Source organism: Amblyomma maculatum, chromosome 8 (genome assembly GCF_055883805.1).
Source record: "Amblyomma maculatum isolate TAMU_Amacu chromosome 8, ASM5588380v1, whole genome shotgun sequence".
NCBI classification, from domain to species: Eukaryota; Metazoa; Arthropoda; class Arachnida; order Ixodida; family Ixodidae; genus Amblyomma; species Amblyomma maculatum.
The window spans coordinates 9,715,623-9,787,711 of record NC_139351.1 but is presented as its reverse complement, the minus strand read 5'-3'; the positions used below and the strand labels follow the sequence as shown (position 1 = coordinate 9,787,711).

At 47.3% G+C, this 72,089-nt stretch overlaps 1 long non-coding RNA gene across 2 annotated transcripts; it reads left to right on the top strand.

Moving 5' to 3' along the window:
- Positions 1–15,829: 15,829 nt before the first annotated feature.
- On the top strand, positions 15,830–59,299 carry LOC146180515 (uncharacterized). Of its 2 annotated transcripts, XR_014700378.1 has the most exons (6): positions 15,830–15,889; positions 29,854–29,969; positions 37,518–37,562; positions 42,869–42,986; positions 50,722–50,834; positions 59,073–59,299. It is a non-coding gene; the product is annotated as an uncharacterized LOC146180515 (long non-coding RNA). The 2 variants fall into 2 exon arrangements; XR_014700377.1 differs by lacking the exon at positions 42,869–42,986.
- Positions 59,300–72,089: the final 12,790 nt, after the last annotated feature.

Here is a 72,089-nt window from a genome sequence, read left to right as displayed (position 1 = left end):
CCGCTGCGCGCTCCCCACGCAGAGGGGGAGACAGCTGCCCTTCCGTCTCCTCCTCGTCTTCGCCTGCCGGTTGGGTGTCAGTGACCGGCGCCCGTGACAGCGCGTCCGCGACTGCATTGGCAGTCCCCTTTCGGTAGCGCACTTCGAACTTGAAGCGTTGTAGTGTCAGGGGCCACCGCGCAAGCCGACCGCTGGGCTCGCGCAGGCGTTTCAGCCATGTTAAGGCCATGTGGTCGGTCTCGACCGTGAACCTTGTTCCTTCTACGTACATTTCGAAACGTCGCAGTGCGTAGATAATGGCCAAGCATTCCTTTTCTGTCGCTGAGTAATTGCGTTCTGCCGGCGAGAGCGGGCGGCTCGCAAACGGCACTGGTCGCAGCTGATCCCCATCCATCTGGAGAAGTACAGCGCCCACTCCGATATCACAGGCATCGGTCTGGATAACGAGTGGCTTGTTTAGGTCAGGCAGCTTCAGAGCTGCTCTCTCAGCGATGGCGTGCGAGAGCTGGCGAAAGCTCCTTTCCTGCTCATCTCCCCATTGCCAACGGGAAGACTTTCTTAGCAATCGTGCCAAGGGCGCTTGCAGGCGCACACAGTTTGGAATGAACTGTCGGTAGTATCCCACCATACCGAGATATCGGCGAACAGCGCTGACATCTGTAGGCGCAGGAAACTCCAGGATCGCCCGAAGTTTCTCTGGATCAGGAGACACCTGCCCCCGCTCAACTCGATATCCAAGCAAGCGCACCTGAGCCTGGCATATCTGCGCCTTTGCGGGATTGAGCGTAAGGCCAGCGGACCTGAGCTTTCCCAGAACGTCTCTGAGGTGATCGAGGTGTTCCTCGAATGTGTGGGAATAGACGATCACATCGTCCAGGTAGGCGAGGGCGTGCTGCCATCGGGCATCGCCGAGTACGCGGTCCATTAGTCTCTGGAATGTGCTCCGAGCGCCGGACAATCCAAAGGGCATTCTTTTGAAGTGGAAAAGTCCTCTGTGACATGATAACGCCGTTTTGTACTCATCGCCTGGTCGCATTTCGACCTGCAGATACCCCTTCCTGGCGTCAAGTATCGAAAAGAACTGAGCGCCTCCAAGATTGGAAACAATCTCGTCTATTCTCGGAAAGGGGTATGCATCTTTCTCCGTGACCTCGTTCAGGTGCCGATAGTCCACGCACAAACGCCAAGTGCGGTCTTTCTTTGGAACGAGCACCACTGGGCACCCCGATGGACTTTGAGAACGGCATATAAGACCAGCATCGAGCAACTCCTGGAGCGCCTCATCGATCGCTTGCCTTTTAGCAGCGCTGACGGGCCTTGGGTTACATTTCCAGGGCAGCGCGTCACCCGTATTTGTGCGGTGCTGCACCAGATTGGTACATCCCGGCTGGTCTGTGAACATCTCGTCAAAGTTGTGTAGCAACGACAAGAGTCGGTCACGTTGGTGCTCTGTCAGCGCACCGGCATCGGCCAGTAATCTCTGCATTTTCTTTTCCGAATGCGGATGAAAAGCGTGCTGACAGGCCGCCGCTGCCGATCGCGGCAACTGACACGGAAACCCACTGTCTCTTTTTTCGCCGGCAGTATCCGGGGTTGTACGCGTTTTCTTCTGCGACTGCGGAGAGGGAGCATTGAGACGGGCCGCCCTCGGTCGGGGGGGCGAACAGCGCTCATAGGAGGTATGCCTCCCGTCTGCGAGCGGATCGGCCGTGCGCGTTAACAACGACTGCGTTGTAACCGGCGGTTCGGCGAATGGCCTGAGCGGGGCACACGGGCTCTCCCGATAACCACCACTGGCGATATCGATCACCAGTCCAGTTTTAGCCAAGAACTCTCGGCCTAGGATAATTGGTACTGTCAGGCCAGGCAGGTGAACAAAACGCATTCTGCGCACACGCTTATCGAAGCGCCCTACGAGGCGAATGTCACCGCAAGAGCGCACCTCTCCGCTAGCGAGCAGGAGGGGCGTTGTTCGCTGTCGCATCCGAACGGACCGCCGTCGGAGCTGGGAAACGACCGCGTCTCCAATGAGCGAAATGATTGCACCCGTGTCCAGCAGTGCCTTAAATGTTGCTCCCGCTACGGCGAGGTCAACAAAAGGCGCTGGCGTGTTAGTTGGCTCTCCAACTTTGAATGCGGACGTGACGGGTACAGGCTTCCGAGCATTTTCAGCCTCCGCCGGTGCTGCTACCGGCGGCCTGCCTCGTTTCCCGATCTTGAGGGGCAGTTTCTGGCTATGTGACCAGTTTGGCCACAGCTAAAGCAGCGCACAGATCGCCATGCTTGTTGCTGCCACGCTCGGCGGGTTTCAGAGGCACCCCGACCGTCTGGCCGCATGCGGCCCTCCGGGGGTGCGTTCTGAGTAGGTGCGGACTTTCGCGGCTGAACCCCGGTGAACTCACGGGGGCTGAAATCAGCACTGCGCAACCGGTACCCAAAGGGATCCAGGGCACGATCCGATATTTCGAGCGGCAACGGCTCGCTCGTGAACCCACTTGCCTCAGGAGTGTACTCACTCCTTACCGTTGGGGCGGCGCTCCAGGCACACCTCGGCTCTAGTGATTCTCTAGCCGGTGGCGGGGGCCGGTATTTACGGGCCGCAGAAATCTGAGCCTGGACTCTGCGAGCTTCAATGGCAAGCTCGTTCAGGTCGCTGCATCGGCAGCTGCTCAAGTAAAGGGCAAATGTGGGGTGGCACTGGCGCAGGACGCGTTCCACTCGCTCCGAATGCAAAGCTTCCGTGTCGGAGTACTCGTACAATTCCTGCATCGCTCGTACGAACTCTACAAGCGATTCATCAGGTGCCTGTGTCCGCAGCTCCAGTTCTCGCCGCATTCGCTGCTTGTAATCGTACGGAAGGAACTCCTCCCTGAACAAGCGTCGGAAGTCAGACATAGTGCTCGCTTTGTGGCCTACCAATAGGTACCACCGGGCGGCTTGATCGACGAGTGCAACTGGCAAAACTCGTCTCAAAATATCGCTCTCGCTCAGGTCACTCGCAAGCTCATACCGGCGCAAGGCCAGTAGGAAGTCATTTGCGCTCTGCGTGTCGCTGTAGCCACTGTAAGTCGGTATCGGTACGCCGATCCGAGGGCCAGGCGAGTGCGCCTGCTTCAACAGCTGTTGCAAAGCGGATGCGAGGACGTTTGCGGCGTCTCCCTCCGGGTGACATACTGCGCGCTCACTAGCCATCGGGTGTGATGCGCGTCCCGCTGTGGCGGACGTTCTCCAATCGGCGCCAATGGGCAATTCCGACTGAATACCGGGGGGAATAAAGCCTTCGCCAACGGGCGGTAGCTTGTGATGCAACTCGGGATCTCCCGATGCTGGGTAGGCTGCATGCCTTTCCGTCAAAGGACGGGGAGCGCTCGCCGCATTGGTGGGTGTAGACGCAATTTGGCCACCGGGCCAGCCTGTGTGCGCAGCGGGTGAAAGGAGCGAAGAGTAGCCGCCGCCGACGGGCGATGGCTGTACGAGTAATTCAGGATTGCCTGTATTAAGACTCGTTTGGCGAACTGCATTGGCAGTCGCACCTGTTACATGGCGTAGCGATTGGGCCTGGAAGCCACTGCCACTGGGCACGGGCTTCGGTAGCTGGCCAGGAGTTCGCGGCGCGAGCATACTAGCGCGAGCCGCATCGGCGGGTGCGCCAGGGGACATGTTCAAAAGAACGGAACTTCTATAGCCACAGCCATCGGACTGCTCCGGCTCGATGTGCTTACCGGGAATGCTCGGCGCAACGTTTCGGACGGTAGCCGCGCCTGCGGCATCATGCAACACGTCCAATTGACCTCCCAGCATCGCGTCGGCGGTTGGATTTGATGTAGCCAAATGGCTAATGCTCGAGATCTCCCGAGCTTGGCCGCAGACGTCGGCCAACATCATTAGGTCAGACAGCCCATAGCGCGGGCTGGTCATGTTGTTCATACAGAGCTAGCTTTCCCCGCTGGAACGACAACAGGGCCCCACGTTGGTGCGCCAAAAATGTGGGATTCTCTACGGGGCTGTGGCTCCGCTCTCAGAGCAAACAGCGCTCCGCTAGCTCAGACCGCAGTGGTGGCCCCAAAGAACAACACGAACACCGAGAACCAAAGGGTAACCGGTTTAATTGCTTTCCTCAGTCGCGCACGCGCGATCAAGCAATTCACTTCACCTGGTTCCAGTCTTTTCAGGACGCGTCCGCACTGCTGGCCCGTCCGGTCCGCTCTGTGTTCAGGCCGCACACCACCACACTCACACACAGCGCACGCCTCCCTCGCCACCGCAGTCGAGGGAGAGAGGGGGGGAGGAGGCTGCCACGTGAAGTGGAGAGGAGATGCAGCGCCTCACTCTCGCCGCCTCGCTGTAGCCAGGAGGGGATAATACGTGCCTTCCCACAAGCAATGACGCGAGTGTGACCCATCTGCTGTTGAGCAAGAATGGCACCAATACCGTGACCACTGGCGTCGGTGCGTACCTCCGTTGATGCTGAGGGATTGAAGTGTGCCAGGATGGGTGGGTTGGTGAGGGCCGCAATGAGCGCAGAAAATGCTTGAGTTGTTCTTGGTCCCAGCAAAATGGAGCGTCGTTCTTTAGAAGACTGGTGAGTGGACGAGCCGTCTCCGCAAAGTTGGGACGAACCGCCGAAAATAGGAGCAAAGGCCTACAAAACTACACACGTAACTGGTACAGCGGGGTGTAGGAAATGCACTTACAGCAGGTATTTTGTCTGGGTCGGGTTGAACGCCACGTGCGTCGACCACGTGACCGAGCACCTTGAGTTCACGTCGGCCGAAGCTACCTTTCTTCGAGTTAAGCTGATGGCCAGCTCTTCGGAAGACTCCAAGAATGGCCTCAAGGCGATGGAGATGGCTCTCGAAGGTCGAGGAAAAGACAATAACGTCATCGAGATAACATAAACACGTCGTCCATTTGAAACCGCGCAAAAGAGAATCCATCATGCGCTCGAATGTTGCGGGCGCATTACAGAGACCAAAAGGCATCACCTTGAATTGGTACAAGCCATCGGGCGTGACGAAAGCTATCTTCTCTCGGTCCCGTTCGTCAACAGCGATCTGCCAATAACTGGAACGAAGATCAATCGAAGAAAAATAGCTGGCACTGTGCAAGCAGTCAAGGGCGTCATCTATTATGGCGAGCGGGTTAACGTCCTTCTTTGTAATTTTGTTGAGATATCGGTAATCAATGCAGAATCTCCAGGTATTGTCCTTCTTTTTAACAAGCACGACAGGTGATGCCCAAGGACTGCTGGAAGACTCTATAATGTTCCTTGCCAACATCTTGTCGACTTCATCTTGTATGAGGCGACGTTCAGAAATGGCGACTCGGTAAGGTCGTCTGTGAATTCGGCTGGTGTCTCCGGTATCGATGCGATGTGTAACGAGGGACGTTTAGCCCAAGGGTTGGTCACCAAAATCAAAAATATCACTGTACGATGTCCGTAGGGCCGTAAGTGCTTTAGCACGATCAGGGCGCAATTCAGGACCTCCTGAGGTGGGAACGGTGCAGGTCGTGTCGGCACTGCGGCAATAGGGTCACGTAAAAGAGCAGCCACAATAAACACCGACAATGGGGTCAGTTCGCCGAGAAAAATTCCCTCAGGAAGAACTTGAACAAAAGAGCTGAAGTTCAGGACTGGAATACAAGTACTGTTATTCGCTACATGCACTATATTCTGAGGTTGAGCGATGCTACGCTCAAGTGTCACGTCAGTTATGGGGCAAACAACGTAGTCGCCATCCGGAACGGAGGGAAAAGGCGACGTCAGCACATACACTGCGGCTTGTGGTGGTAGGCGACTAAATGTAGCGGAGCGGAGACAGAGCGTTGAAGTTTCAGGAGCTTTGTTGTCAGGGCAGAGCGGCAGGTCTAGATGAATAAGTCCAGAAGAACAGTCAATGAGAGCGGAGTGTTCGGTTAAAAAGTCGAGTCCTAATATAACTTCATGAGGGCAACTGGTGAGGACTGTAAATAGCACAGAGATGTGGCGGTCGGCAATGGTGACTCTGGCAGTACACATACCAATGACAGTAGTTGTGTTGCCATCAGCAACATGAACAGTAGACGAGGAAGCAGGTCTGAGGACTTTGTTGAGGCGTCAACGGAGCGAGGAACTGAGAACAGAAATGTGGGCGCCAGTGTCAATAAGGGCAGAAACGGAGACTCCTTCCACAAGAATATCAACGAGGTTACGTCTGGGTGCGGGGGTCGGTTCCGAGTTGACACTCCGGGTCGGTAATGCAGCGTCATTCCAGGGTGCTGCACTCGCTTGTTTCCCAAGTAGGTGCCGGCGTATGATGGGGAGGAGTTGCGACGAGGTACCGGTGAACGTGATCGACGAGCCAATGGGGATGGAGATCGGCTGGAGCGACGGGCAGTGGGAACGGTTTAGTTACGAGGCTAATCTTGTTGAGGAAGATAATGTCCAAGTCCATTATAGGCGGGGCGGGGCTCCTTTGGTTGGGCAGGGAAGCGTCGAGGTCCTTGGTAGTATCGACGGTTGGCATATGTAATAGGAGCGAGGAGCGAAGAAGGTATGGCTACGGCAATAACGCGATGTGTGACCGGCGCGACAGCAAATGAAGCAAATTGGCCTGTCGTCTCAGGTGCGCCACTCTGCAGGATTGTGACTAAGGTAGCTACATTGAGAAGGTGGGCTGGCAGTAGCAGCAGCCACTACAGGAACAGAGTGCTCGAGGACACGGGGCTGGAGGAGGCCGACGTTTGCAAGTTTTTGGCGAACTACGGCGCCTATTTATGGCCACGGTGTCGGGTAGCGGAGACATGAGTGGTGTAGGAGCTAAGGACTCGAGTTCTCTCCGGACGATACGAGTCATGTTCGTGGGATGAGAAGGCTGCTTCAAAGGGGCCAGATCATCGCAGGATGATGTAGCTACGGTGTTTGGAAGGCGCTCAAAGCGATGTACGAGGCGTCGTTGTTTAGCCTGCTCGAAGTTTCGACAGGCTTGAAACACTGAGTCGACGGTGGAGCAATCCATGCAGAACAGGATGTTGAACGTATCATCCGCAATGCCCTTGCAAGGATATGGCCTACCTTGTCATTCTCCGTCATTGAGCAGTTGACCTTGCGACGCAATGCAAACACGTCTTGAATATACGCAAGGTAGGACTCCGTGGAGGATTGGATGCGAGATTAAAGTTCTGTTTTTGCTGACCAGCTCGACCAATGGGCTTCCCGAACAGATCCTGAAGCTTTTGCTTACAGATTGCCCACGTCACCAGCTCTTGTTCGTGATTTTGGAACCACATGCGAGCTGTTCCCGCCAAATAGAAAGTGATGTTGGCCATCATAATGGTTACGCCCAGTGGTTGTTCTTGCTGCAGAGCTCGTACTCATCCAGCCAATCTTCCACGTCTGTCTTGTCTTCGCCATTAAATATGGAAGGATGGCGGAATTTTGTGAGCACGACTGGCTGAGCTGAAGTTGCCGTGATGGTAGGGGCTGTCTCGGAGGTGATAGTGGTAGTTGTTGACGTTGTTGAAAGTCCAGGTAGATGACGGCCACTGCGCAAATCCAGCTTTTGGCAGCGCAAGGGGCAATCTGTGCGCACGGAGATCTTTAGTCATCTCCACCAAGATGATACGGGGCAGAAGGCTAGCACAGGAAACCACAGCAGGTGATGGGCAAGTGTTCACACTACAGTAGAGCAGAACACAGCAAGTGTTCAGGCAAGTCTCAACGGTTTCTTCAGCTTCGTCTTCCTTTCGCGTCCTACTATTGATCGTCCCCTTCTTCAACATCCAGCGACGCAGGATGTTCATGCTGTCCACGCCTAAAATCACGTCGTGGGAACACTGTTGCAGGACCCCAACGCTGGTGGGGTAAGTACGCCCATTTACGGTTACCCTTGCAGTGCATCTCAAGCGGCCGTAACGTTGTTGAGCTGGGAGGCTAACAGTCCATCGATGACTGAATAGTCAGATCCGGTGTCTTGTAGGGCAAAGACTCTGCGGCCGTCGACAGGAACTTCAAGGTCGCTTGTGCACGTCCTAGCATTGCACGTGGGCCTTCGTATTCGATCTCGGCTCCGTCGTTTCTTGAGGTCACGGCCGGGGCATACATAACCTTGCTAATTCGCTGGGCGACGATATCGGTTTGCACTCCAGCAGTCGTCGTTGGCGGCGGAGATCGTCGCCTTTTTGCCGTTGAGCAACCCTACCTCTAAAGGTTGCACTATTCAGTTTCCCTTGTGCGGGATAAGGGACCTTCCTAGCACGTACCTCTGGCCTGGCGACGCAAAACGGGCCCTGGACGGTGAGGGTGAGTGTGACAGACGACTTGGCGACGCGTCCTCTCCCCTACGGAGGAAGTCGTCGATTTCTTGTGCTCGCTCGCCAGGATGGAGTCGTGGTGCGTCAATGGCGAAGCCGCGCAGGCCGATGCGTCTTTAAGGGCAGGGGCGTAGGATGTGCGCGGCCTCACCGAAGTGGAAGTATAGTGGTCGGTTATTAGACGTCCTTCAGGCGTCACATTTCCTAGGGCTTGCAGGTCATTGGTAGGCTTGACGAGCGGGGGCCAAGGGGCGGCTTTTGGGAACAGGACGGTAGCGACGAGGTCCAGGAAGGTCACGTCGGGGAGCAGGACGACGCAATGCTGCAGCATATTTAATGGCTGCTGCTTCTTGCAGTGGAGCAGTCGGAGCAGTTGAAGGAACACACCAGTGCCTGCTTGACTTCTTCATGGACAACATCTTCGAGCGTCGCCACGTGGGGTTGTTGGGATGGTGGCGCCAACCGGCGGAATTCTTGCACGATATGCCAGTTGAGGTCCCGAAGGCTCACTCCGCTCGCAGGTGCGCTGCTGTAGGAGCTTGTGTAGACCGGCTTGAGCTGTCGATAATTTTGGCGCATTCTGGTGTCCATCATTGTTTTGATGGTCGAAATTCAATTTCAAATTGCATTGGTCGCAAAGTGGTCGCTCGTAGTGAATAAAGCTTTACCAAACCAAACCAAGTGGCGCATCCGGGTGTCCAACGTCTTTTCGATGGTAGATGTTTCCGTTTCAAATTCCGCCACGGTTTTTTGGCTGATTTCTGACCACCCCTAGAAAAAGAGATTATTTAACGCCTCCCAATAAAATTTTCACGTTCTCAACCTTGGTCATGTTAGGGTCGGCGCGGCGAAAGAGGCGCTTCATCTCCTCAACGTAAACCAACACAGGCTCGTTAGGGAGTTGAAGTCTTGTTCGAACGAGGGCCTGGGCTCTTGTCTTGCGGACGAAACTTGCAAAGGCAGTCAAAGACTATTTCTTGAAAATATCCCAATTCTTGAAAGTTGCACAATACTTCTAGGAAGGGAAACCCTTCCTCTAACTTGGCCTTGCACTACAGAGAATGATACCGTAACCCTCTTTATTCTAATGCAGAACCATGTAGTTCGTTCTTTAAAGATACTAAGATTCTGTACAAGCACCGCGGTAAACAAACCAGCGAAATCAGCGAGGCATTTCACGTTCACAAAAACCGCGACACATGCGTTAGCGCCCCATCAGTTCTCGTTCATGACCGTCAACTGCGGTATCTTGATCGGTATTGCCACCTGGTGTCCCAGATGTTTTTAGGTGGCACCTGGAAGAAAAGGACGCCGAAGTTGTCTCGCGTGCTGTGCGCGGAACTTTGCCTGCTGGTTGAGCTTCGTCCCGTCGTCTTAGTCACATCTAGCCCTGTTGTCCGTGACATATTTTGGTGGAGGTGCTGGGTATCGATCCCAGTATTGTCCCGAACTCCTCCGCATACCCAGGATTCAGGTCCTGTGCCAATCGACACTCCTGTTCACCGCGCTAGCCGGAGGAACCTAGGCCTACCACCTGAGCACGGGCCGTTGGAGTTCAACACCGCAGGCGCCCCTCGACCGGCTATGCAAAGAGCTCCAACTTACTACACCCTGCAAAATCCACGACTGCCTCAGCCCTTCCACGGCAGTCAGAGTGAAGACGTCGAAGACTGGCTTATCCAATTTGAACGGGTCGCCTCGTTTAATCAATGGGACGACGCCGCCAAGCTTCGAAATGTCTTCTTCAGCCTGGAAGATGGCGCTCGTACTTGGTACGAGAACCGAGAAGACGCCCTAACATCATGGCGTGAGTTCTGCCGACGAATTTGTGAGACCTATACCAGCGCGGATCGGCGAGAACGCGCAGAAAGGGCTCTACAGTCTCGTATACAGATGCCAAATGAGAATGTGACCATGTATGTGGAGGACATGACCCGGCTCTTCCGACGTTCTGACCCGGCAATGACCGAAGACAAAAAAGTGCGCCACCTTATGCACGGTATTAAAGAGCAACTGTTCGCTGGCCTGGTGCGTAATCCACCAAGGACTGTTGCTGAGTTTCTTTCGGAAGCTGTCACAATAGAGAGGATGCTCCAGCAGCGGTCTACCACTTACGACAGGCCGGTGGTCGCCGCTTCGGTTGTGGAGCCGTTTTCGGCCTTCGGGGCTACCCCGAACCTACGCGACATCATCCGCTCAGTTGTACGCGAAGAGCTCCAGAAGCTTTTGGGTGCTCCACAGCCGATGGTCGGCTCTGTAGCTAGCATTGTCCGCGAAGAGCTTCGAGCGTTGAAGCCCTCGGTAGCGTCCGCTGATCCACAACCTTTCCCCACGGAGTACCTGCGTCCAACTTATGCAGATATGGCGCGACGCCCTGCTACTGCTTCGGCGCCATTACCGCCACCCGATCAAGGCTCACTGTATTCCGCACACACTGAGCCGTTCGTCGACAACCGACGACCACCCCAGCGGAAGGCGGACCTGTGGCGCGCCTCAAATCGCCAGCGCCTGTGCTTCCATTGCGGGGAGCCAGGTCATCTATATCGCCAGTGCCCCAATCGACACCTTGGACTTCACGGATTTCCCATCGACATGCGTCGCCCTCCAATAGGCCAAAGACCCCGGGAGATTGAAGACTACTTAGCGCAGCAGCGCATGACACCAACTTCTCAGCGGCAGTCACGATCCACGTCCCCACGCCGACCATCGCCGCAGCGCGGGCCATCCTGGACGGCGCAGCGACGCTCGCCAAGTCCCCACCGGGAAAACTATAGACAGCGACCTCCGGGGGCGAGGCCGCTTGCAATCGACGTGACGAAGACCCCCTGACAAGGAGACCTGTGAGCGATCTGGATTTTATGGCACCGACAACAGTTCCTACGCATGAACATCGACTGTCGCTGGACATACCCGTGCTTCTCGACGGCCATAAGGTTAGCGCATTGGTGGACACTGGCGCGGATTTTTCGATTATAAGCGGGAAGCTAGCAGCGCTTCTAAAAAAAGTCATGACACCATGGTTGGGCACGCAGATTCGCACCGCTGGCGGACATGTCGTAACTCCTAGTGGCCTGTGCACGGCACGAGTTCAAATTCGCAGCTCCACTTTTATTGTAAGCTGCCTCGTTATACCTGACTGCTCCCGTGACGTTATCCTTGGGGTGGATTTTCTCCGGGAGTATGGAGCTATTATCGATCTCCGAAAGCGCGCAGTGACATTTTCAACCGAGAAAGCTGCTTATACTGACGTCAAGAATCGCCAACGCCGCGCCGCCCTTCGAATTTCCGCCGAGAGCGTTTCGATTCCGCCACGCACCAGTGTTTTTGTGACTGTTACTTGCGACGAACTGCGTGACGGGCATGCGGTCGCGGAAGGCAACCAGTCACTTTTGCTCACCCACGGCATCTGTACAGCGCGTAGCCTCATCCACCTCCGCGACGGCCGGTCTGATCTCCTTGTGACTAACTTCACCAACGAACCCCGGAATCTTTTTCGTGCTACTGCCATCGCGTTTGCTGACTCCTTAGCGGATGTTTCTGAATGTTTTACGTTTGGGGCTGTTAGCACTGTGCAGCCCCCACTTGACCGTCTTGATATTAGTCCGGATCTCTCGGACACACAGAATCGTGAGCTACGTGCCCTCCTACTAGAGTTCAGCTCTTGCTTTGCGTCCTCATCGAAAGTACGGCAAACGCCTCTCGTGAAGCACCGCATCATTACTCCTGACGACGCCCGCCCTATCCGCCAGCAGCCGTACCGTATCTCAACGACGGAACGTGAAGCGATTCAGACACAAGTTCAGGAGATGCTTTGTGATGGTGTCATACAACCATCCAACAGCCCGTGGTCATCCCCTGTCGTGCTGGTAAAGAAAAAAGATGGGACCCTTCGCTTCTGTGTTGATTATCGAAAGCTGAATGCCATCCCTAAAAAAGACGTCTACCCGCTGCCCCGTATCGACGATTCGCTCGACAAGCTTCGTCGCGCCCAGTACTTCTCCTCCATTGACTTGAAGAGTGGGTACTGGCAGATTGAGGTTGATGAGCGGGACCGCGAAAAAACAGCTTTTGTCACCCCAGATGGACTGTACGAGTTCAAAGTGCTGCCTTTTGGCCTATGTTCAGCGCCGGCAACTTTTCTGCGCATGATGGACACCGTCCTCGCCGGCCTCAAATGGCAAATCTGCTTAGTCTATCTCGACGACGTTGTCGTATTCTCTGAAACCTTTGAAGAACACCTCGAACGCCTGCGCGCAGTATTAGATGCCCTCCGGTCAGCTGACTTGACGCTCAAGCCCGAGAAGTGCCACTTTGGCTACAAAGAGTTGAAGTTTCTTGGTCACCCTGTGAGTGCCGCAGGCGTTAGGCCAGACCCCGACAAGACTGCTGCTGTCGCCAAATTTCCCGTTCCTGCAAACAAGAGAAGTTTGAAACGCTTCCTGGGTCTCTGCACGTACTACCGCCGCTGCAAACAAGAGAAGTTTGAAATGCTTCCTGGGTCTCTGCACGTACTACCGCCGCTTCATCGCCGATTTTTCCAAAGTTGCCGCCCCCTTGACTCGCCTCACGCGCGATGATACACAGTTCGTGTGGGGCGCCGAGCAACAAGAGGCTTTTGCGGAGCTGCGCAGCCGACTGCAATCAAGCCCTGTTCTTGCGCACTTTCATGAAGATGCTGACACCGAAGTGCACACCGACGCCAGCAATATCGGCCTTGGCGCTGTACTCGTTCAACACCAAGCTGGCGTCGAAGAGGTAATAGCGTATGCCAGCCGCACGCTCTCTCGCGCCGAGACAAACTACTCCACTACGGAAAAGGAATGCCTTGCGGTTGTGTGGGCAACCATGAAATTTAGGCCTTACCTCTACGGCCGTCAGTTTAAAGTTGTCACCGATCATCATTCCTTGTGCTGGCTGGCTAACCTCCGCGACCCATCGGGGCGCCTAGCCCGATGGAGTCTTCGCCTCCAAGAATTTGAGTACACCATTGTGTATAAATCTGGCCAGAAGCACGAAGATGCTGACGCGCTGTCGCGCGCACCCGTCGGTTTAGTCGATGAGAGCACGGACGATGAGAGCGGTTTTCTTGGACTGGTGAGTGCTTCAGACATAATGACCCGACAGCGAGCTGACCTGGACCTTCGACCTGTCATTGACCACCTGCAGGGTCGCGCTGCTGATATCCCTCGGCAATTTGCTCGAAACCTGTCTGCTTTCTATGTCCGGAATGGCGTTCTATACAAACAGAACTCCAGCACTGTTGACCGAGCGTTCCTCCTCGTAGTGCCAGCCGACCTCCGTGCCGATATCCTTTTTGCCTGCCATGATTAACCCACCTCCGGCCACTTGGGCTTTACACGCACACTCGCCCGAGTTCGTCAAGCCTATTATTGGCCTAAACTCGCTGACGCCGTTCATCGCTACGTCAGAGGCTGTCGTGAGTGCCAACGTCGAAAGGTGCCACCTCTCAAGCCAGCGGGTTTGCTCCTACCTATTGCGCCTCCCCGAACACCGTTTGACCAAATCGGCGTCGACCTTCTGGGCCCATTTCCGCTGACATCGGTCGGTAACAAATGGATTATAGTCGCGACCGACTATCTCACACGGTATGCGGAAACCAAGGCGGTGAAGCGTGGCACGTCATCTGAGATCGCCCAGTTTTTTGTGCAGCAGATCGTGTTGCGCCATGGCGCACAGTCCCAAGTAATCACCGATCGAGGCACGGCGTTTACGGCACAACTTATGCACGACGTATTTGAGCTGAGTCACACGAGCCATCGCAAAACCACTGCTTATCACCCACAGACGAATGGCCTCACGGAGAGACTCAATAAAACGATCGCCGACATGATTGCCATGTACATAGACTCCCAGCACAAGACCTGGGACGAGATTCTCCCGTACGTCACATATGCCTACAACACTGCCATCCAAGAGACTACGCGTTTTACGCAATTTCGCCTGCTCTATGGACGCGACGTTCAGACGATGTTAGATGCCATGCTTCCGTGCTGCACGGATAATCCTCTCATCCCAGAAGCTGAGCAGTTTGCTCAGCGCGCCGAGGAAGCACGTCAACTTGCCCGCATCCACATTCAGCAACAGCAGGGAAAGGATACGCGTCGCTACAACCTCCGTCATCGACACGTCACATACCAACCAGGAGAGGAAGTTTGGGTGTGGACACCGGTACGCCGGCCCGGCTTGTCTGAAAAACTGATGTCGCGATACTTTGGACCTTACAAGGTTCTGCGCCGTGTCACAGAAGTGACATACGAAGTCCTTCCAGCGGGTACTGTGCAGACCTCGCGTCGGCAACCACGCTCCGAGGTGGTGCACGTTGTCCGCATGAAACCGTATTTCACGCAGTAATGTGCGGTGTACTATGCACTCGTTTAGTTGTGTAGGGCACCGCTTCTGTTTTATATTCGTTTTCTGTACTGACTTGCATCGCCCATCGCTCGCGCCCAGTCTGTGCTTTCGTTTTTTTAGGAGGGGGAGTAATGCCACCTGGTGTCCCAGATGTTTTTAGGTGGCACCTGGAAGAAAAGGACGCCGAAGTTGTCTCGCGTGCTGTGCGCGGAACTTTGCCTGCTGGTTGAGCTTCGTCCCGTCGTCTTAGTCACATCTAGCCCTGTTGTCCGTGACAGTATGATTCAAGTTATCAGGTATCGGTGCTGTTAGTACTGCTTATGCATGCTCTTGGTTGTAAATAGAGTATATATTTGTGTTCTTTTCAATAAAATCTTCAGTTGCTAGTCAGCGCTTGTCCCGTGTTTTTGGTTGTCTTATTTGTTTTGCTGCTTTTTTTGTTTAAATGGAACGCAAAGGGTGCGTCTAGACGGCTTCTTGAGTGCTTTCTGCTTGCTACGAAATGAATAATAAGGGAACGTTGAAATTTAATTAGGCCTCAAGGTATCGTTTTAGCGACGATACCAAGCCGATTCTTTAGCATGACCAGTCTTGAAGGCGGAGATAATCAGATTTTTACTGCTCATTCATTGTTTCGCTTTCTTCCATGTCCTTCAATTATGCGAAAGTGCCAAGTTGTGGTATTCCAAACAGAAGCCTAGCACGAACCCTTTTCTAGGCCTCGATGCAGGTGATAAAGTGCTTTGCTGCCTCAGTGAATATACGTACAAATGTGGTTTTCGCATATTAAATAATACAATGCGTCAGACCCCTGCGCGGTCATTTTGGGATTTTAAGTGTTTACAAAGCCGCTAAATACGCTGCCATGCATTTCCTTCCTTGTGCATGTTTCCCTAGACTAGATATTTCAATGCTTCGTGCAATTTCATCTTTCGCCATACGGCTTATACTCTAAAATCATTTATAAAAGTATAGCTTCGCGCGTATACTTTCACTGAGAAAATGTGGGGACAATACGAATCGTCTATTAGCGGGTTTTCTGAGTGAATCTCTACGGAGGCATGCCAAAACGTCGCTTACTAAAATTTATTGTTCATTTCAGACCTTTCACGGCGTCTTCGTAGAATATACTTGAGTGCGGTGATGAAGAAAGTGCTTATCTGGTGTTTTGCTCTCCAAGTCTGTTGGGCGGCAACAAACGACTTTCCAGTCAAAATCTTACGAGGTAATACTTTAAGCGCATTTTAAAACAATCCTAAGAATGTGGCGCTCTGGAATAAAAACGCCAGTAAGATATCAAGCTCCTATATTAACAAAGCAATCAAGTATACCTTCTTTTGGCACGATTCGATAGGAAGAACGAGTAGAAAATCAAGCTGGAATATGTCGTTTTTGTGAACGTGTCCTAAAAACTGGGCAATTTCACTGAAACACGGCCTTTACGAGTTGCAGAGCTGACGAAAAAAACATCTTTAGTATGGCGTCAACCGATTTAGAAATCCTTGTTTACAAAAAAAAAAAAATCAGGTTTTATTAGCATCTACAAAGTGTACTCACCATGCCACCTTAAACGCGACGCAAACTGATCCCCAAAGGCAGAAAGCAAGGATATTCACGTGTAGCACCCTTTAAGTAGAATTTTATCTAACTGTATAGAAGAAACGAGCTGTTATTTTTGAGGTGTAGTTCTTGAAGTGCATGTGGAGGGCTGCTTTATTCTTTGGCTCAAGAGGGATGCAAAGAAAACAGTTTTATTAACCGTTGTAATCAGGAAATCCATATGGCAGCGCGAGTCAATGCCAATGATTTTAAAAAGTTTTCTTGCTACTGAACTGCTCTTTTCAGGCCCACGAGTTCTGCACCTTCCTAATTGCATGCGGTTTCCGCTTGGCGCTATTTCAAATATCATGAAGCATGAGGCCTGGGTGGCGATATTTCAAAATTAAAATATAACAAGTTAATTTGTGACCCCGCTGTTTCAAGCGGGAACAAATAAAGAATAAAGTGCGAATGGTGCAGGAAAGATGCAAAAGGAATCGCTTCTATGGACGTTTACGGTGCGGTGAGATACCAAGAATTCCCGATTATGTTTATATCCGCACAGTGACTTTCAAATAGGTAGGAAATGAATAAATAACTATTTTTCCACGACAATTTAATTCTGGCAACAATATCAAAAATTAGAAGACGTTTCCTGCAGCAATAAAACGCTCATATACTTTGCCACGCTTGCGTTGCGGAAATACGCCAACAAAGAAAAAACAAGAGAAACGAGTCCTGAAAATATCTAGGACACAATTTACAGCGCTAAGCTGAATCTACATACGAAAATTGGGCGCTGCTCGAAAGTGAAAAGTGTAAACTGCTTTCATTTTCCAAAGAACTCCAAGAGCTCCTGCACTGCACCGAAACATACTGGCGTTTGTAACCTCCGGGGAAACGTAAGTGCCATATGGTTCCAGCATAGGCTGGCTGCTCGCTCTGTTTGAGATTGGTCACTCACAACTTTCCCCCAATTATTTAGACGAGAACCACAAACCCTGCCAAAAGCCTTCACCTATACTATTCCTGACTGTGCACAGTCCGCTTGAGATGTGCAAGACAGCCTTTAAAATTTTTAGAATCAGGCTAACGTGTCATGCTATTTCGTTTATGCAAAAACATTCTACCAAGAGAAGTGCAATTGCTTTGAATGCCAAGGACACGAAGGTAAATATATTCATCCCCACGGAGCCTAGTAACCTTGATCCCGAATATCCGTTCACCTTGTGCTCAAATAAAAAGTCTCCTGATTTTATATCTAGAACCTAAAAACATTAGTAGCAGTGACGCAGTGTATCTGGCTAGATTTTTAAGATGATAGAAGTTTATCGGCATTGATAAAAAAAAAAAACGCTGTTGGTCTTTTCAGCTTTGCCTTTTGAACGCATGGCCAGACAGCCTTAAGGAATCCCGTCCACTGGACTGTTGCTTTCTCTGTTTAGCGTACGCGCTTTTGAGGCCCGTATAATCACCAAGCCTGTAATTTCCTCCTCTGTCAACTCAACTAGCATGCATACATATTCTACCACGTTATTTATGCCAGAGACCACATACATACGCACCAAAGCTCCCTATACCCAAATCGTACGATCCTGCTTGTGTTGCTTATTGGTGTGTACGGTCCAACTTCCAACAGACATGGGATGTTCTATCCGGATTTTAAATAAGGTATCCTAGATGGCAGCGCCTGCCCACTCGATCATATCATGCGATCTCATGAAGTTACTGAACAAACACACCAACAAATTCTTGGCCTGCCAGAGGCACGACCGTAATTTCTAGCTCGCAATGCGGGCGCCCTTCTGGACCACGACAGAGTTCTCGACCAACAGGTGGATTTTGCGATAAGTGGAGTGTTCAACGCTCTCACCGTTATGAATCTATAATAACATTACATTATTCATACACACTATTGTAGCCGTCCCGTGAAGGCCGACGAAAAAGATAGAGCTTAAATTGATTACAACGCAGATAGCGCAAGAAATAAAAATGTTACATGTAACCTCGAGACATAGCAAGAGAAAAAAAAACACATGAGACAAGAAATGCCAGTTAAACATATCCTGTTCAAAATCAAGCGAAATAGGCATCTTATACAAAGAGCCCAAGATATGGGCTATATCTTTCTTTTTCGCCCTCACGCTAGTGTGCAATTACTCGGATCGTCTTCCCATGACAAATTCTTCCCATGACCAGGACAAATTTTTCCTTAACTACGAAGTTCTTGAGAGAGCTGTATACCTTTTCTTTGTGGCCGTATGGTCGCGTTTGGATGGATGTCAAAGAGTAATTACTCCCTAATTATATATCTCTATCCGACAGTACTATGCTCATGCAAATACAACGTTTTTGTGCTGGCACTGATTTTGCACCGACGTTGCTCCCAAAAGGCCTTGAGATGACAGAATGAAAATTGAGTGGTAACAGTAACCGCTTATCACGTTCTTTTACTCTTGCTCTTTGACAGAAGTTGCAATCTGTCCACATCGCATATGACTAAAATACTATCCAACAGCGATTCCTCCCGGATGCGTATGTAACACCTAGGTCTTGCGTTCTAGTTAGATGTGCAGTTTTGGCCGAACTGACGGGGTAAGCTTAATAGCAATCACCGATTAGAATTGTTTTATTTTTCCAGAAAAGTCATGACAGTCAGTCACTATTGTTTTCAAGGTTTGAAAATTAAGAACACAACATTTATTGCTGAACCAGTTATTGAAAGTACTTTCTGCTTAGCTAAGATGAAAATATATTTCCAAATGGAACCTGCCAATACACCGCATATTTCTTCAAACGAGAGACGCGGATGAGTGGTTCATGTAATAGGCTTAAATGCGATCCCAGAAGAAAGAAAGTGACCTACGAAGAGTGAGTAGATGTCGAGTTCTGTTTTCTAGGTGGCATGACGCTCTTCAAGGTGGACAGAGCCAGTAACACGCACAACGCGCCTAGAACAAGCGATAGCTGGGCCGGCACCACTCTTCAAGAAAAAGGTCCATTTCTCTGAAGCACAAACGCAGAAATCATAAATAGCTATTGGCAAGGTTGTCCTCATATGCATATACAACACATTGAAAGAACACAGGGTCTGGCGCTTTACAAAAAGTTTAACGTACGCTGCCATGAATAGTCAGAAACATGTTTGACGCGCCTGATTATGTTCGCTCCCTTTCATAAGGGTGCGGTATGAAGCCGCTGACCAGATGAAAAGCTTTTAAAGAGAAAACAGGTAAGACCATGGTGATCTGCTAACAACTGGCGTAAATTATTGATGACAACTACGACACAGAACTCAACAACAATTTTCGTCTCTGAACTGCATCTCTGTAACTCGTGCTGTATGCAAGCTCCGTTTTTTGATATTTTTCTCCTGATACCATTTGTGCGGTGCTCTCATCGCAGTTTCGTCTTGTGTGGTTGTCCTCCTATGGCGGCGGAAGGTAATGCCAAAGAAAATTATTGTCTAGTCCAAGTGACAGCAAATGGTTGTTGTCCTGGCAATGCGGAAAACGAAAGCGTGTCTCCCTTCTGAATATGATGCTCGGAATAAAAGGATGACAAAATTAAAATAGCCCTGACCTTGGTGCATAGAAGCAACTTATCTCCGAACGTGTCTATCAAAGGAGAATTTTAATGGCTAAAGAAAAGACCAGCATATGATCAGGTAGGACTCAATACTGCCACAGTCAGCGCAATCGCAAATGTGCATCGCTATGCTTCGTCTAGGTCGCCAAATGCACATTCAACATGCTCTACAAAGCACTTCAAAGAAATAAGCTATATTTTTTCATATTATTTTCATTTTACATATTATTCCCATGGCAAAAGCCATCCGGTTACCCGGCATTGCAATATTCTTACAACAAAGAATAAATACTATTAGTAATAAACATTTATTGACACCATATAAATAGAAGTTGTTATATCAGCTGGGCCCTATAATGTTATTATGATATTATTATGTCCCTGCTATGTTTAGCAAATTTTCCAACAAGGTAAGGGAATTGAAAAGTATGAAGACTGTAATGAACGCCTTCTTGAGTTATAGTTTACTGGATTTCGATTCATTGAAAAGTGAGAGAAATTGGTTCACATTAGTTGCTTGCCCTTATCGTTTCCTAATAGCCTATATTTTTCGCCATATTTCTTTTCTTTATTTTCTGCTCTTGCCGTGCACTGTACTCAATAGATGCGAACGCTCTAGTAAAATGAGGATAAAGAACAACCTATATGAAGAAACAACATTGCGCTATTGGTATTCAAACCAACAACCTCCAAATATAGCGTCTGGTGCTTTTAACTGAGCTAAAGCGAGGCTGTTCAATTTTTTGTATTCTAACATGGCTGACGGATCCTCAAACTAACAAGATTCTATGTCCGGGCTCTCATAAAGAAGGTTGTGCGAGGTCTCGTCAAATCCTGACAAGCCTGAGTAGTCTGAAGGAGAGCAGGGCTTTGGTACTCTAATGTATCATTCGTTAGCATTAGCTCACACTATGTCACCGCATTTTCGCCGACTCTTTGCACACTGTCAACCTGGAAAAGCGTCACTCCGGATGACGCTAGTGCACCACTGCCATGCACTAAAACCAGAAGTGCGTCGATGGCAGTGGGTTTAAACAGTCACATTGAAACACCAATCTCCTTGCAAATTAAAGCACGATGCGGTGTTTGACGAGCCAAAGCTACAGCACAAGTTTATCAAGATGCCTCACTTTAATGGTTGCTCCTCCTAGAAAGTAATACGTGAAAGATATAGGGCGCTCACTTTAATGGTTGCTTCTCCTAGAAAGTAATAAGTGAAATATATAGGGCGCTGACTGCCGCATTCGACTTTACGAAAAAACGCTCCCTTTACAAAATGTTAACGTTCTAAACCATTTAGCGAAACCATGCCACTACCTTTAACATTAACTGCTGTCAAACAGATTCCAGTCAACTTTATAAACCGGAAGTATGCGGCAAAACCTATGAGTGAAAAATCAAATTCGCCTTGACCTGACGCTCTACGTTCTCTGGATCAAATGGAGAATACAGCTTCACGTCCACTCCAGTATCATGAACGCTCTTGGACTTGCCTCCATCAGTCTGCTCGAGGAATCAGCCTTCACTATAGAGAAAACGCACATAGCGAAAGGGGACAAGAGTAACGCAAGACATTTTCCTGTAAAGTGTTTTTTTTTTTTTTTTTATAGCTGCACCCCAGTGCAATACTTTTAATGGTCATGAAACTCCCCGAAAATGTGAGATAGGTACAAGAATGACGGACAGGGGCGCCCTCGCCTTTCTGGTGGCACAGTCGACATTAGAAATAAATCAGAGAGCCGTTGGACGACTTGCCCTAGGTGTGACAGATACTGCGCCTTTCCCTTCCTATGAACCAACCAACCAACCACGGCAAAACCACAAATGTGGCGGTACAGGGAGATATGGGCTGGGCATCTCTCGAAGTACGGGAAGCTCAGAGTAAAATATTATATGAGGAACGCCTGAGGAAATTGGACAGTAACAGATGGGCAGCTAAAGTATTTAAATACCTGTACTTGAAAATCGTTGACTCACAATGGAGGTAAAGAACTAGCAAACCAACTAGTAAGTATGCTTGTCACAAGGACGGAGAAATAAAGAGCGTTAAGCAACAGGTGAAAAACACAGAAGGTAAAAATTGGATAAATTCGATGGAGAGGAACCAGAGTGTGGAATTATACCGAAAGTGGAAAATGCAGATCAGGAAGAAGCTTTCTTTGATAACTCAAGAGGCAGTGCTCTACTTTTTGAAGCTAGATCAGGGTGCCTTAGAACACGCAGCTACAAAAAGAAATTTAACAATGAAAATGACGCATGTGCTGTATGTGGTAACTAAAGTGAAACAATTGACTATATTATACTCGAATGTAATGGTATCCACCCGGAAGTTGATGCAGCGCAGTAACTGTTCTTGAAGCTCCGGGGTTTAGAGATACCAGTGGCCGGGTGAATAAACCGGCGGTAGAAATTAGCAAAAAACGACTGGAAGATTGGTGGCTTAAAAGCAGAGAAGTGACATAATGTTTGCATTGTAGAAACAAAAATTTAATAAATAGAATGATGGTTTAGTTAACCAATCTAAATCAATAATTAAGATATAGGGAGAAAAATGAGCCTGATAGCTACTGCTACCACCCGGTTGCAAAGGAGACGCTCCTATATTCCATCCATCCATCCATCCATCCATCCATCCGTCCGTCCGTCCGTCCGTCCGTCCGTCCGTCCGTCCGTCCGTCCGTCCATCCATCCATCCATCCATCCATCCATCCATCCATCCATCCATCCATCCATCCATCCATCCATCCATCCATCCATCCATCCATCCATCCATCCATGGCATCAAAGCGATCCCGGCGCTGGCACCTGACGACAAACAACGGAATTGAACAAGCAAAGAAATAAATATCTAAGAGTGATACTACAGCGAGAAGGATATGGGTACCGGCAAAAGAAGGCACAGCCAAAAATATAAGAATGTCTATCTGCGCACTGGCATCCAGGGAGTCCGCTAAAACTCAGCGGACTCGTACGCAACCGACTGACTGCAGCAAGCCAGCGGGCCTCGCTAGCGAAATACGAACCCAGATTACACAAAAGAAACAAGCAGGCATCTGCAAGGTATGTGCTGGCCAGTACTGAGGCAGAGATGATGAGGTGTTGGTTCGACGGATCGGGTCCGGTGCGGCCGTTCGTGATTTAAGTTACGAGGCGCGTTGTGAATACGGGCATGCAGGCCATTGCCAGTGCGCGTGGAGTACGGTATAGGTCTGCTGGCACTCATCACACTGCTTGGAGGGAATTCGGAGATTCAGTAACTATGCGGACTTAGGGCGAAATCTGGCTTAGAAAGCAACCATAGCAGGCTATTTCTGCTATGCAATATACACAGCTCATAGAACATCTTTTTTCACTAAAGCATTGGGACGAATTTCTGCAGACTAAAGAATGGGGCCGTCATTAATGCCTCCTGTGAGTGCAATGGTTACACCTCGCGATCACGCATGCCCCTGCTTCTCATATATGCACTATTTATTTATTCACCCTTTTATTAACTTTTTCCTCCTAAAAACTATCAGCATGATTAAATTAGTGACTCAAATGCAGGACCAGGGAATGAAAACCGGGTACCATTTCACATAAATTTTCTCTGCGATTTTCTTTTTTTTATTGCCTGCAGCGTTGCGCCACAGGTTGTTCAAGCAATATTTTGTACTTTTCATTCTATCGTTGTTCTTTATTCCGGTTTTTACTGCAGCTTGTATTTAAATTTATATTTTCGTCTTGGTTTGGTTACGTTACGGTACTCTATTACGGTTACGTTACGGTACAGTAAAGCAGTTCTGCATGCTCAAAACCATCTTAAATAACGTAAACTTTTATGACAGACCTTTTCCGACGTCAAGGACAAAAAGGCGTGGTCAAGTTCAGTTCATGAGGCCAAACACCAATTCTTAGAACAAAAAAAAAATGATGTAAATAATTTTTTATATTGCACAGGTGTGAAAATGATACTTAACATGCAGCCGTTTACACACGTTTAACTAAACACTTTTCCTCCACTAGCCGGAGAAGATCGCCGCGAAGATTCCCTGGATTTCTTTTTTTCCTCTGGTAAATAAATGTAGCCGTCTTTTCAAAAGAAATCAACGGCTTCCACAGTGATTTCTACAAAATGTGACCAAGGGCCCAGGCTGGCAGAGGGAAATGCATTGTTATGAAACATGCTTTCAATAATACTCATGCAGAGATAATTGCATGTATTTTTCGGTACTGTGAACTCCCCATATGGCCTTCTACAATATTTAAGAGGCTACGCAAGCGGTATGAATGCACTTGTGGATAGCCTTTAACCTTATAGATGTCAAGTCACCAGGCTACCGAGTTGAACATATAAAGTTTGGATGCAATTTCAGCAAGCCATCGTTGGAAATTGTCAACGATGGCTCGCAAAAATAGCGACAATTTCACTCACAGACTTCTCGTGCGCCGGGCATGCAATCAGCACGCAAGCAACAAGGCACACAACATGTCCATTTTTATTTCCACCTTTATAGCGCTATTTTTTTCCGCTGCATCTGCGGCCGTCGGGCTAGTGCTCACAGTCGGGACAGCGTCTGAGCACTCCAGATCAGATGATATTCCCGGTGAAGTTTGGTATCCTTAATATGCTTGGTACCCTCTAAGATGCTGAAAATCACTGACCCATATTCTTCCATTTTGCTTTCGATGCTCTTTTCCCAGTCTGTAGGTACCTCGGTACTTCCAAGCGATTGGAGGGTTGGCAAGGTTGTTCCAGTACCTAAACCAGGTAGCGCTCATTCCCCCGATAACTATCGTCCTATATCACTCACAAGTATACCATGTAAAATTTTGACGCATATTATATATTCTCATCTGATTGATTTCCTTGAGTCGAATTCCTTCTTTTCAGCACAACAACATGGTTTCAGGAAGACATTTTCATGTGAAACACAACTCATATGTTTTACTAATGACCTATTTGCCCACACTGACTTGAACATTGGCGTAGACTGTGTTTTTTGGATTTTGCGAAAGCTTTTGATACTGTTTCCCATGATCTCCTAATTCTTAAACTTAGCATGCTTAACATTGACCCTAACGTACTCAACTGGATTAAAAGCTTTTTATCAAATCGTACCCAGTATGTCTCTGCTAACGGCTGCTCTTCCTCTCGCACTTCCGTAACATCGGGTTTACCACAAGGATCGGTACTGGGTCCTCTTCTCTTTCTAATATACATTAACGACCTTCCTGAATGCATTTCTCATTCCTCTATTAGGCTTTTCGCAGACGACTGCGTCATCTATCGCAAAATATCTAACCAGACTGATTCTATTTATCTTCAGGATGATCTCACAAGCATATCTAACTGGTGGGATAAATGGCTCATGCGACTAAATAATAATAAATGTAAAACAATGCATGTATCGCGTCGCACTAGCATCACTGACAACAAGCGTACTTATGTTCTTCACGACATTCGCCTTGAATCTGTTAACTCTTACAAATACCTAGGTGTTCATATCTCACGTAACTTATCATGGCATAGACACGTCGAACATGTCACCAATAACGCCAACAGGACTCTTGGATACTTGCGTCGAAATTTCTCTACCGCGCCTCTGCCGATAAAACTAACCCTTTATAAACATTAGTACGACCAAAGTTAGAATACGCATCTGCAGTTTGGGATCCTAATATAATCACACTGATAAACACACTAGAATCCATTCAAAATCTTGCGGCACGTTTCATCTTATCTAACGTTTCCCGTCATGCTAGCATTACTTCCATGAAAAACACGCCTGCCTTACCCGACCTTTCTTCGCGCCGAAAGTGTTTTCGACAGTGTATTTTCCAGAGAATGTATCATCATAACCCTCTGTTAAAGAATCATCTTTTTGCGAGCCCTTCATACATTTCATCCCGTTCCGATCATGTATTTAAAGTTGGTGTTTCATTTTCGAGAACAAAAATGTGTCATTATTATTTTATTCTTAAAACTAGCGTTGACTGGAACGACCTTCCTCCCTCTATCGCTGCCATTACTGATGTTGCAAATTTCAAGAAAACTGTATTTTCCGCCATCATATAACTTCATTATTGTATAGCTATGCACTGTATATTTTGTTGTTGTCTGTACCACTGCTTTCTGTAATGCCTTCGTGCCTGGAAAGTATTTGAAATAAATAAATAAATAAATAAATAAATATGTCTATGCTAGTGAGCTCGAAGTAGATTTGTTAAATACGCAGGATGTCGGGAGGATATTTGTGCAGATCCTAGACGCGCAATCACATCACTCAAAAGCGTCGTCGGGCTTACGTCACACTCTCCGTGTCCTGTTGGTGCTTTTTGTTTGTTTTCATTCTACTTGAGGGCGTGAGAGGGTGGCTGCAAGACGTCTTTCAAGTGTAATGCGAGGGAAAGATGAAAGGAGGTGCTTGGCCGTCGGACACGGAGCCGTCGGAGCGCGGCTTCGTGTTGAAAGAAGGGCGGCGTAAAGTCATCATGCGAGCAAAGCACACAGCTGCACACACGCGTTCTTCTTTTTTTTCCCTAGCAGTGCGGAAAGGAAGAAATAAGGGGCGGGCAGGCTGGCCAACGTAGACAGAGCAGTGTCAAACCAGCGACGATTTGGAGCGGCCCTCGGTAAAGGACACGGCAGTATACACGGTTGCTTGCTTACTTTCTTTTTTTCTTGCAGTGAGATTTGCGCTACTTTGGCCTGAACGGCAACGGAGGCAACACTATAGATTGTTCTACGTCTGTGTGTGCAGGACTCATTAGGACGCTTTGTACCTTAGTTATGGCCATTATGTGTAACTATAGTGACAGAAAACTGCCTGTTTATAAGGTAAGAAACTTGTGTAATTCCACAATCCTTCGTCGCTTCGTATCACAGCCACTTCGCCAAACCACTTAAAGAAAAATAACGAAAGGAAAAGATTAATTGCGAACGCACACAATCGGTGCTCATTCTGCAGTCCCCGCATTGCGCCTTTTGACTGAGCAGCGCGCCACTCTCAAGGAAGAAAACCTCACGCGGTACGTGTACGTGACGTAAAGGCTACGTCACTATTGCCTCACGTGATTGCGCACTGAGGACATGCAAAAATATTCTTCCGATGAACTCGTTCGAAAATGGCGTCCGGCGAGTGTTTTTGGACGTCGCGCTGTGAGGTAAAAACCACGCCATCAACCAACCACTCATATGCACGCACAATGTCACTCCCATCGAAGTGATTTTCACACTCACGCACATGCGGGCGCTTAAAACTGAACCCAGAAATTTCTTGGCGTGGTATGGCGCGCTTCTACCTTCCACTCTGGTCGCTATCACTGGGTAGGCGGAAGATCGACACCTTCATTTCCTTTTTACCCGGAGCAACACCCATCTATGCAGCAAGTACGCGGCATCCTTACCGGCTTTCAGGCACACCCAAAGATCATTTTGCCAGACACCGCACAAGCAGAAACCGAAATCTCCGAACGCCCTCACCACGCTACTTCGCACAGACAGCTGCGGCTGCAGTCGTTCTCGCCTCCTAGATACCGCCGGATCAGTAACTCTACCCCCAGACTACACGCAGCGCCGCAATGCGGTCGCAGCTGGCTGCACAGTAAGCTCTCCCACAGAGTGGCGGCGAAGCTTCATTGCCACGAAATATATTGAAGGACTCTGGCTGGACGTTACGTCATCAGCGTCTAATGTCGAGTTTTCTGAACAAAGTTCGGGAGCAATCTCGAAGTTCACAATCCAGTAAAATATGTAGAGTGGGCTGCATGAACAATGCAGATATGAAAACCTGCCTGAAGCGCCTTCGTGTCAGGCAACAACCGCAAAGCAATAATCGATCAATTGATCAACGCTGTTTTAAAATTATAGACTGATGACAGTACTTGAAGGTTTTCCTTTGGGCTATGGCTATGTTATGCAGAAAATTGACCCCGCCTGGAAGAATGGTTGTAGCTTGAACGCGATTTCCAGGAAACTATGCATAGTTAAATATCATAAATATGCGCTGACAGAGAGATCAGTGCGATAATGTGAGTGGCAGTAGATCAGAGCGGTCTGACGTTCAACCGGTAAATAAGAACAGAATAAAGGACGCTATGGAGGCATTGTAAATTAGGAACGCATCTAGCAGGGATCGGCTGACTCGTCGGTGAAGTCATCGGGTCATATGAACTCGCCAACCAGTGTATACATTGCCTAATGATGTCGACACTACTGGAAGCAAGTAAGAACGTTAAGTGTCCTATAATTCGTATGAAATGACAGGTAAAGGGCTTGTAAAATTCCAGATTGGTGAAGTTTCTGTCTGCAATGCACAATATATTTACTAAAGTATTCGCACGCACTATTACGGACTTTGTAATTAAGTCACCTATAAGGATGATGCAGCTCCTCCTAAAGGGAATGACAGAGCATATATACACACTATCATCTTGTTGATGCAAAAATGCTCGGAATGACATCAACACCAATACATGCCACTGATAAATTAAGAAATAATTCTTGCTTCAGTCTTACCTTTAGCATCACGCAGATATTTAGAAACGAGGATGTAGATGAGCCCTGCCAGAAATACTGGAAGATACCTATAACGGCTGTGCAGCACCGACAGTTCTCAATAAATGAAGTAACAGAATTTTTATGAGGCAGGAACCTGGCAAGGAAACACATTATCTCCAGTACTAATCGCCTTTTGTTTAGAGGAAGTACAGAAAAATCTAGACTGGGAGCTGTCAGGTTTAAAGGTCGGATGCCCTGAATATGATGATCACCATTTTCCCCGTGGCAGCTGTTTTCAATGCAACTTGTAGCTCTTAAACTGATATTGTTTTCCAAGCAAACGTATAATAATTAAGCATGTTTTGGGCAGCAACATAGCAAAAGTTATGCATTAGCATGTTAGCAGCACTCCGTTCTTGCAAGGCGCCGGCATAATTGCTTCGAATCTCCTCAGCGCGGCTCATGCTCACACCATTCATTCTCAAGCGCGGCGGCTGCGTTTCGACATAAGTGAAACGCAAAAAGCGTTCTAGTGCGAAGTGGCTTGTTGGCCGAGTTGGCTGGATATAATGTTAAAACAGTGCTAGAAACACGAACAATATGTGCAACGTGTGTTTGTATTTCTATCTGTCCATGTTCCTCGCGCTGTTTTAACAAAATAGCTTTCTTGTGGTATGCGATATCAGTGCGCGTTTAAGCTTGTTAGGCGGCCAAATGCTACGCCGAGCACAAAACTACTGCTAGCATCACTGCCCTAGTACACGCCTAGTAGCACACGCGTTTTAGGTTTCACTGTTTGTACAGGAGAGATATTTTCATCTTTTCGAGCATTTACTCAGCTCGTCTGCATTTACGCCTTCGTCGGTGACGGGATCGCTTGGCTAAGCCCCGTAGTTGTCAGTACCTACAATATTCGGGGGAAAAGAACTGCAGTTGGATGTCTTAAACGTGCGCTCATTTACTTGCATATGGGCGCTTTGCTTTCCGTCTTCGTCGAAAGGCAGCCGCCGCGGACGGGATGCTGCACCGCATCATTGAGCTTATTAGTTGGTTTGTGTGGTATAATGTCCCAAAGCGACTCAGGCTATGGAGAGACGCCGTAGTGGAGTACTCCGGAAAGTTCGACCACCTGGGGTTCTTTAATGTGCACTGACATCGCACAGCACACGGGCGCCTTGCTTTTCGCCTCCATCGGAAAGCGAGCGCCGAGGCCGGGATTTGATCCCGCGTCCTTGGGAACAGTAGTCGAACCGTAACCACTGCGCCACCCCGACGTGGAGCGTAGTAGTTGAGCGTCTTGAGCACAGAGTTACCAGGGTGTGCCCTCTCATTTGTAGGGGACTCATGGCTTCTTTATTTATTTGTATATTTCATTCGTTTTCTAGGTTGCTTTTATTACGTCCGTTATTACATAAAAAAAACAGCTCTTACCCTCCTTCAAACCACCCATTAAGCTACATGGGCCCAAAATGCAGGCAGTGTATTTCTGCAGATGCAAACCACTCAGATATTAGCCAATGTCTGAGACAATTATGAGAAACATGCGAAGTGAAAATTGATTAACTTTTCAATACATGTAGGTGCTTAGAAGCCGCTGGGAACCCAGTTCAACCAGAACGCGAAAAAAATTTGGCATCGACTGACCACGAAACGTTTCCGTACTGCTGTAAAGCCGCACAAGAAGGGCACCTCACGTGTAAGTGTTGCGCAGATTGTCTTTCTTATGAACATCGCACTTTGAAATATTAGCTTTAGCGAACACGCCAAGTTTTAGGATACTCTTCGCAAGCAGACGGGAAGAAGAGGCGATAGTAGACGACGTTTTGGAGGGCTTCAATTTGGGTTCTTATCCGTCATTACTCTAATTTATTCTCACAAGACAACCCTCAGATGACACCATGCCCTACCTAGTCGACTTTCGAACGTTTGCCGCCACTTCGAAATTTAGCTTCCGAACCATGATACATTGCGTGTATTGGAAACGTGCACAAAGAAAACATCTGTGCATTTAGTGCATATACCCGCTAATTGTGTATGCGATAAAGCGCTCACTTAAGTGAGCTCTTTATCGTGTACACAATTAGGTGCAGATACTAAATTGCGATGACCTCATGCCGACGCTCAAATACTCTTTTTCCTGAATGCGGAAAATTCGTGGGTTCTGTTTTTACGATGGCATACTACGTTTTCGCCTCAGAATATTGTCTACGAACCTTGACAAGTTTCCATTATCGCTGACAATTAAGAGGTTCTTTCGTCGTGTGCTTCTTTCCAGTTTTTTCGTACCTGTCTCGCACTTACCATTTTGGTAAAGCACGAGGTAAGTGAATTTTTCTTATTCTTCAACTAGAAAAGAAGTAAAGTGATATGCTTTAGGTGCGACAGGTGCTTAAAATACTTTAGGCTTGATTAATTCTCCTTATATAAAAATATAAAACTTTGAGAAAATTTTAACAGGTGGAGCTGTAGCCATATATGCCTAAGACGGTTCTCGAAGGCTAGCTAAACTTTGGCTCCGAGATGTGTCTCTCAAGAACCGAGTTCATTGCTTTGCTCCAAAACTAAACGAAGCGCGAAACAGTCAAAATGAAACCTATACGGCATTTCGTTGATAGCAGTTCGATTAAACTTGCAGGGTTACTGAGACGACTTTGTTTGTAGTGAAGGCGTTTCTTCTAATTAGAACCAAAAAGCCCATTACAAGACCTTTTAGGGAGGGGGAAGGAAGGGACCCCTTCAGGTGGCTTTATGGGTTTCGAAGATAAGTAGTGAGTTGCAAGACAAATGGTAGAATGGGGGAACCCAGCTTGCTACTTAGGAGTTTACCTTAGAAAGATGGCTGCTGGGGGGATCTCCTGGAGGGTAGAAGCTTGCCTAACAGCGGCTCGATACGAATAACGCTGGTTTTTCACCATGTGCAACTCGTACGGGCCACGTAATGCAACATTTGATGCCTCAGCGAACAAAGATACGATCTGTGGAAGACAATGAGCATGAACGAATGCCTTTGTACAGCAGCTAAGAAGAGTGCCGAGTTACCAGGCAGCACCGTGTGAGTGAGGATGCATGCCATGTCTTTTTTTTTCTATGCGTCTGAAGAAAACGTGCCCGCTGTGAAGACACTGACCTGTATCTAACGTTTTCCAGTCACTGTTTTTAAGAACTGGTGCCTTGTGGCTATCGAGTACCTCTGTCCACCTCAATCCACCCCGCCGAGGTGGCGCAGTGCTTACCGCGCTCGACTACTGCTCCCAAGAATGCGGGATCGAATCCCGGCTTCGGCGGCTGCTTTTCGATGCAGGCGAAAAGCAAGCCCCCGTGTGCTGTGCGACGTCAGTGCACGTTAAAGAGCCCCAGGTGGTCGAACATTCCGGAATCCTCCACTACGCGTCTCTCATACCCTGAGTCGCTTTGGGACTTTAAACCCCACAAACCAAACCAAACCAAACCAATCTTTCCATCATAGTACATATTATCAGTGTCTCTAAAGACTGTTAAAGATCGCGTTTTCTGTTTTCAAGCAACGACTAAGGCCTGTGGAAGTGATAGAAGTATAAAATGTTATGCAACAATTTTTTTTTAAATATGTCGGGCTGGATTATTAAAGTACAAATAAGAACGAAAACAAAAACTTAAAAATAGGAAACTGCTGGTTGCGTTTAGAGAAAACGAAACCACCATAAAATGGAGAAGCTAAACAAGAGTGGTAGGCAGCTGCTCTCAATAAGGAGTCCTGAGGACTCCTAAAGGTTCTCTTAAAGGACTCTTAAAGGTTAAAGAAAAGTGAGAGAGAGAAGATAGAAGGCAGGCAGCTTAGCCCCAATTAATTTTGGGGTGGCTACCATGCGCTTAACAGTATAGATTAGAGGTTTCATAACTGGTCGGCCGTTACAGGGTATTGATAATTCGAAATTTGAGAAAGGTAGGCCAATTTTTTTGTTTTCTGTGATACGTCAGGCTAAGAAATCCGATGGTCACGTTTCAGTATATGTGCAGTTAGAACCTATACTATATTTCCCTCCGTACCCACCTTTAACTGCCTCTAAATATTTTCCCAGCTCTTGATTGTTTTAAAGGAGACGGCGCCACCATATTTCGTCGGCTTCTCCCCCAAAGGGCCATGGACACTGTGCGCCGATCTCTTCTGCACAAATATATTTCATCATGGAGAACTTTCGCATTTCATAACTTCCGCCATTATAGGTATGACGCGACACGCTAATACCTTTGTGATTCCCCCTTTGAGTTTACATTGGCATTCAAGCAGAACTCTACTCGCGAATGGTTGAGGCGGAGATCGCTGGAACGTTAAGTGGCATTAGTCTTGCGGTCGCATTGTGCCGGCGATTTCTCGACGGCATCGACACTGCATCCTAAGTTACTGTTCCCTTAGTATTCGCCTCTTTCAAACATATGGAAGTATCTCACACATAACTTCAAACATGCATACCATAAAGGCGCCGCTACCACTTGTTAAAAAAAAACAATGGATATAGATAAGCTTCGCTATAATCAATGCATTTGAGTGTGTATGCGTACCGGACAGTTTCCGTGCCTGACTCTAATGTAAAAGACCTCCTGTCGGACTCCCTTACAATTTGGCGGCTGCCAACTCGAGCAGCCTCCTGCATCGAACCTCTATGCCAGGAACGCATATGACCCGCAAGCTGCCACATCTCAGAAGCATATACTTGGATTTTCGCTCGCAATGCCTACCGCCACAGCAGGAGCCTCCTTCAGCGCTTCTTAATTTTCAGTTGCTCAATTTCCTCATTCGCCGCTTTCTTCCTCATTTCTCAAGCGCATACCCCTCACGTCGTTTTCTACATTTAACGCATTAAGGCTCAAATATGAAGAAATTCAGACGTAGAGTCGGTGTCGTGAGCGAGATATTAAGGTAATTTTTCTGGCATGAGGTCTTTCAATCTATCGACGCTCTTGGAAGCCAAGTCGGCCACGTTAATCTCAGTCTATGCTGACACATTTGTACAACTTTGTAATGCTTGGTCTGCTTTGTTAATGCTCTTAGAACAGGTACAGCTTGGCTAATGCCTGTTTGTTTGTTGTTGTTTGTGGGATTTAACTTCCCAAAGCGACTCAGACTATGAAAGACACCGTAGTGGACGACTCCGGAAATTTCGAAAACCTGGGGTTTTTTAACGTGCACTGACATCGCACAGACCCCTTCATGGATCACTGCCTTGTCGTGGCGGAGGGGCTTGCGAAACTCGATGAAGTCGTGAGCTCTGCTGTGTAGGGCCACCAAAGATTGACAGGTCACGGCAGAGAGTTCTGACAAAATGTGATTCACTGGAGAAGGTAATGGAAACCCACTCCAGTATTTCCTGCCAACAAAACCCTATGGCCAGTCACAATATCATTAATGGTATGGCGCCGGAAGATGAGCCCCCAGGTTGGAAGGCGTCCCACATGTTACTAGGGATGAACAAAGGGCGATTTCTAGTAGCTCCAGGACGAATGAAGCGGCTGGGCTAAAGCCAAAAGGACGCTCAGTTGTGGATGTGTCGGGAAGCGACCGGAAAGTCCGATGTTGCAAGGAGATATATCACATAGCAACATGGAATGCAAGATCTATGACGCAAGGTAAACTGGATGTCGTCAAGCGAGAAATGGACAGATTGAACATTGATATCTTGGGTTTCAGCGAGCTCAAGTGGACCGGAATGGGAGAATTTAACTCCGGCGACCATTATGTCTTTTATTGTGGGCACGAATCCAAGAGAAGGAATGGGGTCGCTCTCACAGTAAACAGAAGAAAGGGCAGAGCAGTGCTAGAGTACAACCCCAAAAACGACCGAATGATTTCATTTCGGATCCAAGTTCCCCCTTTCAGCATACCAGTTATCCAAGTCTATGAACCGGACACTACTGCTGAAGAAGCTGACGTTGATAGATTTTATGCGGACCTACAATGCCTTTTAGACCGCACCCCATCATCAGACGTCGTTTTTCTCATAGGAGACTGGAATGCTAAGGTCAGGAGTGAAGAAATATCAGAAATTACAGGCAAGTTTGGTCTTGGTGAGCCAAATGAAGCTGGGCAAAGGCTAGTAGAGTTTTGTCAAGAAAACAACCTGACCATAGCGAATACTCATTTTCAACAGCACAAGAGGCGCCTGTACACATGGACCTCACTGGACGGTCTGTACAGGAATCAGATCGATTACGTTCTTTGCCGGCAGAGATGGAGAAGCCCTATACAAGCAGTAAAAACAAGGCCTGGGGCCGATTGTGGCACCGGTCATCAGCTTCTTGTTGCCAAAATTAAGCTTCGATTGAGGAAAACGCAGAGACCTAGAAGGCCTTTCAGGTATGTTCTGGATCAAATTCCATAAAAATATGCTTTGGAAGTGAGGAATCGATTTCAAGAATTAGATCTAGAAGACAGAGAGCCCGAAGAGAAGTGGACTGATGTTCGTGATATAATACAAGAAGTTGCTACAAAGGTAGTTCCAAAGCAAAAGAAATGCAAGAAAGCAAACTGGTTATCTGAAGAGGCTTTGCAAATAGCTTAGGAAAGGAGGATGGCAAAAGTTATGGGGGAAAGAAAAAGATACAAGGTTCTCAATGCGGATTTTCAGAAAATAGCAAGGAGAGATAAGAATGCCTTCCTGAACATACAGTGCCAAGCAGTTGAGGACAACAGCCAATTAAGGAACACAAGAGCTCTGTATAAGACAATCAAAGATATCAAAGGAAGCTTCTGTGCTAAGCTGGGCGTGATAAAAGACAAACGACGCAAGGACCTCACTGAAACATCAGAGATAAAGAAGAGGTGGCAGGAATACACAGACGAACTGTACATGAAGGATCCGAAAGTGCAAACTCAACGTAAGACTGTTGTGATTACTGATCTCGAGCCGGGCATCCTGAAAAGTGAAGTTGAATGAGCCTTAGCCAGCCTTACTAAGAACAAAGCTAGCGAAATCATGGCATTCTAGCTGAGTTGCTTCAAAACCTCTACGATGACGCCGTTAACATTCTGCATACATTATTTCAGAAGATTTGGACAACCCTGCAGTGGCCACAGGATTGGAGGAGGTCAGTTTACATCCCCATTTCAAAGAAAGGCAGTGCCAAACATTCTTCCAACTACCGCACGATCGCGCTTATTTCGCATGCTAGCAAGGTGATGTTGAAATTCCTACAAGGTAGGCTGCACCAGTATGTGGATCTAGAGCTTAGGGACGTGCAAGCTGGGTTTCGCAAGGGCAGAGGAACTGGAGACCAAATTGCCAACCTTCGCTGGATCACGCAAAAAGCAAGAGAGTTCAAGAAACTCATCTACTTCTGCTTTATTGATTATGCTAAAGCGTTTGACTGCGTAGATCACAGCAGATTGTGGCAAGCTCTCTAAGAGATGGGAGTTTCAATTCACCTCATCTGTCTCTTCAGGAACCTATATGAAGGACAAGAGGCCACAGTCAGAAGTGGGCATGGTCTTACTGATTGGTTTCTGATTGAGAAAGGAGTGAGGCAAGGCTGCATACTGTCGCCCTGCCTATTTAATCTATATGCAGAGTGCATCATGAGGAAGGCCGGTCTGGACGAATCTTCAGCTGGAGTGAAGATTGCTGGAAAGCGTATCAACAACCTTAGATATGCGGATGATACCACTTTAATGGCTGAAAGTGAAGTGGAACTCAAGAGACTTCTGATGCGCGTACAAGAAGAGAGTGAGAAGGTTAGGCTTAAACTGAACATTAAAAAGACAAAGATCATGGCGTCTTGCCCTATCAAGTCCTGGGGCATCAAGGGACAAGAAGTGGAAGTTGTGACAGATTTTCTCTTCTTGGGCTCCAAGATTACCTCGGAAGGAGACGCCTGCTTCTGGGAAAGAGAGCAATGGTTAGCCTTCACCATCATCATCATCATCATCAGCCTGATTATACCCACTGCAGGGCGAAGGCCTCTCCCATATTTCTCCACTTAACCCGGTTCTGTGCTAGCTGCATTCTCTTGACCCCTGCGAACTTCTTAATCTCATCCGCCCACCTAACTTTCTGCCGCCCCCTGCTACGCTTTCCTTCCCTTGGAATCCAGTTGGTTACCCTCAGCGACGATCGGTTATCCTCTCTTCGCGCTACATGTCCTGCCCATGTCCATTTCTTCTTCTTAATTTCTACTAGTATGTCGGTAACTTGAGTTATTTCTCTGACCCACTTGCACGCTTTCTACCTCCTAATGTTACCCCTACCATTTTTCGTTCCATAGCCCTCTGGGTTGTCCTCAACTTAAGTAGAACCCTCTTGGTTAGCCTCCACGTTTCTGCCCCATAGGTGAGTACAGGCAAGATGCAACTGTTGTATACTTTCCTCTTGAGCGATACCGGTAAGCTGCTAGTCATAATCTGCGAGTGCTTGCCAAATGCGCTCTATCCCAACCTTGTTCTTCTTGTTATTTCCTTTTCACGGTCCGGATCTGCGGTTACTACCTGTCCTAAGTAGACATATTCGCTTACTACTTCCAGTACTTCGCTACCTAATGTAAACTGCTGTTCCTTCCCGAGGCTGTTGAACATTACCTTAGTCTTCTGCATATTGATTTTCAAGCCTACCTTTCTACGTTTCCTGTCTAGGTCATCAATCATTATTTGCAGTTCATCTCCCGGTTTGCTTAGCAAGGCAATGTCATCAGCAAATCGCAGATTACTGAGATATTATTATTAATTGTTCAGAAGAGCTTCAACTTGCTATGTAATTATTGTTTATTTTTGCCTGTTTTGTTCAACTACATAGTTTGTATTCCCACCCTGCTAAAATCCCAACACTGGGATTGCAGTATCAATAAATAAATAAATAAAATCTACCCTTATCCCTAGCTGCTTCCATTCCAAGTCTCTGAATACTTTCTCTAAGCAAGCTGTGAGTAGTACTGGGGAGATGGTGTCTCCTTGCCTAACTCCTTTCTTTATGGGAATTTTGTTATATCTGGAAGATTTGGGATCAACAAAAAGAAGCAGAAATACAGCTTTTACTTACACGCCGGCTATTGAAAGACATCACAAATTTCCTTCATTGCTGCTACAGACGAAAACAAAGGTATGGGTAAATTACTCAAGATCTTTGATACATTTCTGCGTCGTTTCATCTTCAACGTGAAATACGCTTTATAAAGAGAGCATACGGCTCTGCTGGATGCGCTTCCTTTTTACTATCCTGAGTAAAGAAATGCAACCAGTTGTGTTGGAGAAAAAAAGAAGTGTAACATTTTTCTCTTTCAGGTGAGACAACAACTTTGAAGCGTTTTTACGTCGGTGTTACAAGAGGTACGCCGTGCAAATATATTTACATAAACATTCCCAATTTTCGCAACAGGGTGAATGCATTCAGTAATCATAAAAAAAGCTATTTTTGCACAAGAGACATGCTAAATGCGTGGAAATATATAAGTATAAAACGATATCGCGAAATTCTAAGGGGATGCAAATTGATATGCAGAATCGCTGATGAATTCAGTGAGATCCTAGGAACGAGCTCCAAAATGTTAAAGCAACATTCTAACAGTCATATATCCAGATTTTGTCACAGCAGCTCAAGTCACCTCCCTATATAACTTGGGCTGCAAGGATCATATTAAAATACAGCGTCGAATAACGGCTCTTTGTGCCCTATAAGGAGGAATAGAAAAATTACTTGCTTTGTAAGTATATTGTCTTAGTACCCAAGAAGCAGTACTTTCGCAAAACCACCGAGTTTCGCTTGCGTGCAGGGTTAAAATATCGGTTGTAGAAAGCTTTAAACCTATGCAATTAGAGTATTATCCACATTAAAAGGTATATTACACTGTCAGCCACCATATACGTCTATCAATACTTTATCAATAGTGACCCAGATGTCTAGCTGCGGACTTTGTCTGGAATTTTCGGGAAGAAATCGATAGGATAAAGCAAATACCTCTGTATTCAGTGTCCCTCCGAATATGTGTGGCGTGCCCCACGGTTCAGAATCAGGGCCATTACCCTTTTCTTTATGTTGCACGTTCATGCGTGTTTTGTATCTAACGTCTCTTGGTGAGAGTTTCAGAGTAAGGAAAAATACTGGGAATGTTCAGTAAAAATACAGACTGGACTTATTCGATTATGCAACATCAGGCTGCCCGCCGGCTGCCAGGAAGTTCACTTGTGACAGGAACCAGCGCCGTGATTGCATGAGTTGGCGGTCGCCGGAAGCCACTAGCCGGCAGAAACCACTTTCATGGTGGACGTCGAAATAACGATAACGACAAGGTGCAATGCGGCGAGGCCGTCTCGAGCTGCTCTCGGCCAATTTTACGTAGTTGACCTTAGTGACCGATGCATTTCGTGCGACAACGTGTCGCTCCAACGCGTGCGAAGGCGGAAAAAGACTCCCTCGCTGTGAATGAAACAACGCGAAGTTATAATGGTCGCCCAAAGACCGCTGAACTTCGGGACGACGAGCACGGATTTCGGTAAGCAGCGCAGCACACACGTTAGCTCCGAGACGTCTTCGAAAATGCGCGCACGCTTTAACGTATTTCTTTTGGCAAAGTATACAAGAAATTTCACTCACATTTTTAATTAATGGATGTCCTGTGATATCGGATTATCGCAGATCTACGGCTCAGCTGTAACCCCTCCCAGTGTTACCTATTAAACAGCATATTTTGCCTGCTCCGCGAGAGCACGCACCCCGATCATGTACGTTTTGATGAGTGTGGCAGCTCTATTTGAAGTGTGAAGTTGGGAAGTGAAGTGTGAAGTTGAGCCGACGCCAAATTTTAAAACGTCTGCCGCCCGCTGTAATGCATGAATAACGTCAGTACGAGCAGATCAGCTAGTTCAATACTTTTCTCGTGAAAACATCTGCACCTTCAATAAAAGCTTAGCTGCATGATTTTATGTCATTACACAAAAGGAGCCGGTATAAAAATAGCGTCTGATATCGGCGTACTACGTATTCAAAGTGGAGAACGAGCGCTCGCATGAAAGGCGTGAGAATATGGCTTTGCGTGTCGACATGCATGCACGCACGACGCCGATAATATTTTTTCGTTAATTAATGAAGAGGGTGATGATAGTGCATGCATGGGGTACATTTTAAATATTTCTCAGCGTTTTGAAAGGCACCTCCGCATTTCACTGCTCATGAAATGAAATAGCAGACGCTGCTTGCGTGTCTAACACGTTAACTATGTGCATGCATGCATTACAGAGTGTGGCTGAGCACGTACTGGAAGGTGCAAGACGCAGTCATATCCTCGACGGTCTCCGAAAAGCATCGCAGAATACGCCTAGGCTGTGAACTTGACAGATGAAATATTATTTTGTGAATCCGAAATCAATGGAGCACAGAAGCACATATACGGTTGAAAATGACGTGACGAGGCACCTTTCCACACGCGCGCGAAAAACGTAAATAACGACTGCTAAAAACATCAGAGATAATGTGGACCGCGAAAAAGTCGAAAAGATGAGCTGTGCTACCTTCCTGATTAAATAAACTTCGCATGAAACAACATGGTCCTTCTAGCCCATGTAAAAATGTCGGCACACGGTCCCCCCATCATCTCTCCGTCGTCTGCTAACTGTGCGAGCGAAGCCAGCTCGTAAACAGAAAATTGTCCTGACGAGTCTGGCGAGCCGCCCGAAAACACTCAAGCAGAGAAAACTTAGCACATCTTAGCAGCAACCGGAAGTGGGCGAAGCGACCCGAGAAAAAACGAACAGCTGGCTCAGGTTCGGGCCAACCTCTGGCAGCCTGTGGGTTGCCAGATGTGGTTTAACGATGAAGTCTACTGTTGGGCGAGTTCGTGCATTGCGATCACGTACTAGCACACACGAACATGGTCAAGAAATGCGCGGACAACACCAGTGCTAGCTTCCAGCTGATTGTTCAGCGAAACAAAGTGCGCATAAATACACCGAAAGGAATGTCACCATCACGTGGCCAGCAGTTAAAACTTCAATTGTTTGGCCGTTACTGAAACGGGTGATGTGTTCACAGGATCCACCCGCTTTGGTAATCAAATTGGCCTCGATGGCTCTAATAAAATGTTTGTACCTATGCTTCTTGATATGGGATGTACACCGGAATGGGGCGCCCGCACAAAGAGAAAGGTTGGCTACAGGGCAAAGAGGCGGTGATTATAAGTGATGAACGAAGTGCAACTTGAGGGTGGTTATACAAGAAGCCGAAGGTGGCTGAGATGAAGAGGAAGGGCAAATAGGGCAGTGGTAATTGACTTCACCAAAACCTCGATTAGCTTAAAAACTTTGCAAAATGCAGCAATGTTAGCGCGGTGCTCTCGGTACCCAAGGAAGTTGGGAAAATAGTGCAAAGGCTGAACTCAAAAGGTAAATCCACGATGAAACATCGGCGTCTATTTGTAGCGCGTTCTTCTGAGTTACTGTATCAAATTCCCCTGTCGTGCGGTACCATTTATACGTCTAACGCGCCAATGTGTGAATGAAGGTTTATTAGTGAACAGGGGGAATGCGGGCAATTACAGTTATAAAAATATTTCAGTGCATTGTCATGATTGCGATGAAAACAGTGAAAGCCGTGGAAATTGTTATTTAACACCTTCCGACTATAGGTGCAAAAATGTCGATGAAATCATCGAGGCCGACCTCATTCTAATAAATTCTAGGAAGTAGAGGGAATTTATTGTCTTCTACACACACAGTACTTGTATATACACACACACGCACTGTAGTACATACATGGGAGGACAACAAAAGGTGCGATACTAGCGACAATCACATATTATTAGTTATTCCGTGTTCATCAATACCTACAGAACACAAACTCAAAAGGAATTACAATGAAAACCGTAATGACAGATGATTAAATCTTATATGGCAATACACTTCCTTATGATTCGAGGTACGTAACAAAGGGGGGGGGGGGGGTTAGTATGGCAAAGCTGGCATAACAAGCGTGCCGTCCCGAGCGACGAAGAGGCACGTCTGACCCCTTCAGAGCAATAAGGCAAAAGCCTTCGGTGCTAGTTTTACAGTAGAGTTTATTTGAAACAACGCTTTGTAGAAAAACTTTGAGACAATTTCTTTACCTCCATTGCCGTTGTCATGAAGACGTATTTTTACCTGAAAGTGCTACGTCCCAAGGTAACATATACCACATCAACTTACTATCATGCATCCGATGTCCCTGGCAACGCCCCCTTCCTCACCCGGTTGAGGAAAAGCATTTTATTCGGTACGAAGGTCCTACCAAGAAAGGGGCCGCGACTCGCTATGAACGCGGTCAGGGGATGTTTTTTTCTTGTCGGAAGAGGAGCTCAGTTCGCTGAAATCGCGCCCACGGAGGACACGAGGTAGGAGACCGGCTTCTTCGGTGCCGAATTCGAGCTTAACAACAGAGCTTGGCGGCGATGGCACGCACTCGTTGCGTCGCTTGGGCTTTGGAACCACCGGCAGCCTGGCGTGAGGTAGTGCTCTACGCACGGTTGTGGCTGGCCATGATTTTTACTCCCCCGTCATCGTCGTGCGCCTACTAGCTACCACGTCCTTCTCCCTGTTATACCCTCCACCGAGGCCCAGTTGCTCCCCCTAATTTGCCATGTGGATGGCCGGCTCGCTATAGACAGGGACATTGGATAAGATGGAGTCCAAAGAGGGAAACTAAGAATGTGTTTCTCACAAACCTACTGTGTAGTAGTGTTTGTGCGCTCGGCTGGGGACCAGAATGATAGGAGTTCGCTGCCAGCGGAGTGAGTGAGTGAGTGAAAACTTTATTGGATATTTCAAGAATTTCGCGGTTGTGTAGTCTCCGTCGTCTTCTCTGGCGCTGGCGACTTGAGGCTTCTCGTCAGCAAGGGTGGGCCCCTATTCCAAGGCTCCACTGAGTCGTGCTGCATCAGTCGCGTGCTGCACTCCGCTGGTGAGCCGACTCTCCCATTGCTCCGCACTCGGGTCTTCGTGTTGGTGGAATGCTTTGTCGCGTTCGCATTCCCACGTGATATGATAAAGTGGAAAAATTTTAAGTGCCACTACGTTGGATACTTTAAGCACACAAAATGTGATCAGGCTACTCACTAGCCAAAAAAAGGCTTTCGCTTTCAAACCGGGTGCACACAATCCGTTTCAGTGACGGCCAAAGAGTTGAAGTTTTTGTCCCTCGGACACGCGTTGTAGACACCCTTATCGTATGGAGTCATGGTAGAGGGTGTATTTATTCTGCAATTTGGGTCGTTAAATGAGTAGTTGGAAGGTAGTGCTTCTGTTGTCCATGTCTTCCTTGTCCATCTTCGGGTGCGCGAGTACGTGAAGGCCGCTCATTGATTTAGTCATAATTTCAACGTGAAAAGAGCAATAAAAGTATCTTTGTAAACAATATAACAAAACAACGTCGCGAGTTTGATCAAGGAAAGTATGCACATACTCATTGCGAAATAGATTCTTGCACTAGCGGATCAGAGTAGTACTTTATTGCAAACTGGCTTCACTAATCAATGCAATATTCGTGCTTGGTAGGCTTTGTTGTCCATGCGTAATGGTTCATGCTGTGGCCTTCAGGGCCACTAAACAGAAAGCCTTAGACTGTGACTAAGAGGGTCAAAAAATGAATTTTTGTCTTTGCATATTTCCAGCATCACTGTCATGCAGAAACCCTGTCTCTAAAAAGGAGAACAGGTCCACAGACTCCCAAGCTACGTCATGCTGCAAAATTGAGTACGACCGGGTGAAGAAAACGGCAGTAATGACATGGTATGTCTCTACTAAACCATTTAGAACCCTTCACACCACGGCCCGGAAAATAGCGGGCAGGCTCATATTTGTCTTCGGAGCCTAAGGCATATCATGAAAGTGTCAAGAATTGAGTTCAGTTGGACAGCTCAGCTTTATGCATAATTGGGACCGCAGTTCCTAGACGGTTGTTGCTGGCCTGCTCGCTCTTTTCGCTGGAGCTATCTGCGCTTTCTGCATGCGCAACAGGCCATCTGCCACCTGTGATAATTGGCAGCAGGGCTAAACGCCACACATAACGGTGGGCAAATCGCTGAATGGGGCGATGAAATCCTTCCTCAATGACCCCTCCCCCCCCTCTCCCGCAGAACTTATGGGAGAAAGAAGGGAATAGCGTAAGACGGAACGGGCGTTTCTGACTCTTGGGCTGAGCGGCAAGATCGAAGGAATGCACACCTCAATGTGGCATCGGCGCAATGGGCAAACAGGGGGGCAGTCATGGCAGAAGGTAGTGATGACTACGGATGATCACTGCGCAGCATGGGGGTGGTATTGCAAGAAGCCAAAGATAGCCAACGAGAGGGGGTAATTTTATGGTTAGACCTTGGGTTTGCGACCCACAGCAAGGCAAAAATTAAAGGCGGAGAAGGGGATGAGTTCCGCGGTTAAGGAAAGGAGCAGAAGGGAAGTTGAAAGTGCAAGCTGTAAAGTGGCATAGGAGGATGCGGCGCATTATGGGCTAAGAATTACAAGCCTGCCTCTGCAATTTGCAAAATGAAAGGTCGTGTGCGCTACAGACATGGAGAGTTAGAGATGACATAGATTTGTACAAAATTTGGCAGCTGCTAATGGGAGGCAAAAGCGAAGTGGGTATTGAACACGGGGGTTTTGGATCTTGGGTCAGGCTTGGAACTCCTAAGGCATGCAGCGCCTTATAACTTGGTTAAAGTGGGGCACTGTACTTCTGTTGGATGGTTTTTCGCATAATCTGGGAGCTTATGAACGTAAGCAATACATGTGGGAGATCATGCCTGAGATTATGTATGTGACGTAATAGACGCACAAATTAAGAAAGTAGTTATTAGCCATTGGAAAAGTGCATTAGCTTCGAACGGAAATCGTAAACGGGAACCGCTTACAGGAGCCATTGGTGCGTTTGTGTTATACTCTTAAAGGGACAGAATCATGAAAATTGTCTGCGGCGAACCTTTATTGCGCACAAGAGAAAGGGGCGGCAAGACCCACGTGCCTCTTGAGGCTCTATTAAATAACAGGGCAGAGGCGCCGACCTGTGTTTTCCTCGAGCCTTATTGAGAACAATCGAGAAATGCGTGCGGACTGTGAGTGCGAGTTGAGCGATTTTTATGTGGCAAAAATATAAAGTTGGACCTAACTGCATGCATATTGAAACAAGTCTCTGTTTTAAACTTGCATATCACAAAAAAAAAGCTGATGAGTTGCAACCATATTTGTCTTACGAAGTATCTTATAATATCCGGCCGCTTTTTATGTTTTCTTAAAAAGCTTGTTGAGCACTTATAGTAAATGACGGAGTATTTAAAGCATGAACACTTCAGCGCCTGGCTCTAATACTAACTGTACTACCCCCACTCTTCTTCTACAAATATGAACCACGTATCAGGAGCCAGCAGCTAGAGCAGGCTGAACCATAGCATAATATGATCAAACTCTATTTCAAGCGGCCGTTTGCTACAACAAAAATATGCAAAGAGAAGGAAAAAACAAAAACCTGATTTTTTGGCGTCTAACAATTATGTGAAGCAATTTGAAATAATTTAATTGTATTGTGATCACATGCAACGGAACGTGTCTTATCATCAGGCGTGCTGCAGAGCTTTGCTTTTTATCTTTCTCCATTCGCACAAGTAATTAGGACCGCCATAAAAAAGAAGTGATGTAGATATCAGACAATAATTGTGTGGCAACAGTGTTATAAGACTCTTTTTAATGCTGACGAGAAAAGGCTGCCTTTCTGTTCAGTACGAAATATTTCTCTCAAGCGTTGCTGGGCACTTCAAGAACGTATTTAAGTCCGCCATAAAAGGTCTATAGCTGAATGTTTGGTCACACTTGTGAGACAATTGTACGTACCTGTGAGACACTATTGTGAACATATTGCTACACCGCAACGACAGCTAAGTATTGCTTTAAATTATTGTGCTGCGTCTTAAGCAAGTTCTCAAGTTTGCATAAAATCATCTTACATGCGTCCCGAGGAAGGATCTAGGGATAAATTGATGATTAGGGTGCAAGCGTAGCACCTTTTTGTGGAGAAGGGCACTCTTGTGAATAATTTTCGGTACGTAATTGATATCGTATGCAATAAATGAGATTTCGCCAAATGCGAAATTATTTGTTCTTGACAAACAGTTTAGGCAGAAATATTGCGGGTAGCAATTATCTTTAATGCTTGCACCGAAATGTCAGCATCCAGGTAAGCAACGAGTTTCACGAGCGCACTCAGCAAGGATGGCGCCACAATGCCACATGCATGCCTGCCTGCCTGCGGCTGCCTGGCTGGCTGGCCGTCTGACCGGCTGGCTGATAGGCTGGCTGGCTGGCCGAGTGGCCGGCCGGCTGGCTGCTGGCTAGCTGGCTGGCTGGCTGGCTGGCTGGCTGGCTGGCTGGCTGGCTGGCTGGCTGGCTGGCGGGCTGGCTGGAACTATACCAATTAAGGTCATGCTGTTCGGCCTCTGTAACGATCCTGAGACTTTCAAACCCGTGATGAACTCGCTCTTCCCTGGCTCCAAGTGGACGGCGTGTTTGTGTTAATTAGATAATTTTTTCTCTTCCAAGCTCACAAACCACCTTCACCGATTTTCTACGACCCTGGCCGTCTTTCGCTGCGTCGGTTTTCAAGTGAACGACAAGTAATGCAGCTTCTTCGGCCACCAGATGAAAATCATAGGCCAATTAGTTCAGCCTAATGGGCCCCACAACCACTTGCAGTACCGACTGAGTCGTTTTCTTACGTTTGTCTCGGGGCGCTTAAGCCACTTCCTACGTCGGCTTCCGGGAACCAAAATATTGCCGTGCTGGCCGTATACGACACCTGGCATGCCATAACCAGAGCTATCCTCACCAGCTGTCCCTCCGACGTTGCAGACTTTCTTCTGCATTGCCATCATGCATAATCCTTCGTGGCGCTCCCTCCCAGTCGGGAAAAACTACAGAAATATTTCTGATGTTACGACAGAATTTCTGTGCGGTTTTTGACGGGAAACCTGTTGTGACAACAGAACATTTTGTAGTAACATCAGAAATTTCTATAGTTACAACAGAAAAGTGCTACAGAACTACAGGCAACAGAAATATACTACAGAAAAGTATTACAGAACTACAGAAAAATTTGACGGTTACAACAGAACTACAGGATATTTTGTCGTATTTTTGACACAGTTCTGTAGTTTTTTTCGACTGCGAATTGTCAGCTGCGCACTGATCGCGGTCGCTTTTTTGTCTCAAGTGGCTCATGACCTTGTCCGCTCATGCTATACGCGCCACAAGTCCACAACGGCCTATCTAAAAACGAACGGTCTTACTGAGCGCCTTAAAGGAGGCATGACATTTCAGCAAAAACTGGCTATTTTATTGCACCCCACACACCTTAGATTATATTTCCTCGAATTTTGACCTCATTCGGTCCAGTATTGAACTAAATTTTTTTCTTATTTCAAAGACACCGTTCTTGTTATTAGAAAGGTAGGCTTGAAAATCAATATGCAGAAGACTAAGGTAATGTTCAACAGCCTCGGGAAGGAACAGCAGTTTACATTAGGTAGCGAAATACTGGAAGTAGTAGGCGAATATGTCTACTTAGGACAGGTAGTAACCGCAGATCCGGACCACGAAAAGGAAATAACAAGAAGAATACGACTGGGATGGAGCGCATTTGGCAAGCACTCGCAGATTATGACTAGCAGCTTACCGGTATCGCTCAAGAGGAAAGTATACAACAGTTGCATCTTGCCTGTACTCACCTATGGGGCTGAAACGTGGAGGCTAACCAAGAGAGTTCTACTTAAGTTGAGGACAACCCAGAGGGCTATGGAACGAAAAATGGTAGGGGTAACATTAAGAGATAGAAAGCGTGCAGAGTGGGTCAGAGAAATAACTCAAGTTGCCGACATTCTAGTAGAAATTAAGAAGAAGAAATGGACATGGGCAGGACATGTAGTGCGAAGAGAGGATAACCGATGGTCGCTGAGGGTAACAAACTGGATTCCAAGGGAAGGAAAGCGTAGCAGGGGGCGGCAGAAAGTTGGTGGATGAGGTTAAGAAGTTCGCAGGGGTCAAGTGGATGCAGCTAGCACAGAACCGGGTTAAGTGGAGAAATATGGGAGAGGCCTTCGCCCTGCAGTGGGTATAATCAGGCTGATGATGATGATGATGATGTTCTGGTTATTGGCAACTAGTGGCCGCTGACGTCACAACGACATATCGTCCCTTTGTCGTCTTCCATTCGCTCTTTCGGCTGCCCTCTTGCATACACATCGTGGACTGTGGTCACTGAGATCTTTTTTGTTCACAAAAGTATTTGCATATTCTCTTCTTTTTTCTTTGAGAAGCACTCTAATATGGGGCCTTAGTAATCTTGGGACTTGTTTTGGGCTTCTAGATGATTTGAAGGAAGCCAAAATCGATGGGCTCATGCTGTAATATTTAAGCATACTACGAGAAGCATACGATGTGTGACACAAAAAAAGACGAGACTGGTCAAGTAAATTACTGCACTTACAGAACCATATCTCTGCAACAATATCATCTTCTAAGTAGTCGGTTTCAGCATTCACACACTTCTGCATCTGGTGCTGCCACTGCCGGTAACAGTTTTGGAACGAGGGTTTTGGAAGGCCCTTAAGGAGATTCTCCGTTTGTGACAGAACCTCTTCAAATGAGGAAATAAAAAAAAGTAGCATGGAGCCAAATCAAGTGAATAAGGAGGATGCGTCATCACAATAATGTTTTTGCTGGTCATAAATTGCTTGACCGAGGCGTGTGCGTGGGTGCATTATCCTGGTGCAACAGCCATCCATTACTCCACAACTGTGACATTTTTTTCCAAAATTTTTTCACGATGTTTTTTTAGTACTTGAATGTAGTAGTGTTGATTAAGAGTCTCACCACTGCGAAATTCTACTTTTGTTTTGAAGCTACACACTTAGTCTCGTTTCTTTTGTGTCATACCTCGTATTATCCGTACGTCATCAGAGAGCTTGTTTTAAAACAAGCTCTCCCGCATATAAAAAGATACATGTCCAACGATTCCTTCCGCTGTGTGCGCCGTGAAAGGGGGAGTGGTTAACGTTGTGTTGCTGATTGCTCAGCTATCGCCCTTCGCTCTTTCGGTCGAAAAACTGAGAGGAAGACCTAAGCAAGCATACGTTGACAAGACATTACAAGAGGAGACAAAACTTTTGAACGAAGTGGTGCCTCTTGACTTGCTGTTACATGCACGTGTTAGTCAAAATTTATTATTTTCTGCTGGTAAAGCATATTTGCAAAAATATGTTTCCGGCCACGGCCAGCGCCAGAAAGCATGCGCCGACGCCTCCACTTCAGCCCCGTCATCGCAAAACCCAACGCAATTCGAATGGGCTTCACTAACCGCACCAAACAAGGGCCTCCAAACCGCCGCCGTCTCCGTCTCCCCCGCAGCCGCGCAACTGCGACCGACTCCCTAGACTAGCCTCAAGTTTTTTTAGTAATTGCCGAGAAAATGAGTCGTGAGTGCTTCAGTGTAAATGTACACCGTTTAATATTTTGTGTGAGAGCTAAACTCCCGCTGGAATACGCCGACTCGCAAATGACGCCTGCGCCCCCAGCGTGTTTGTTTACATAGCTTTTGTATATGACTGGATGTATGCTGCTCGTTCGCATGGCATAAAACGCAAGCTGAGCTTGTAATACCAAAATTATTCTCTTCTTTTCACATCAGCTGCACCTTTATTTGTTTACAAAGTGCAAAAACGCTGCAAGAAGCGCCGTGGATGCTGCGTCCCCTGCCTGCGCCGGGTATCTACAAGCGACGCCGAAAGCTGCCGCCTTAGCTCGCTAGACATGGTCACATCGACGCTTCCCGCTTAATGTGCACATGCATTGTGATCTAAACAGTCGTCGATTTGGGGTGAATAGTACTAGTACTAGAACTACACTCAACGGTCACACATGCAACCACTAAAGTTTGTGAATGCGTATACACCGTAATCGCACAAACTCTACACCCGAACCCCGAGTACTCGCGTTAGGCCTACGCGTCGCGGAACGTGTCGACAGTTCGGCGTCGACAGATATTTCTGGCCAAGCTCATTGCTAATAAGAAGGAGAGCATATAAAGTGTAGCTGCTTCTTTTCCTTTTTTTAAGACGGTTAAGCTGGAAACAAGCACAGCTGCTCAGGCCGTTAGGTCATCGGTTATCAAGTTCTCGCTCGGCCTCAGATCTCTCTAAAACAGATAGGGCGACCGTTCGCTGATCAGCTTCGTCGGCGTCGCGGGGCCAGAAACCTCACACTAGGGCTGTAGGCGACCGTTGGTCGTGAGTGTGACCCGCCGAGTGTGACCTTGCCTTATGCTTAAGAAAACAAACCGTACTCTGTGTCGCTTTTGTACACTAACATTTTCATCAAGCACTGCTGCATGGGGACGATGCCTATGTCAATCGTTCGCAAAAGAAAGAGAGACATGAGCTTTTATATTGCCACCTGCATTGCAGAACGTCATACGAGCATTTCAAAATGGCGGTCATTTTCGGTGGGAGGAGTTTCCCGATTCCGATTTCTTTCCAGTTTTTCCAAATAAGCATCGCGCGCTAGGATCTAAAGCTTTGTGAGTAGAATCACGGACTTGAAGGTGGTTCACAGAAGTATAAAACGGCAGCAAATCGAACGACGTTGTCACTGCCCCTTGAATCGCTCTGACCGACATGTGAATTCTTGTATCCTACCAACATCTTGACTTGGGCGTCTGTTTAATTTTCGAACGTCATCATCCATTATCATTCGCAGCCGATCTATACGCACTATAGGGCGAAGACCTCTCCCACATTCCTCCAATTATACCCCGGGCCTCTGCTTGCTGCGTTCACTTCATCCCTGCGAACTTTTTAATCTCATCCGCCCACCTTATTTTCTGTCGCCCCCTACTACGCTTTCCTTCCTTATAATCCAATTTGTTACCCTTAGCGACCGTTGCTTTTCATAACCTTCGCCTATAACTCCTCACAACACGATACCGCAGGATACTCTTCCATTTTTTCTGCCGCGACAGTTCATTCCCTTTCCACACATTACTGCCTCTTGCCGATTCTTTCTTCACTCTGATGCCATCGTCCTCGCTGATTCTGCCCACCGTATTGCTCGCGTCTGGCTTGGCGAGTCTCAGCGCTCTTAAAAGCACTGTTACTACCTTCAGCAACGTGACGCCCAATACCCTTCTGCCTCCCTCACACTCACTGTCTCCCAGTCCGACGTGTGGACATGTGCGAGGAACTTCGTCGTTACGTTGACCCTTATCCCTTCTTGCGGCAACTCACGAACGTGGCCTACGAGATCATGCCTCTGCAGCTCAAGTATCCTTCCGCAACCCCTCTTCTTCAAAGAGGGGTTGCGCAGTATTAGCATAAGACACAGTGCTTGTGTAAAGGCTAATTTGTTTTTGTGACTAAGATGTTGATATGTAAGATATATGTGCCTCTAATCTGCACGTAAATTGTTCTGTGGAACTGTTTTAATGCAGGTGCCCTCTTTTAGTAAATCTTATGGGCTCTGGATGCACTTTAATCAGCCGAGGAGAAAAAAACTCAAGATATCCGGAATGTTGCAAGGAGTATCTGTGCCCTCCTGCAAAACGTAAGCTCCTATAAACGTGCTCAAAAGTACTGCGATTTGCCTTTCATTAAATGTGAAACGTGGCAGTGTGTAAAAGTGCGTTTAAGAAATATTATACCCAAACACTGCAGGAATTGTTTTTTAAGATACAGATTTAATGTCAGCTTTCCTGAAAGAAACATTCTATTCTGTTGCTGTTTTTATTTATTTTTTTCTATCATATCATAGGTTTCTTAAGTTTACGGCAAAAAGAAAGTTGTTCTGAAATAAGCAAAAGCAGCCCGTTTATCATGTTTTCTGTTGATACATATTCTGTCACCTCGAAGGTTTTTGCTTGTAACTGACAGATAGATGTCTGCGCTTACAAAGCTGGAAACAGTGAACACAGACACAGGATAAGACAGAGGGAGCACACAAATAACACCGCGTATGCATCGCCGGTCTTGTGCTGCGTCTGTCGTTCCTGTTACGCGCTTTTTTATGATTTAAGGTAATATTTAGAGCGTAAGCCTTACTAGCCGATTGCGCAAATATCTGTTTCTGATGTCATCAAGACTACATGCCATCAACAGAGGTGACTTCACTACAGCTATTGCCAAAGCGATCAAGACGGCGAGTTGAAAGACAGCATTCGCAACAAATGTCGCTTTGCCAGGGAACAACTCGCGCTATCTCTCTTCCTTATATGCTTTTAGGCATCCCTAACGTCCTTCCACTTGGCGTAAGGTTTAGCGCCCTCCGCGTCAAAATTTAAAGCGTATATTCTTCAGACAGCGCTTCGCTAGTTCCAACCACTGAGACTGCCATGTAGCATGCTTCTGCTATTTAAATGAGAGGGAGTTGTGGGGAATTGGAAACGTCGTATATACTGCGAGTACTTATCGTGAACTTCATTCACTTCTGTGATTACTCATCATTTCCTTTCATTTCACGTGAACGCCATCTTCATTTTTGAATCGTCATTATGATTGAACCCTCTGTGTGGTCGTTCCTCGACGCTATTGTTTGTCGAAACAATGGCGTCTTCAATGGCGTTTCAGCAGCTACGCTCCGGTCGAATCGGCCACTCTGCCAGTAGAGAACATCACGATCAACTTCCCCTCCGGTTATGGTTTCCCCGAGCTGCTACACTTCTCACACTCACGGGTGCCAGGCTACGCCGTCAGGTCAGCCAACCGGCATTATTAGCACCTGTCAGCGCGACGACACTCCCGTTTTTCCTCGCCTCCCAAGCCACGACGCTGAGAATTGGGTGGAGCAGTACGAGAATTCTGGCGCCTTCAACCTCTGGAACGCTTCGAGAAAACTTTTAAATGTCTGCTTCTTCATGTAGCGAAGACCTGATTCTGTCTGGGTGACCGAGTTTTAATAGCACAGCCAAAAATGGCGTCGAGGAACGAACACACAGAGCGTTCGATTATGATACTGATTCACAAAATAGGAGGAAGTTTACGTGAAAGAAGGGTGGATGATGAGTTATCAGAGATGCGGATGAAGTTCATGATAAGTGCTCAAAATACCTCCAACTGTATTCCCTGAAATCAGAATTTCGGTACCTACTGTCTTGACCCATTCTTCGGGTGTTTTTGAGGTAGCGCTCCAAAAAACGAAAAATTGCTCTTTTTTTTTTAGTGAGCGTCATTTCGCTAAGGGTGTATTGCAGACATAATCGCTATAGGAAGAGTTATTTTACTTAAATACAGCTTTATTTTTATACCCATTTCTTGGTGTTCAGCCACAATGCGTTCAATTTTAAGAAGTATGTCTAAATCTTTACACCTATGACTATTCCATGAATAAGTGTTTCAACTTTTTTCTGTTTGAAATAATTGGTGTCAGTGACACTCGACTAGCTGAAACGCATGGACCTAAAGGTATTTTGGTTAAAAATATCATCGGCTGCAGGAGGTTACTCTGAATCATTTGCCACAGTGGAACACCCAGCGGCACAATGAATATTCTTTTTGAACGGCGCAGCCGAAGAAACTTTATATGAAATTTGTTATGCTTGCGAGACGTCGCAAAAATGCGCTATAGAAACGAGGATTTCAAACACTACGTTTCAGTAACAAAAAATATATATCATGTATTCTGTTTTATCACATAAGAGGGATGTGTATTTAAAACGGAAAGTTAATGTACGCAGCTAAACACCACTGCGTAGAAACGAACAGGATTTTTTTCATTCAAAGAAAGTGGGTGAATGAAGGAATACGAAGCGACGCTAGCTTGTCAAAGCACTGCCTGCGGTATTGAGGCCTGAAACCATCGCCTGGTTCAGTACACAGCATCTGTAGCTAGTGTCTGCACAAAACATATTGCCACCTGGTGTCTCCATCTTCTTGCTGCGCCTGGAAGAAGAGGACACTGAAGTTGACTCGCGTGCTGAGCGCCGAACGTTTTGCCTGCTGGTACAGCTTCGTCTTGTCGTCTGTTACGTCTAGCCCTGTTGTCCGTGACATATTTTGGTGTCGGCGCAGGGTATCGATCCCAGTATATGTCCCGCACTCCTCCGCATACCCAGGATTCAGGTCCTGTGCCAATTGACACGCCTGTTCACCGCACTAGCCGGAGGAACCTAGGCCTACCACCTGAGCACGGGCCGTTGGAATTCACCACCGCAGCCGCCCCTCGACCTGTCATGCAAACGCCAACGTATTACACTTTCCAGAACCCACGACTGCCTAAGGTTTTCCACGGCTGTCAGACGGAAAACGTCGAAGACTGGCTCACCCAGTTTGAACGCGTCGCCGCATTTAATCAGTGGGACGACGCCGCAAAGCTCAGGAACGTCTTCTTCAGCCTGGAAGATGGCGCTCGTACATGGTACGAGAATCGCGAAGGCGCCCTAACATCGTGGCGCGAGTTCTGCCGCTGCATCCTGGACACCTACACCAGCCCGGATCGCCGAGAACGAGCGGAAAGAGCTTTACGCTCTCGCATACAGATGCCGAACGAGACCATAACCATGTACGTGGAGGACATGACTAGGCTGTTCCGACGATCTGACCCGGCCATGCCCGAAGAGAAAAAGGTACGCCATCTCATGCACGGCGTTAAGAAACAACTGTTCGCTGGGCTCGTGCGCAATCCGCCGAGCACAGTTGCAGAGTTTCTTTCGGAGGCAGTCACGATGGAAAGGATGCTCCAGCAGCGGTCTACGACCTACGACAGGCCGGTACTCGCCGCTTCGCTCACGGAGCCGCATTCGGCCTTCGGGGCTAGTCCGGACCTTCTTCGCGACATCATCCGGTCCATTCTGCGCGAAGAGCTCCAGACGCTATTCGGTGCTCCCCAGCCGACGATCGGCTCTATCGCTAGTATTGTCCGAGAAGAGCTCCAACAAGCATTTCGGCCTTCGGTACCATCCGCTAACCCGCTATCCTTTTCCACCGAGCCCTGTCGGCCAACCTATGCGGACATCTTGCGACGTTCCCCAACCGATTCCACACAATTGCCGCCACCCGACCAAGGCTCGCTGTATTCAGCCCACCCCGAACCGTACATCGACAACCGCCGACCACCCTACCGAAAGGCAGACCTGTGGCGTGCCCCAAATCGGCAGCGCCTGTGCTTTCACTGCGGAGAACCTGGCCACCTGTATCGACAGTGCCCATATCGACAACTGGGACTGAAGGGTTTCCCCATCGACATGCGTAGCCCTCCTTTAGGCCAACGACCCCGGGATATTGAGGACTACGTAGCCCAGCAGCGCATGGCGCCAACTTCTAGACGACACTCACGGTCTCCGTCTCCACGCCGACTATCCTCGCAGCCCAGCTCCTCCTGGATGGCGCAGCGACGGCCGTCTAGTCCGAGCCGGGAAAACTAAAGACAGCGACCTCAGGGGGCGAGGCCGCTTCAAATCGACGCAACGAAGACCCCCCGACAACGCCACCTGTGAGCGACCGCGACTTGACGGCCCCGACGACAGTTCGTACACGTGAAGATAGACTCTCGCTGGATATACCCGTTGTCCTCGACGGCTATAAGGTTAGCGCCTTGGTAGACACTGGTGCTGATTTTTCCATTTTAAGCGGAAAGCTAGCGGCGCTTCTAAAAAAAGTGATGACGCCAAGGTCTGGCACGCAGATTCGAACCGCTGGCGGGCATGTCGTAACTCCGAGCGGTCAGTGCACGGCGAGAGTCCAAATTCGCAACTCCACGTTTGTTGTAAGCTGCCTTGTAATACCTGACTGCTCCCGCGACTGTTTCCTTGGTGTCGATTTTCTTCGGGAGTATGGGGCCATTATCGATCTCCGGAAGCGTACCGTGACCTTTTCAACTGAGAAAGCGGATGATACTGACACCGCAGACCGCCAAAGCCACGCCCCTCTTCGAATTTCCGCCGAGAGCGTTTCTATTCCGCCACGTTCCAGTGTTTTTGTGACCGTTAACTGCGATGAACTGCGTGACGGAACGGCGGTCGCTGAGGGCAACCAGTCCCTTTTGCTCACCCACGGTATCACCTCGGCGCGGAGTCTCATCCATCTCCGTAACGGCCGATCTGAGCTCCTGGTGACTAACTTCACGAACGAGCCCCGCCATCTTTTCCGCGCTACCGCTATCGCATTCGCCGACGCCTTAGCGGACGTTTCTGAATGTTTTACGTTCGGAGAAGTTGAAAATGTGCACCCATCCCTTGATCGTCTGGATATTAGTACAGATCTCTCGGAAACACAGCAGCACGACCTACGTTCTCTTCTTTTAAAATACAGTGCTTGTTTCGCGACATCATCGAAAATTCGGCAGACGCCTCTTGTGAAGCACCGTATAATTACTTCCGACGATGCCCGCCCTATACGCCAGCAGCCGTACCGCATCTCAACGACGGAACGTGAAGCGATTCACACACAGGTTCAGGAGATGCTTCGTGATGGTGTCATCCAACCCTCCAACAGTCCGTGGTCGTCCCCTGTCGTGCTTGTGAAAAAAAAAAAAGGATGGCACCCTTCGCTTCTGTGTTGACTATCGAAAGTTGAACGACATCACTAAAAAAGACGTCTACCCGCTGCCCCGTATCGACGATTCGCTCGACAAGCTTCGTCGCGCCCAGTACTTCTCCTCCATTGACTTGAAGAGCGGGTACTGGCAGATTGAGGTTGATGAGGGGGACCGCGAAAAAACAGCTTTTGTTACCCCAGATGGACTGTATGAGTTTAAAGTGCTGCCATTCGGCCTATGTTCAGCGCCGGCTACTTTTCAGCGCATGATGGACACCGTTCTCGCTGGCCTCAAATGGCAAATCTGTTTAGTTTATCTCGACGACGTTGTCGTGTTCTCTGAAACCTTTGGAGAACACCTTGAACGCCTTCGAGCAGTATTAGACGCCCTCCGGTCAGCTGACTTGACGCTCAAGCCCGAAAAGTGCCACTTTGGCTACAAAGAGTTGAAGTTTCTTGGTCATCTCGTGAGTGCCGCAGGCGTTAGGCCAGACCCCGACAAAACTGCCGCTGTCGCAAAATTTCCCGTTCCTACCACGAAGAGGAGTTTAAAGCGTTTCCTGGGTTTGTGTGCGTACTACCGCCGCTTCATCGCCGACTTTTCCAAGGTAGCCGCACCCCTGAACCGCCTCACGCGGGATGATACACAGTTCGTGTGGGCCGCCGAGCAACAGGAGGCTTTTGCGGAGCTACGCAGACGACTGCAAACTACTCCTGTTCTTGCGCACTTTGATGAAGACGCTGCCACCGAAATCCACACCGACGCCAGCAACATCGGCCTTGGCGCTGTACTCATTCAACACCAAGCTGGCGTGGAAAGGGTCATTGCGTATGCCAGCCGCACGCTCTCCCGCGCTGAAATAAATTATTCCACTACGGAAAAGGAATGCCTCGCAGTTGTGTGGGCAGCTATGAAATTTAGGCCTTACCTCTATGGACGCGCGTTTAAAGTCGTTACTGACCACCATTCTCTGTGCTGGCTGGCCAATCTCCGTGATCCATCAGGGCGCCTAGCACGATGGAGCCTTCGCCTTCAAGAATTTGATTACTCCATTGTGTACAAGTCTGGTCAGAAGCACGAAGATGCTGACGCGCTCTCGCGGGCACCCATCGGATTTGTCGATAACGCCACGGATGACACAAGTTTTCTTGGACTACTGAATGCCTCAGATATAATGACCCGACAGCGAGCTGACCCAGACCTTCGACCTGTCATTGACCACCTGGAGGGTCGCGCTGCTGACGTCCCCCGCCAGTTTGGAAGGCACCGTTCTGCATTCTGTCTTCGGAATGGCGTTTTATTCAAGAAAAACTCCAGCACTGTTGATCGAGCGCACCTCCCTGTCGTGCCGGCCGACCTGCGCGACGACATCCTTTTTGCTTGCTACGATGAGCCCACCTCCGGCCACTTAGGCTTTGCACGCACACTCGCTCGAGTTCGTCAAGCCTATTATTGGCCTAAACTTTCTGACGCCGTCCATCGCTACGTCAGAGGCTGCCGCGAGTGTCAACGTCGGAAGGTACCTCCCCTCAAACCCGCGGGTTTGCTCCAACCTATTATTCCACCTCGGACGCCGTTTGACCAAGTCGGCATCGACCTACTGGGCCCATTTCCGCTGTCATCGACGGGTAACAAATGGATTATAGTCGCGACCGACTATCTCACACGTTATGCGGAAACCAAGGCAGTGCAGCGGGGCACATCAATTGAGATCGCTCAATTCTTCATGCAGCAAATCATGTTGCGTCATGGCGCACCGTCCCTAGTCGTAACCGATCGAGGCACCGCCTTTACGGCACAGCTCATGCACGACGTGCTCGAGCTTAGTCATACCAGCCACCGAAAAACTACAGCATATCACCCGCAGACGAATGGCCTCACGGAGAGACTCAACAAAACCATCGCCGACATGATCGCAATGTACATAGACTCGCAGCACAAAAACTGGGATGAAATTCTTCCCTACATCACATATGCCTACAACACGGCCACCCAAGAGACGACGCGTTTTACACCATTTCGCCTAGTCTACGACGTGACGTTCAGACGATGTTGGATGCTATGCTTCCGACCTGCACAGATGATCATCCACTCATGCCAGACGCCGAACAGTTTGCTCAGCGCGCTGAGGAAGCACGTCAACTTGCCCGAATTCACATTCAGCAACAGCAGGGCACGGATGCACGCCGCTACAACCTCCGTCATCGACACGTCGCCTACCATCCCGAAGAGAAAGTTTGGGTATGGACCCCGGTGCGTCGGCCCGGCTTGTGTGATAAACTGATTTCCCGCTACTTCGGACCTTACGAAGTTCTGCGCCGAGTCACGGAAGTAACATACGAAGTTCTTCCAGTGGGTACTGTGCAGCCCTCGCGTCGGCAACCACGCTCCGAGGTCGTGCACGTCGTCCGCATGAAGCCCTATTTCACGCGGTAGTGCGCTATGCGCTTGTTTCGTTGTTGCGTAGGACACCTTACCTCGCGCTCCGTCCCTTATTTCTCTTTTTTTTTAAGAGGGGGAGTAATGCCACCTGGTGTCTCCATCTTCTTGCTGCGCCTGGAAGAAGAGGACACTGAAGTTGACTCGCGTGCTGAGCGCCGAACGTTTTTCCTGCTGGTACAGCTTCGTCTTGTCGTCTGTTACGTCTAGCCCTGTTGTCCGTGACAATATCGTTTGAAATGTTGTTTGGTGTGGACGACGAAATGTAAGGAAACCTCTGGCGTGTAGTCACTGCACAAGGACGTCTAGCTACCTAGCTGCAGCTGCAGGATACCGTGCGCTTGCCTTCCGCAGCAGTGCTCGTGGCAATTTTATGTAGACGTCTCGATTTATGGAGAAGGCACTCATTTTTTATTTCTTTTTCCATACTGCTAGCTAATAATGGAAGAAAAAATTTAAGTGGTGCTCTGTAAAACTACTTGCTTTTTGCTAGTGTATAAAAACACTGCAGAATATTTCTTCCCCTGCAAGACATCAGCACGAGGATCGAGCTTCGAACATATTGTATAATTTCTTTCTGGCAGTCCTGCACATTGGCTAATATATCGTCACAAAGAGTAATTTGCCATTTTACTGCGCACAAAAACGACCCCTTACTTACCAAAAAAGATTTATATACGATTCTATTTTTTAGTTCTGCAGAAACTCTTAGGTGCACAATGCTTTATTTCTTAGCAATAAAATGGGAAGCAACGAACCAAGACCCATTAACAGTTGCTTGGTACTCTTAGACAACTTCTAGGTTTTACACTTTATTTACTGCCGAAAAATGTTGATTGCAAATTTTACTGACGCTGCATGTCTTATTACCTACAGGGTACTGCCCTTGCCATGAGGAGAATAATGCTGCACAGGGCTGTTGGTACAAGGAATGCACTGACAAAAACCGCCAGGATGTCGAACAAAAGCAAGCCGTGATTATTGCAAACATATGTGTCCTAGTGTCCATTCATTATGCATGTGTAAACGTTCATTTGTATAATTAGTGTTTTATAAGCGTGGTTTTAGTAACAGTAATTGTTGTTTGGTGTGTTTTCTGTTTTTAAACGAACTGCTTTTTCATGCCTAAATTGTAATGAACTTTGTGTGTTTTTATCTTGCCCTCACTTTGCTATTGTTCTATAAGGGCCGTCACATGCCGCTGCTCACTTGCTGTAAAGGGTGGGGGGGGGGGGAACTTAGTCAAGCGTTATTCGCTTTTATTCCCACCTCCTCCAGCAACTTATGGTGATAGAAATAAACATTAATAATAATTAATAATAATATATCCGATGGGCCAGTAATTAGCACATGAAGTAGGTTATTTTTTTTTCAGAGCATACCACTTTAAAATGTCAACTAGGTAGTGCATTCATGCCTAAGATTTCACACTGAGCCAAGTGAACAAGAAAATGCATGGCTAGGTGCATATATTCGCGCGAACGTAAACACAGTTAGACACGCATACCCATTTATAAAGTAGCCCTTTTCACATAGGATCAAAATATATTGAGTAACACAAGCAGAAAATTGGTCACATTTGAGACATCGCAATGGGTAAAAATAGACGGCGTTGATCATTCCAGCTTTTTGCTTCAAAGCACAGTTGGAACCCCTTGCGTAAGCCTTGAAATATTGAGAACGTTCATTAACTCAATCTGTTATGTGTTCACTCAAACAAACTTTTACTTCATTAGAGGTAGCTTATAGGTAATGAGAATTTTCCTTAGTGTTTCGTTTTATTTTTAGATCAGGTGTATGCTTTCATTGAAAATAAAGCTAATTCTGAGCGCAATTATTTGCGAAATTGGAACGCTTGTCAGAAGAGTGAGACGCACGAGTATTCCTAGCGCGTTTAAATTGTTTCCCAACTAGGAATGCCTAAAAGGCCCCTGGATAAAGTTTCGAGGAGGCATCCTGGTATCTATATACTACCGATCGGCCGCGTTATACAAGCTATATAACCAGCATGGTGATAACTGACAGGCGTCATATAGCATCAGGGTTGGGGTGGTTACGCACCTGTTTCATTTTTTCGCGTAAATAATGTACAAAACAATTACTGCATTTATACTTGAACAAATGCATTTCCGGTGTGAAATAATATATTTGGTTTATCCAACATAGCTTTTTTCCCTACGCCATTGTCAGACATGCTAAATATCTCTGATCTACTGAAGCGCTGACTTGTGTTACAACATCCGCGTCGCATAAGGTGGGTAGCAGTTGTACCTACCGGGCGCCTAACGTTTTTTTCAATGGGTACAGGATTTCCCTGGGCATCGTGCGCAGCTCTTCAGGGGTGAAATTCTTGCGAAACAGGTCACCAACCAAACCAACGTAGCGGTTTCCAAGCGCCTTTCTCATAACAATATACTACCGATCGGCTGGGTGATCGATAAAAACGAACAGGCGCGTTATAGCAACCGGCTTGAGTGGTTGCGCACATGTGTCATTTTCAAGAAGCGGTGGCTTTTGAGCTGGTGCTTTTCTCAAAACATCGTGGTAACGTCTTCGAAAATATTGCCCCTATTGCAAAACAATACTTTCAGCGCTTGTAGAATGGATGCTAACCACATTCTACCAGCTGTCTACATCCGTTACTTATAGTGTAATTGCACAGGCATTAACCTCGTCCTTATTTTTATTATTCCAGTTTATGCTTTTAACATTTATATAGGTTGGTTGGTTTGTGGGGTTTAACGTCTCAAAGCGACTAAGGCTATGAGAGACGCCGTAGTGGAGGACTCCGGAAATTTCGACCACCTGGGGTTCTTTAACGTGCACTGACATCGCACAGCACACGGGCACCTTGCTTTTGCCGCCATCGAAAAGCGGCCGCCGAGGCGGGGATGCGATCCCGCACCCTTGGGAACAGTAGTCGAGTGCCGTAACCACTGCACCACCTCAGCGGGGGAATAACATTTATATACGTACACACTTTACGTATACGTGTGTTTGTGTTTGTGTGCGTGTGTGTGTGTGTGTGTGTGTGTGTGTGTGTGTGTGTGTGTGTGTGTGTGTGTGTGTGTGTGTGTGTGTGTGTGTGTGTGTGTGTGTGTGTGTGTGTGTGTGTGTGTGTGTGTGTGTGTGTGTGTGTGTGTGTGTGTGTGTGTGTGTGTGTGTGTGTGTGTGTGTTGTTACAGGTGGAAACCACACAGAAGTGTGCAATACTAGTCCAGGCTCCGTGGGCACCGCTTGAGTATTCCCACTCGCAGTAGTCTTCGTCATGCCGACCAGGAGACTTCGTCTTTCACTTGCCAGCATGATACGCCAGTTAACATTACCCCCTCCTCAAAAGCACAGCCTCGGTGCACTCTAGGTGGACGAAGCAGAACGTGAATGATGCAGCTTGAGGCCTCTAACATGCACAATGACGTAGGCTAGTGGTACAGAAACTTCGCGTTAAGAGGTGGGATTTCATATGTGACGTCGGCAACTCGGCACAAGATATGGTAAGTGCCTGTGCAGTGTGGCAGTGTTTAAAGGAGATGCTGATGAATTACAAGGAGCCCCTTCTGTCCGTTGGGAAGGTAATTTCGACGGTAAAGCATGTCGTCGCGGGTGGCAAAGTGACGGGCAGTTAACCTGACTTTCGTAGTCTTGTAATCGGAGCGCGCAACGAGCAAGAACGCCGGTTAAGAGTAGAAATTAGCAGACTGCATGATTATCTGTGACAACAGAGAAGGGACCACCGTAGAGGTAAGGGCGGAACTTTCCGATGGCCCAAATAATCGCCAAGCACGTTTGCTCGTTTCAGTGACAGAATAATTTTTTCGGCATTTCATAAGTGTCGTTGGCATACACAACAACGTATTCTTGGAAGCCAGGCATTCGTTGTTCAAGAACAGCGCTTGCAACGGAGCGAGTGTGAGCAATTTCTTTGTGTGCATATTTCGCGGAGCATCTCATGACTGCCTTAACGACGGGTAGATGCAATATAGGGATAGTAAGCAAGTGAAGCAGAGTACTTAGTGGGAGAACGACTGACGCAAATCACAATTTCTGCACCCAGGTTTTGCTGTTAAGAGATTCAGAGCGGTGGTGCAGCCTCCCTACTAACCTTATACGAACATATATCAACCACGCTATACAGGATACTCCGTGTTCTTTGTTTTCCCCAGTTTGAATCCGAGACAGCAGTCACTTAATGCAGATTACATGGAAAACACAAAGCAGCCGACAATAAATTGCCCAGATAAATCCACAGGGCGCACGCTGCGAAAGCCGTTTCCTCGTTTCAATCATAGCACATATAGCAAAGCAACGAGCCAGCGCCGCATTTTCCTATCAGGACAGAAAAGAAAATAACATTCTTTTACTTACCCACTACCTCACTATACACTTGCTGGGAGCCGCTAGTAATGTGAATTTCGGGTGGGATGAAGCTGTCTCATTTCATTCTGGTCACCTACCCACCATCGCAGTGGCTCTCGAATCATCAAGGGTTCCTGGAAGAGATTTTCAGGGTCCGCGGAACCCACGCCTATACACACAAAAAAGAAGAAATGTAGCGCAATAGGTCTGGACTGGCTAGAAACAGTTTTGCATAATGGAAAGAATAAAGGTCCAAAGTCTATTTTACTTTCTCAGGGCGAAACAAACGCGTGAGGAATGTGGAAACTGAGAGATCACGCGGGAGAGAAGGAAAGCGTCTACGGCATTTGGTGATTTCGGCATCTGTAACGCTAGAGCTCTAGCTGCACTGCTGGACGAGGCTGCAATGCAAAGCATCTGCGCTCTCCAATGAGCGAGCGGCGTGGTGTTGCGATGGGTCGCATCCCTTCTAGCGGTATGCATACCAGCGCTGAAGCGTCCCCTCTTCTCTATATCCTGCGCGTTGTTACATACCAGTTTATCATTTACTAAATCCAATTCGGCGACCTGCTTCGAGATAATTGCGCCGGCAGTGCGCACAAAATATACCCCCCCCCCCCTTGTATTATATCAAGGGATCCGCCAATACTTCCAGTGGTCCACAAGGAATGCGCTACACATCTGTGGCTGATATCTACTGCGCTATCGAAGCAAAGAGACAGCATGAAATCTATTCTCGCGCCAACTGTTGCCCTTTTTTTTTCATATATTAAAGGATAACTTACAATAGAATGAATATTTTAAATAGGTAATAAAGGAGTTTAGGGCTTAGTGCAAGCAAGCTTTGAAGAAAGGGTAAGCGCTAAGTGAATGTCAAAAACTGGCTCTTCCTAAGGCCAGTGAGCCCCAGCTTGCATATGGCCAAGTCAAACATGTCGAACACATGAAGAATCTTTCAGGGTAATCTGCCTCTGAAGGCACTGCTCTGTCACTCCTGTTTGCTCCCATTGCTCTCGACGGGCTTCTGTTATAATCTGACATTATTCGCTTCATTTTTTTAAGGCGAAGGCTTTTTGGCCTTATGGGTGGTGTCTACAAAAGAGTTCGCAACAAATTTGCGCACGAACTGTGAGCTAAAGAATAAAAAGGCTCCCGCGGCGAATAAAATTACTATCTCTCCAATACCGAACTGCGTGCACAAACCACTACACCAGGCCGTTTTTAACCTTTTGTTCCTGACACGCAATATATCACAGCAACAAACCCCGATCAGCACATGAAGAGCACATTGCTAGGTACCTGTAGGGATTTCACGATCAGTCAGCAAACTTTCTGCAACAATAGTAAAGGCTCAGGCCTTGAAAGCCAGTCGGAAGGTTCTGCTGCCGATTTTTTAAGACGAGACACCATTCTATACTATCTTGAAAATTAATTCGGGCAGGTCTTACATTCATTTCAGAGTGATAGCTTGCCATTTTAGAGCGTCATATACAGTGAAGGCCCATAACATCCTTACATAAAATGGGATCCCTTGCTCATTATATTGAACGTCCCGCGTACCTATTAAAAAATCCTTTATTGCTCGTTGCAGTATATCCTAAAAATATACTCCTCCCCAACAGTGCAAGAGACATTGTCTATTGCTTTCGGTTTCTTGCAGATTAGACACTACGTTCCCCATGGTAAAAAAGAATGTCTTCCCTCCAAAAACGTCTTTGCTGGCAACATTCCTGTTTATAATACTGGGAAAATTTCCTTTAAATTACTCCACACCGCCTCGTAAGAAGCAGATCGTACTTTTCCTTTTCGAACATGCTGAATATAGCAGCGATCAAATTACGATGCTGTTGGTAATAATGGTGAGAGTCGGGATGATAATGGCGCTGCAGGTAGTGATAGTGATATTGATGGTAGTAGCGCCGACAACGACAGTACATGAATTGATAAAGAAAACTTTAACCGTGGTAATGGTGGTGACAGCAACACAATGACGATATAGTTAGTGAAAACAGTAGATCTTTTAAAGTGTTTTTCTCCATTTCCCTTCTTAAAGGCTAAAAGCAACGAAAATGTCAACTGCTAAAGAACATCATTTTCTTGTAGTGCATAAAGAGGAAGTCCTAAAAGCAAAGTAAGATAGGCTCTTTTTAAATAAGTAGGTAAGAATCTTGTTTCTAAAATCGCCGTTCTCGAAACTGACAGCGGAAAAAGAGCAGCCATTACAGGTCGCCTGAAAGACGTAGATGCAGGTATGCTTTAGTCTTTACCCCAGGCCGTCACTATAGTAATGGAGAAATCGCCTTGCTTAACAGCGTAATGATTGTTTCGAGTCCATTTTTTGTACTCTTTAAATGTGGGAATCCTGAGCACTAAACTTTGTATACTGCTAACGTGAGCTACGCGTTCACCGATGTAATGGGCACCGCCCGAAGAACAGTGACGAGTCGGAGTGTGAGAAAGAGCTCGGCACTGCAAATTCACGTGGCATGATCCTCTACGACAGCTGGGTGGAATTATTCGAGACAAAGAGAGCTGTGTCTCGTGATGAAAGCACTGAAAACTAGATTTCATTCTCACGCTATGGGTTCGCACCCGAACGATGGCGGCTGGTTTTCGGGCGAGGTGAAATGGAGAGGCGTCAATGTGCTGTGCAAGGTCGTCGTAATTATTCAGCAGCTTTCCACTATAGCTCCTCTGTATCTCTTTTCACTTTCACTCCCACCTTCCTCCCTCCCCTTACGACATGGTGCAGGTGTTCACAGGAAGTGTGACAGATATTGCGCTGTTCCTTATGACTCGTTTTGAGGAAATGTGACATTCCAACGAAAGTAGTTTTCTTTGAAATTAAGACATTGAGCTCATGTCGCACGGCATCGTTGCGGGAGCACGTAGCCTGTTGCGTGCCTCTAATTTATTATCACGTTGACCAGGATTAGATAGAAAAGCTGATGCATTTCATGGCTTGCGTGCGGGCGATTAGCGGTATGCAAGACTCTTCGTCCCGCTCAACATTTACCATGCTTACGCAATCACTCATCGAAAAGTACACACTTAAACGCAAAAATTCAAACGTTCTAGCTACAAACAGCGGGACGGCCCTGGTTCAGCCTTCCAAAGCCTCTTACACCGTGCGAACGGCGGACTTGTGGCCAGGATCGAGTCGTCCACGAAGGGCTCGCTTTTGATATAATCTGAACAAAATATGCTGTGCTTCATTAGCTTCACTTTTCGCGTTTTGGTGCCAGCATCCACTCTTTTCGCACCTTTGTTTTTCGCAAAATGATGCACACTTACTTCGAGTATGTCGCGTGTGTTTGGGCACCCCACAGCTGCGGAGTATGCTGGGATGCATGGTCCTCGCCCTTAGGGTACTTATTCATTATCAGTTTTAACAGACGAAATGCTCACAAGAGCAGAGACCACATTCCCCTTTTGTTGCTTGCCGCCTGCCTTCACCCACAGCGATTTGCGCATCATTGTCGTGTGCTATGCAGCTATCTGCGCCCGGTTCTATAGCCGGCCAGTCACCTAATTGTGTGGCACGCCGCCACGGGCCCGCGTCGTCTGCTACAGAACTATTATAACTGCTGTAAATCTGCTGCGTTATTTCATACAAGCCTAGCAATTGGTCACGACAGTTTTCATGACGTTTCAGTTGGTGTTTAAGTACATTCAAAGACCAACACAGATCTGTGACGTAAGAGAGATGCGATGGGGCTTCTGTCGCCAGGCTGGACCAACTTGGGGTGAAAAGAAGGCTTAGCGCCCGCAGGAACACACGCAACCAAAATGATTCAAAGCAGATTTCTGATTTCATACCGCGTCTGTGATGTCGTGATTAGGTGCAGGGTAAATACACATATCGTAGAACCCATTAGGAAGCAGCGAAATGCCATTACAGCGTCGGAGTATTTTAAAGCACCGCGAAACGTATGAGGATACAAGCCATGAGCACGGCTCACAGGAACAAATGCAAGGAAGACTTGCGAAAATAATTTTCCGGTTTCGGAGAGCGCCAATAAACACGGCACATATTTAAAAGTTAGCGGTTGTTTTGAAGAAATATTGCGACATGTGGTAGTCAATTTGAAGCAAATTAATTTGTAACGTGCCTCGATAAATGCGCATTGTAAAGAAAGGTACCCATGAAAAATTAGCTGTCCGGTTCGTTCTTCACGCAATTGCGGAAGCTTCTCGTTTTGCTCAAAACGCTGTCGCAAGGATGCCTGCTATATACCATCTTAAATACTGCCGCTCAAAAAAAAAAAAAAAAAAAAGCCACAAACTTTTAAGATAAAGCCAGTCCTCACACCGCACGAGAAGCAAACCGCACGCAGCAGCAGAGACCAGAATCCTCTCTCTGCTCACACAAGTCCAGTTCCTCGAAACCGGCGCCGTCTGCGCCGGTTAGAAAAGAAAATATACCGCGCAGACCGACATAATAAACCAGCGTCAGCAGGCGCCTCATCTGTAATCGACAATGGGACTTTGACGCATCTGCGATGTCTATCGCTCCTGTTAAGGTTCCATGGTAGATAATTCGAAACATTGATAGGCTTTGTTGGTGAGGACAGAACCGTGAACGCTAAACGTGGGTGAAAAGAGTGAAGAAAAGATGGCTCCTGTGTCCAGAGAGAAAGTGTCACAGATATTGCGTCTTTTCGTTGCGGTAAATCAACTAAAGCATTAGTAGGTTATATAAAAACAAAAAGGTTGTTATTCACATGTCGCTGTCACAAGGATGCCTGCTATCAATAAAGCAGAAGTAGATGAGTTTCTGGAACTCTCTTGCTTTTTCCATGATCCAGCGAAGGTTGGCAATTTGACCTCTAGTTCATCTGCCCTTGCGAAACCCAGCTTGCACGTCCGAAAGCGCCCGATCCACATACTGCTGCAGCCTACCTTAGAGGATTTTCAACATCACCTTGCTAGCATGCGAAATTAGCACGATCGTGCGGTAGTTGGAACAATCTTCGGCACTGCCTTTCTTTGGAATGGGGATGTAAACTGACCTCCTCCAATCCTGTGGCCACTGCAGGGTTGTCCAAATCTTCTGGCATAATGTATGCAGAATGTTAACAGCCTCATGGTTGACGTTTTGAAGTAACTCAGCTGGAATATATATATATATATATATATATATATATATATATATATATATATATATATATATATATATATATATATATATATATATTCCAGCTAGTGCCTAGCCCTAGTGCCGCCAACGTTATTACTACCGGCGTCTGTCCTGATGGTGTCCTTGCTGCAAATACTGTTGACACTGCTGTTCCTGACGCAGCTGTCCCGACGAGGCTGCCCCCGTCGACGCGCCTGCTGCTGACGCTTCTGCTTCCGGCACTTCTGTCGCTGCGGCTCCCGCTAACGCTATTCCCGACGCTCCGACCCCTGGCTCTTCCGCTACCGACATTTTCACTCACACCAAATCTGCTCCAGTCTCGCCTGGTCTCGATGCTGCTGATTCTGATGCTCCCGCTGAAGGAGCCTTTCCCGCTCCCAGCGTATCATCTAGAGGCCCTCATGATGCCGACCCTCCAGCTTCCAACGCCCAGAGCTCCAGCCTTCATTGCCCCACTGTTTCCGACTCTCGAGATATTTGCCCTCAAAAGTGTAATGCTCAGTTTTTAAACAGTCGTGTTTATAGGGCTCGAGGCTCCGGAACTTCCACTTCTAAGTCGAACTTTTGCAAAGCCCATGCTACGTCTGCTCCGTCTTCAGCTAACCGTGGCTCGACCGAGGAGCGCCAGTACAACCTTCGAAAGAAACTCCCGAACACTGTAAGAAAACCCTTATGACTTAAAAACTCGGTTCCTAAAAAAAAAGCCTAGCCTCAAATACTCCAACGAATTTCTACGCGTTAGAAAAGTGGCAGAAAAGCGCATTCGTGCAGAACTGCATGTTATGACTTTAAAGGCTTATCTAGCATGCTCCACTGCCCCGCGTGGTCTCCGCGTTAATGTAAAACCAGCAACGTCCAAACTGTCTAAGAGCAACAGTGCAAAATGGGACAGCATATCGGCAACGGCTGCTTTGGAATTTACGCGCATTATTTTGGATCACCACCAATCTGCCCTAAAGTCATTAGCTAATACAGAAAAACAATTGCTTAGTCATCTTAACCTCTCTTGCGAAGAACTTACTGCTCTTGACGTGTACAAAAATAAAAAATGGGAAGAGATTAACTCCGTGAAATCCAAAAAACTTTTGCGCGAAAAAATCTCCCGGCCCGCGCAGTCCCAGCCTACTTTGCCACTGCCATCTCAGGTTCAAACCCCAATTGTAAATCTTTCAAACTTCACCCTGACTAATGATGACGAGAGTGCCCTGGCACACGGCCTAAATTTTTGCCCTGCATCAGGTGGGTTCAATGAGTTTCAATTGTTAAAAGACTTGGAAAATTTTGCCCGCAATATGAGACTTAAAGAGTACTTCCATGGCCGGCCACAAGATCCCGTACAAGATGGTAAATTGCCCTCTCAAAATCACTGGACTCCCCCGACCCAAAGAGAAAACTGCCTCGACATTTATATTAAGGCAGTCCAAAATGATGTGCTGAAAGCTTACAATACTCAAAAGAAATTTTGTCGTAACCTCTCTGGAAAAGAAACCGCATCAATAAAACGACTCGCGTCACAAACTGATATTGTCATAAAGCCCGCTGACAAGGGTGGTGCCATCGTAGTCATGAACAGAAATGACTACATCGCGGAAGCCGAAAGGCAACTGGCAGATGGTTCCTTTTACCGCCTGCTAGAAAGCGATCCGACTGCGGACTTTAAAACTGTTTTGGAAGAAACCTTATCCAGTCTTAGCTTGAGTGAAAAAATTGACAAAAGCACTGCAAAGTCAATACTTCCCCTCAGCCCTGTACCAGGCCGATTTTATTTATTGCCCAAAATTCATAAACCTAACAACCCTGGACGACCCATCATTTCCGGTATAGGAACCGTAACTGAAAACCTGTCACGCTATGTTGACACTCTAATCAATAAGATTCCAGCCACATTCCAGTCCTACATGAAGGATACAACTGATTTCCTAGCTGATATAGCTGATATCACCATCCCTCAAGGCGTCTTGCTCGTAACTCTGGATGTTGCGTCACTTTATACCAATATTCCCCACTCCGATGGTATCCGGTCAGTTGTAAAGGCTTTTGAAGATCGAAACTTATGCAGTAACATTGACGGTTCTACATTGGCTATCCTTCTTAAATTAATACTTGAACTTAACTTTGAATTTGATGGCAGACATTATGTCCAGATTAACGGAACATCGATGGGTACACGTATTGGTCCCAACTACGCCAACATATTCATGGGCTTATTAGAAGACCGGTTTCTCGAAGACTACCCGTTAAAGCCTTTTTACTACAAGAGATTTATAGACGACATTTTTTTTATTTGGCAACATAGTGAGGCAGAACTTCTATCATTCATCTCTAGTTTTAATAATGTGCATGAGGCCATAAACTTTTCTCATTCTTATTATCCGACCACTATTGCTTTTCTAGACGTGACAGTGTCAATAAAGAATGGCAAACTAATCACTGATCTATACCGGAAACCCAGTGACAGACCTCAGTACCTGCACTTCAACAGCAGCCATCTTAAATACTGGAAGACTAGCATCCCATATGGACAAGCCGTCCGCTTTAAACGGATATGTTCAGACGATCGCGACTTTGAATTTCACTGTGCCAACCTTCGTAACACCCTAATGGAACGCAAATATCCAGAGCGCCTAATAAATGATGCAGTGGAACGAGCAAGCCTTCTTGATCGCAAAGCTCTCCTCAAAGCGGAAAAGGAACCATCCGACCAATCACGAATCAATCTCGTGCTAACGCATTCAGCTTCAGGCCCCAACGTTGCAGGCATTTTAAAGAAACATCATATTATTCTCATGCAAAGTGATCGTCTAAAAGAAATTTATGAGCAAGCCCCCCGTGTTGTCTATCGCCGTAACAAGAACCTCAGTGATATTTTAACTTCGTCTAAAACTAGCCCCACTGCACCAATCGGCTGCCATCCTTGCAACAAGTCACGGTGCAAAGTTTGTGCACAAATGACTACATCACTGAAAGCTTTCAGCACTGCATCGAACTTTAATGTAACGATTCGAGGCAACTTCTCATGCGATACGGACAACGTGATTTATATACTGGAATGTTCTATCTGCAAAATTCAGTACATTGGCCAAACCGCTACACCGTTCAGATACCGATTTAATAACCATAAAGCTAATTGTAATACACTGCCTAACCTTCCTATCTCTAAGCATGTAAACATTACCAAGCACCCCTTTGAAAAAATGCGAGTAACGTTATTGGAATCAGGTTTCAGAACCCACCATGAACGCGAAGTTCGTGAATCATTTTTAATACACAAGTTTAACACGGTTTCTTGTGGTCTGAATGAAAACATTGGCAAGCTAACTTGTCTCTCGTCGTAGCATTTTAACTAAATGGTAGCACCTTTGGCAGCGTCTCAAAAGATATTATGTTTAATCGACATTGCCTCCATTTTGCACTGTTTGCCTCTCCGCTTGCGCTGTTACGGTCACAGCCCAAAGCCCCTCACAGGATGTCATGCTTTACTTGCACTGATCTTTTTCATGTTTTCCAGTTTCTCACGATCATATTGCTTCCTGCCGTAACATGCACTAATCATTACAACTTATCCAATAACCTTGCACATGATTCCTTGTGTAATCAACACTGTTACGAACAATTAACTTCTTTAACTTCTTCTCTTTGTCCCCATAGCATTGAGCACAAAATCGAGTTTTGTTACCATGCCGCGATTTCAGTGACTGTTTACTTTTTTGTGTGTGTGTACCGCGCTAAATCACAGTTATATTTCACTGTTAAATTCTACTGACGTGTTATCTGCTACTGTCGCCTACCAATGAGAATGATATTTCAGTAGATGAATCCCCCCCCCCCCCTCCTGAATATTGCAGAATTAAGTGTGGCATGTATTCCACCCATCCTAACCTCGTGATATTTTGTTTTGTGCGCTGATAGTGACAACAATCTTTTAAGCGATACATCTTCCTTTCTTTGTGCAACATATTAAGATGCATGACCTAAGCGCGACACGTGTCATTCTGTCTATATACCTTGCACCGCCATTACATCACGCGTGTGAAATCTTGTTTTTGATATTTTGATGTTTATTTGTTGATATTAGCTGGTCACGTGTTCTTCGATTGTGCATGTATACAAGAAATGGGAACCGACAGCTTCCTTCTACATTCCTTGACAAAGGCCGGACCCCGGCCGAAACTTCGGAATAAAGTGTTGTTTTTTCTACCGTGTGTCACCTACTTTAAGTCTATGCCCTTCCGGACCCATTCGAGCTTCAACCCCCTCCCTATATATATATAGGGAGGGGAGTTCAGTTCAGTTCAGTCGTTCAGTCGTGTCCGACTCTTCGTGACCCTATGGACCATGTCACGCCACGCTTTCCGGTCTCTCACTATCTTCCTAACATCACATAACTTCATCTGCAG